Below are 69,517 nucleotides of genomic sequence, written 5' to 3' on the forward strand. Positions count from 1 at the left end.
CAGCACAAGTTTGAGGTGGGGACAACTTCGGTGTGGGGTCCATCCTTCGATATAAGAATTTTTGGCAGTCAGGGCCAGGGTTCCCTGGGCACATCCTTTTTCCATTTTCCCTGGGAAAGAAAACTCAGCAGTCCAGGTACCTGATGTCAGTTTGTAGGGCTCCCTTGGGTCTATCAGGGCAGCACAAGTTTGAGGTGGGGACAACTTCGGTGTGGGGTCCATCCTTCGATATAAGAATTTTTGGCAGTCAGGGCCAGGGTTCCCTGGGCACATCCTTTTTCCATTTTCCCTGGGAAAGAAAACTCAGCAGTCCAGGTACCTGATGTCAGTTTGTAGGGCTCCCTTGGGTGTATGAGGGCAGCACAAGTTTGAGGTGGGGACATCTTCGGTGTGGGGTCCATCCTTCGATATAAGGATTCTTTGCAGTGAGGCCCCAGCCCAGGGCCAGGGGCCCCTGGGCACAACCTTTTTCCATTTTCCCTGGGAAAGAAAACTCAGCAGTCCAGGTTCCTGATGTCAGTTTGTAGGGCTCCCTTGGGTCTATCAGGGCAGCACAAGTTTGAGGTGGGGACATCTTCGGTCTGGGGTCCATCCTTCGATATAAGGATTTTTTGCAGTCAGGGCCAGGGGCCCCTGGGCACATCCTTTTTCCATTTTCCCTGGGAAAGAAAACTCAGCAGTCCAGGTTCCTGATGTCAGTTTGTAGGGCTCCCTTGGGTCTATCAGGGCAGCACAAGTTTGAGGTGGGGACAACTTCAGTGTGGGGTCCATCCTTCGATATAAGGATTCTTTGCAGTCAGGGCCAGGGTTCCCAGGGCCAGGGGCCCCTGGGCACATCCTTTTTCCATTTTCCCTGGGAAAGAAAACTCAGCAGTCCAGGTTCCTGATGTCAGTTTGTAGGGCTCCCTTGGGTCTATCAGGGCAGCACAAGTTTGAGGTGGGGACAACTTCGGTGTGGGGTCCATCCTTCGATATAAGGATTCTTTGCAGTGAGGCCCCAGCCCAGGGCCAGGGAACCCTGGGGACATCCTTTTTCCATTTTCCCTGGGAAAGAAAACTCAGCAGTCCAGGTTCCTGATGTCAGTTTGTAGGGCTCCCTTAGGTCTATCAGGGCAGCACAAGTTTGAGGTGGGGACAACTTCGGTGTGGGGTCCATCCTTCGATATAAGGATTCTTTGCAGTGAGGCCCCAGCCCAGGGCCAGGGGCCCCTGGGCACATCCTTTTTCCATTTTCCCTGGGAAAGAAAACTCAGCAGTCCAGGTTCCTGATGTCAGTTTGTAGGGCTCCCTTGGGTCTATCAAGGCAGCACAAGTTTGAGGTGGGGACAACTTCGGTGTGGGGTCCATCCTTCGATATAAGAATTTTTGGCAGTCAGGGCCAGGGTTCCCTGGGCACATCCTTTTTCCATTTTCCCTGGGAAAGAAAACTCAGCAGTCCAGGTACCTGATGTCAGTTTGTAGGGCTCCCTTGGGTGTATGAGGGCAGCACAAGTTTGAGGTGGGGACATCTTCGGTGTGGGGTCCATCCTTCGATATAAGGATTCTTTGCAGTGAGGCCCCAGCCCAGGGCCAGGGGCCCCTGGGCACAACCTTTTTCCATTTTCCCTGGGAAAGAAAACTCAGCAGTCCAGGTTCCTGATGTCAGTTTGTAGGGCTCCCTTGGGTCTATCAGGGCAGCACAAGTTTGAGGTGGGGACATCTTCGGTCTGGGGTCCATCCTTCGATATAAGGATTTTTTGCAGTCAGGGCCAGGGGCCCCTGGGCACATCCTTTTTCCATTTTCCCTGGGAAAGAAAACTCAGCAGTCCAGGTTCCTGATGTCAGTTTGTAGGGCTCCCTTGGGTCTATCAGGGCAGCACAAGTTTGAGGTGGGGACAACTTCAGTGTGGGGTCCATCCTTCGATATAAGGATTCTTTGCAGTCAGGGCCAGGGTTCCCAGGGCCAGGGGCCCCTGGGCACATCCTTTTTCCATTTTCCCTGGGAAAGAAAACTCAGCAGTCCAGGTTCCTGATGTCAGTTTGTAGGGCTCCCTTGGGTCTATCAGGGCAGCACAAGTTTGAGGTGGGGACAACTTCGGTGTGGGGTCCATCCTTCGATATAAGGATTCTTTGCAGTGAGGCCCCAGCCCAGGGCCAGGGAACCCTGGGGACATCCTTTTTCCATTTTCCCTGGGAAAGAAAACTCAGCAGTCCAGGTTCCTGATGTCAGTTTGTAGGGCTCCCTTAGGTCTATCAGGGCAGCACAAGTTTGAGGTGGGGACAACTTCGGTGTGGGGTCCATCCTTCGATATAAGGATTCTTTGCAGTGAGGCCCCAGCCCAGGGCCAGGGGCCCCTGGGCACATCCTTTTTCCATTTTCCCTGGGAAAGAAAACTCAGCAGTCCAGGTTCCTGATGTCAGTTTGTAGGGCTCCCTTGGGTCTATCAAGGCAGCACAAGTTTGAGGTGGGGACAACTTCGGTGTGGGGTCCATCCTTTGATATAAGAATTTTTGGCAGTCAGGTCCAGGGTTCCCTGGGCACATCCTATTTCCATTTTCCCTGGGAAAGAAAACTCAGCAGTCCAGGTTCCTGATGTCAGTTTGTAGGGTTCCCTTGGGTCTATCAGGGCAGCACAAGTTTGAGGTGGGGACAACTTCGGTGTGGGGTCCATCCTTCGATATAAGGATTCTTTGCAGTGAGGCCCCAGCCCAGGGCCAGGGGCCCCTGGGCACATCCTTTTTCCATTTTCCCTGGGAAAGAAAACTCAGCAGTCCAGGTTCCTGATGTCAGTTTGTAGGGCTCCCTTGGGTCTATCAGGGCAGCACAAGTTTGAGGTGGGGACAACTTCGGTTTGGGGTCCATCCTTCGATATAAGGATTCTTTGCAGTCAGGGCCAGGGGCCCCTGGGCACATCCTTTTTCCATTTTCCCTGGGAAAGAAAACTCAGCAGTCCAGGTTCCTGATGTCAGTTTGTAGGGCTCCCTTGGGTCTATCAGGGCAGCACAAGTTTGAGGTGGGGACAACTTCGGTGTGGGGTCCATCCTTCGATATAAGGATTCTTTGCAGTCAGGGCCAGGGGCCCCTGGGCACATCCTTTTTCCATTTTCCCTGGGAAAGAAAACTCAGCAGTCCAGGTTCCTGATGTCAGTTTGTAGGGCTCCCTTTGGTGTATGAGGGCAGCACAAGTTTGAGGTGGGGACATCTTCGGTGTGGGGTCCATTCTTCGATATAAGGATTTTTTGCAGTCAGGGCCAGGGGCCCCTGGGCACATCCTTTTTCCATTTTCCCTGGGAAAGAAAACTCAGCAGTCCAGGTTCCTGATGTCAGTTTGTAGGGCTCCCTTGGGTCTATCAGGGCAGCACAAGTTTGAGGTGGGGACAACTTCGGTGTGGGGTCCATCCTTCGATATAAGGATTCTTTGCAGTCAGGGCCAGGGGCCCCTGGGCACATCCTTTTTCCATTTTCCCTGGGAAAGAAAACTCAGCAGTCCAGGTTCCTGATGTCAGTTTGTAGGGCTCCCTTGGGTCTATCAGGGCAGCACAAGTTTGAGGTGGGGACAACTTCGGTGTGGGGTCCATCCTTCGATATAAGAATTTTTGGCAGTCAGGGCCAGGTTTCCCTGGGCACATCCTTTTTCCATTTTCCCTGGGAAAGAAAACTCAGCAGTCCAGGTTCCTGATGTCAGTTTGTAGGGCTCCCTTAGGTCTATCAGGGCAGCACAAGTTTGAGGTGGGGACAACTTCGGTGTGGGGTCCATCCTTCGATATAAGGATTCTTTGCAGTCAGGGCCAGGGGCCCCTGGGCACGTCCTTTTTCCATTTTCCCTGGGAAAGAAAACTCAGCAGTCCAGGTTCCTGATGTCAGTTTGTAGGGCTCCCTTGGGTGTATGAGGGCAGCACAAGTTTGAGGTGGGGACATCTTCGGTGTGGGGTCCATCCTTCGATATAAGGATTCTTTGCAGTGAGGCCCCAGCCCAGGGCCAGGGGCCCCTGGGCACATCCTTTTTCCATTTTCCCTGGGAAAGAAAAGTCAGCAGTCCAGGTTCCTGATGTCAGTCTGTAGGGCTCCCTTGGGTCTATCAGGGCAGCACAAGTTTGAGGTGGGGACAACTTCGGTGTGGGGTCCATCCTTCGATATAAGGATTCTTTGCAGTGAGGCCCCAGCCCAGGGCCAGGGGCCCCTGGGCACATCCTTCTTCCATTTTCCCTGGGAAAGAAAACTCAGCAGTCCAGGTTCCTGATGTCAGTTTGTAGGGCTCCCTTGGGTCTATCAGGGCAGCACAAGTTTGAGGTGGGGACATCTTCGGTCTGGGGTCCATCCTTCGATATAAGGATTTTTTGCAGTCAGGGCCAGGGTCCCAGGGCCAGGGGCCCCTGGGCACATCCTTTTTCCATTTTCCCTGGGAAAGAAAACTCAGCAGTCCAGGTTCCTGATGTCAGTTTGTAGGGCTCCCTTGGGTCTATCAGGGCAGCACAAGTTTGAGGTGGGGACAACTTCGGTGTGGGGTCCATCCTTCGATATAAGGATTCTTTGCAGTGAGGCCCCAGCCCAGGGCCAGGGGCCCCTGGGCACATCCTTTTTCCATTTTCCCTGGGAAAGAAAACTCAGCAGTCCAGGTTCCTGATGTCAGTTTGTAGGGCTCCCTTGGGTCTATCAAGGCAGCACAAGTTTGAGGTGGGGACAACTTCGGTGTGGGGTCCATCCTTCGATATAAGGATTCTTTGCAGTCAGGGCCAGGGGCCCCTGGGCACATCCTTTTTCCATTTTCCCTGGGAAAGAAAACTCAGCAGTCCAGGTTCCTGATGTCAGTTTGTAGGGCTCCCTTGGGTCTATCAGGGCAGCACAAGTTTGAGGTGGGGACAACTTCGGTGTGGGGTCCATCCTTCGATATAAGGATTCTTTGCAGTCAGGGCCAGGGGCCCCTGGGCACGTCCTTTTTCCATTTTCCCTGGGAAAGAAAACTCAGCAGTCCAGGTTCCTGATGTCAGTTTGTAGGGCTCCCTTGGGTCTATCAGGGCAGCACAAGTTTGAGGTGGGGACATCTTCGGTGTGGGGTCCATCCTTCGATATAAGGATTCTTTGCAGTGAGGCCCCAGCCCAGGGCCAGGGGCCCCTGGGCACATCCTTTTTCCATTTTCCCTGGGAAAGAAAAGTCAGCAGTCCAGGTTCCTGATGTCAGTCTGTAGGGCTCCCTTGGGTCTATCAGGGCAGCACAAGTTTGAGGTGGGGACAACTTCGGTGTGGGGTCCATCCTTCGATATAAGGATTCTTTGCAGTGTGGCCCCAGCCCAGGGCCAGGGGCCCCTGGGCACATCCTTTTTCCATTTTCCCTGGGAAAGAAAACTCAGCAGTCCAGGTTCCTGATGTCAGTTTGTAGGGCTCCCTTGGGTCTATCAGGGCAGCACAAGTTTGAGGTGGGGACATCTTCAATGTGGGGTCCATCCTTCGATATAAGGATTCTTTGCAGTGAGGCCCCAGCCCATGTCCAGGGGCCCCTGGGCACATCCTTTTTCCATTTTCCCTGGGAAAGAAAACTCAGCAATCCAGGTTCCTGATGTCAGTTTGTAGGGCTCCCTTGGGTCTATCAGGGCAGTACAAGTTTGAGGTGGGGACAACTTCGGTTTGGGGTCCATCCTTCAATATCAGGATTCTTTGCAGTCAGGGCCAGGGGCCCCTGGGCACATCCTTTTTCCATTTTCCCTGGGAAAGAAAACTCAGCAGTCCAGGTTCCTGATGTCAGTTTGTAGGGCTCCCTTGGGTCTATCAGGGCAGCACAAGTTTGAGGTGGGGACAACTTCGGTGTGGGGTCCATCCTTCGATATAAGAATTTTTGGCAGTCAGGGCCAGGGTTCCCTGGGCACATCCTTTTTCCATTTTCCCTGGGAAAGAAAACTCAGCAGTCCAGGTACCTGATGTCAGTTTGTAGGGCTCCCTTGGGTCTATCAGGGCAGCACAAGTTTGAGGTGGGGACAACTTCGGTGTGGGGTCCATCCTTCGATATAAGAATTTTTGGCAGTCAGGGCCAGGGTTCCCTGGGCACATCCTTTTTCCATTTTCCCTGGGAAAGAAAACTCAGCAGTCCAGGTACCTGATGTCAGTTTGTAGGGCTCCCTTGGGTGTATGAGGGCAGCACAAGTTTGAGGTGGGGACATCTTCGGTGTGGGGTCCATCCTTCGATATAAGGATTCTTTGCAGTGAGGCCCCAGCCCAGGGCCAGGGGCCCCTGGGCACAACCTTTTTCCATTTTCCCTGGGAAAGAAAACTCAGCAGTCCAGGTTCCTGATGTCAGTTTGTAGGGCTCCCTTGGGTCTATCAGGGCAGCACAAGTTTGAGGTGGGGACATCTTCGGTCTGGGGTCCATCCTTCGATATAAGGATTTTTTGCAGTCAGGGCCAGGGGCCCCTGGGCACATCCTTTTTCCATTTTCCCTGGGAAAGAAAACTCAGCAGTCCAGGTTCCTGATGTCAGTTTGTAGGGCTCCCTTGGGTCTATCAGGGCAGCACAAGTTTGAGGTGGGGACAACTTCAGTGTGGGGTCCATCCTTCGATATAAGGATTCTTTGCAGTCAGGGCCAGGGTTCCCAGGGCCAGGGGCCCCTGGGCACATCCTTTTTCCATTTTCCCTGGGAAAGAAAACTCAGCAGTCCAGGTTCCTGATGTCAGTTTGTAGGGCTCCCTTGGGTCTATCAGGGCAGCACAAGTTTGAGGTGGGGACAACTTCGGTGTGGGGTCCATCCTTCGATATAAGGATTCTTTGCAGTGAGGCCCCAGCCCAGGGCCAGGGAACCCTGGGGACATCCTTTTTCCATTTTCCCTGGGAAAGAAAACTCAGCAGTCCAGGTTCCTGATGTCAGTTTGTAGGGCTCCCTTAGGTCTATCAGGGCAGCACAAGTTTGAGGTGGGGACAACTTCGGTGTGGGGTCCATCCTTCGATATAAGGATTCTTTGCAGTGAGGCCCCAGCCCAGGGCCAGGGGCCCCTGGGCACATCCTTTTTCCATTTTCCCTGGGAAAGAAAACTCAGCAGTCCAGGTTCCTGATGTCAGTTTGTAGGGCTCCCTTGGGTCTATCAAGGCAGCACAAGTTTGAGGTGGGGACAACTTCGGTGTGGGGTCCATCCTTCGATATAAGAATTTTTGGCAGTCAGGGCCAGGGTTCCCTGGGCACATCCTTTTTCCATTTTCCCTGGGAAAGAAAACTCAGCAGTCCAGGTACCTGATGTCAGTTTGTAGGGCTCCCTTGGGTGTATGAGGGCAGCACAAGTTTGAGGTGGGGACATCTTCGGTGTGGGGTCCATCCTTCGATATAAGGATTCTTTGCAGTGAGGCCCCAGCCCAGGGCCAGGGGCCCCTGGGCACAACCTTTTTCCATTTTCCCTGGGAAAGAAAACTCAGCAGTCCAGGTTCCTGATGTCAGTTTGTAGGGCTCCCTTGGGTCTATCAGGGCAGCACAAGTTTGAGGTGGGGACATCTTCGGTCTGGGGTCCATCCTTCGATATAAGGATTTTTTGCAGTCAGGGCCAGGGGCCCCTGGGCACATCCTTTTTCCATTTTCCCTGGGAAAGAAAACTCAGCAGTCCAGGTTCCTGATGTCAGTTTGTAGGGCTCCCTTGGGTCTATCAGGGCAGCACAAGTTTGAGGTGGGGACAACTTCAGTGTGGGGTCCATCCTTCGATATAAGGATTCTTTGCAGTCAGGGCCAGGGTTCCCAGGGCCAGGGGCCCCTGGGCACATCCTTTTTCCATTTTCCCTGGGAAAGAAAACTCAGCAGTCCAGGTTCCTGATGTCAGTTTGTAGGGCTCCCTTGGGTCTATCAGGGCAGCACAAGTTTGAGGTGGGGACAACTTCGGTGTGGGGTCCATCCTTCGATATAAGGATTCTTTGCAGTGAGGCCCCAGCCCAGGGCCAGGGAACCCTGGGGACATCCTTTTTCCATTTTCCCTGGGAAAGAAAACTCAGCAGTCCAGGTTCCTGATGTCAGTTTGTAGGGCTCCCTTAGGTCTATCAGGGCAGCACAAGTTTGAGGTGGGGACAACTTCGGTGTGGGGTCCATCCTTCGATATAAGGATTCTTTGCAGTGAGGCCCCAGCCCAGGGCCAGGGGCCCCTGGGCACATCCTTTTTCCATTTTCCCTGGGAAAGAAAACTCAGCAGTCCAGGTTCCTGATGTCAGTTTGTAGGGCTCCCTTGGGTCTATCAAGGCAGCACAAGTTTGAGGTGGGGACAACTTCGGTGTGGGGTCCATCCTTTGATATAAGAATTTTTGGCAGTCAGGTCCAGGGTTCCCTGGGCACATCCTATTTCCATTTTCCCTGGGAAAGAAAACTCAGCAGTCCAGGTTCCTGATGTCAGTTTGTAGGGTTCCCTTGGGTCTATCAGGGCAGCACAAGTTTGAGGTGGGGACAACTTCGGTGTGGGGTCCATCCTTCGATATAAGGATTCTTTGCAGTGAGGCCCCAGCCCAGGGCCAGGGGCCCCTGGGCACATCCTTTTTCCATTTTCCCTGGGAAAGAAAACTCAGCAGTCCAGGTTCCTGATGTCAGTTTGTAGGGCTCCCTTGGGTCTATCAGGGCAGCACAAGTTTGAGGTGGGGACAACTTCGGTTTGGGGTCCATCCTTCGATATAAGGATTCTTTGCAGTCAGGGCCAGGGGCCCCTGGGCACATCCTTTTTCCATTTTCCCTGGGAAAGAAAACTCAGCAGTCCAGGTTCCTGATGTCAGTTTGTAGGGCTCCCTTGGGTCTATCAGGGCAGCACAAGTTTGAGGTGGGGACAACTTCGGTGTGGGGTCCATCCTTCGATATAAGGATTCTTTGCAGTCAGGGCCAGGGGCCCCTGGGCACATCCTTTTTCCATTTTCCCTGGGAAAGAAAACTCAGCAGTCCAGGTTCCTGATGTCAGTTTGTAGGGCTCCCTTTGGTGTATGAGGGCAGCACAAGTTTGAGGTGGGGACATCTTCGGTGTGGGGTCCATTCTTCGATATAAGGATTTTTTGCAGTCAGGGCCAGGGGCCCCTGGGCACATCCTTTTTCCATTTTCCCTGGGAAAGAAAACTCAGCAGTCCAGGTTCCTGATGTCAGTTTGTAGGGCTCCCTTGGGTCTATCAGGGCAGCACAAGTTTGAGGTGGGGACAACTTCGGTGTGGGGTCCATCCTTCGATATAAGGATTCTTTGCAGTCAGGGCCAGGGGCCCCTGGGCACATCCTTTTTCCATTTTCCCTGGGAAAGAAAACTCAGCAGTCCAGGTTCCTGATGTCAGTTTGTAGGGCTCCCTTGGGTCTATCAGGGCAGCACAAGTTTGAGGTGGGGACAACTTCGGTGTGGGGTCCATCCTTCGATATAAGAATTTTTGGCAGTCAGGGCCAGGTTTCCCTGGGCACATCCTTTTTCCATTTTCCCTGGGAAAGAAAACTCAGCAGTCCAGGTTCCTGATGTCAGTTTGTAGGGCTCCCTTAGGTCTATCAGGGCAGCACAAGTTTGAGGTGGGGACAACTTCGGTGTGGGGTCCATCCTTCGATATAAGGATTCTTTGCAGTCAGGGCCAGGGGCCCCTGGGCACGTCCTTTTTCCATTTTCCCTGGGAAAGAAAACTCAGCAGTCCAGGTTCCTGATGTCAGTTTGTAGGGCTCCCTTGGGTGTATGAGGGCAGCACAAGTTTGAGGTGGGGACATCTTCGGTGTGGGGTCCATCCTTCGATATAAGGATTCTTTGCAGTGAGGCCCCAGCCCAGGGCCAGGGGCCCCTGGGCACATCCTTTTTCCATTTTCCCTGGGAAAGAAAAGTCAGCAGTCCAGGTTCCTGATGTCAGTCTGTAGGGCTCCCTTGGGTCTATCAGGGCAGCACAAGTTTGAGGTGGGGACAACTTCGGTGTGGGGTCCATCCTTCGATATAAGGATTCTTTGCAGTGAGGCCCCAGCCCAGGGCCAGGGGCCCCTGGGCACATCCTTCTTCCATTTTCCCTGGGAAAGAAAACTCAGCAGTCCAGGTTCCTGATGTCAGTTTGTAGGGCTCCCTTGGGTCTATCAGGGCAGCACAAGTTTGAGGTGGGGACATCTTCGGTCTGGGGTCCATCCTTCGATATAAGGATTTTTTGCAGTCAGGGCCAGGGTCCCAGGGCCAGGGGCCCCTGGGCACATCCTTTTTCCATTTTCCCTGGGAAAGAAAACTCAGCAGTCCAGGTTCCTGATGTCAGTTTGTAGGGCTCCCTTGGGTCTATCAGGGCAGCACAAGTTTGAGGTGGGGACAACTTCGGTGTGGGGTCCATCCTTCGATATAAGGATTCTTTGCAGTGAGGCCCCAGCCCAGGGCCAGGGAACCCTGGGGACATCCTTTTTCCATTTTCCCTGGGAAAGAAAAGTCAGCAGTCCAGGTTCCTGATGTCAGTTTGTAGGGCTCCCTTGGGTCTATCAGGGCAGCACAAGTTTGAGGTGGGGACAACTTCGGTGTGGGGTCCATCCTTCGATATAAGGATTCTTTGCATTGAGGCCCCAGCCCAGGGCCAGAGGCCCCTGGGCACATCCTTTTTCCATTTTCCCTGGGAAAGAAAACTCAGCAGTCCAGGTTCCTGATGTCAGTTTGTAGGGCTCCCTTGGGTCTATCAAGGCAGCACAAGTTTGAGGTGGGGACAACTTCGGTGTGGGGTCCATCCTTTCATATAAGAATTTTTGGCAGTCAGGTCCAGGGTTCCCTGGGCACATCCTTTTACCATTTTCCCTGGGAAAGAAAACTCAGCAGTCCAGGTTCCTGATGTCAATTTGTAGGGTTCCCTTGGGTCTATCAGGGCAGCACAATGTTTGAGGTAGGGACAACTTCGGTGTGGGGTCCATCCTTCGATATAAGGATTCTTTGCAGTGAGGCCCCAGCCCAGGGCCAGGGGCCCCTGGGCACATCCTTTTTCCATTTTCCCTGGGAAAGAAAACTCAGCAGTCCAGGTTCCTGATGTCAGTTTGTAGGGCTCCCTTGGGTCTATCAGGGCAGCACAAGTTTGAGGTGGGGACAACTTCGGTTTGGGGTCCATCCTTCGATATAAGGATTCTTTGCAGTCAGGGCCAGGGGCCCCTGGGCACATCCTTTTTCCATTTTCCCTGGGAAAGAAAACTCAGCAGTCCAGGTTCCTGATGTCAGTTTGTAGGGCTCCCTTGGGTCTATCAGGGCAGCACAAGTTTGAGGTGGGGACAACTTCGGTGTGGGGTCCATCCTTCGATATAAGGATTTTTTGCAGTCAGGGCCAGGGGCCCCTGGGCACATCCTTTTTCCATTTTCCCTGGGAAAGAAAACTCAGCAGTCCAGGTTCCTGATGTCAGTTTGTAGGGCTCCCTTGGGTCTATCAGGGCAGCACAAGTTTGAGGTGGGGACAACTTCGGTGTGGGGTCCATCCTTCGATATAAGGATTCTTTGCAGTCAGGGCCTGGGGCCCCTGGGCACGTCCTTTTTCCATTTTCCCTGGGAAAGAAAACTCAGCAGTCCAGGTTCCTGATGTCAGTTTGTAGGGCTCCCTTGGGTCTATCAGGGCAGCACAAGTTTGAGGTGGGGACAACTTCGGTGTGGGGTCCATCCTTCGATATAAGGATTCTTTGCAGTGAGGCCCCAGCCGAGGGCCAGGGGCCCCTGGGCACATCCTTTTTCCATTTTCCCTGGGAAAGAAAACTCAGCAGTCCAGGTTCCTGATGTCAGTTTGTAGGGCTCCCTTGGGTCTATCAGGGCAGCACAAGTTTGAGGTGGGGACAACTTCGGTGTGGGGTCCATCCTTCGATATAAGGATTCTTTGCAGTGTGGCCCCAGCCCATGTCTAGGGGCCCCTGGGCACATCCTTTTTCCATTTTCCCTGGGAAAGAAAACTCAGCAGTCCAGGTTCCTGATGTCAGTTTGTAGGGCTCCCTTGGGTCTATCAGGGCAGCACAAGTTTGAGGTGGGGACAACTTCGGTGTGGGGTCCATCCTTCGATATAAGGATTTTTTGCAGTCAGGGCCAGGGGCCCCTGGGCACATCCTTTTTCCATTTTCCCTGGGAAAGAAAACTCAGCAGTCCAGGTTCCTGATGTCAGTTTGTAGGGCTCCCTTGGGTCTATCAGGGCAGCACAAGTTTGAGGTGGGGACATCTTCGGTGTGGGGTCCATCCTTCGATATAAGGATTCTTTGCAGTGAGGCCCCAGCCCATGTCCAGGGGCCCCTGGGCACATCCTTTTTCCATTTTCCCTGGGAAAGAAAACTCAGCAATCCAGGTTCCTGATGTCAGTTTGTAGGGCTCCCTTGGGTCTATCAGGGCAGCACAAGTTTGAGGTGGGGACAACTTCGGTTTGGGGTCCATCCTTCCATATAAGTATTCTTTGCAGTCAGGGCCAGGGGCCCCTGGGCACATCCTTTTTCCATTTTCCCTGGGAAAGAAAACTCAGCAGTCCAGGTTCCTGATGTCAGTTTGTAGGGCTCCCTTGGGTCTATCAGGGCAGCACAAGTTTGAGGTGGGGACAACTTCGGTGTGGGGTCCATCCTTCGATATAAGGATTCTTTGCAGTCAGGGCCAGGGGCCCCTGGGCACGTCCTTTTTCCATTTTCCCTGGGAAAGAAAACTCAGCAGTCCAGGTTCCTGATGTCAGTTTGTAGGGCTCCCTTGGGTCTATCAGGGCAGCACAAGTTTGAGGTGGGGACATCTTCGGTGTGGGGTCCATCCTTCGATATAAGGATTCTTTGCAGTGAGGCCCCAGCCCAGGGCCAGGGGCCCCTGGGCACATTCTTTTTCCATTTTCCCTGGGAAAGAAAAGTCAGCAGTCCAGGTTCCTGATGTCAGTCTGTAGGGCTCCCTTGGGTCTATCAGGGCAGCACAAGTTTGAGGTGGGGACAACTGCGGTGTGGGGTCCATCCTTCGATATAAGGATTCTTTGCAGTGTGGCCCCAGCCCATGTCTAGGGGCCCCTGGGCACATCCTTCTTCCATTTTCCCTGGGAAAGAAAACTCAGCAGTCCAGGTTCCTGATGTCAGTTTGTAGGGCTCCCTTGGGTCTATCAGGGCAGCACAAGTTTGAGGTGGGGACAACTTCGGTGTGGGGTCCATCTTCGATATAAGGATTTTTTGCAGTCAGGGCCAGGGGCCCCTGGGCACATCCTTTTTCCATTTTCCCTGGGAAAGAAAACTCAGCAGTCCAGGTTCCTGATGTCAGTTTGTAGGGCTCCCTTGGGTCTATCAGGGCAGCACAAGTTTGAGGTGGGGACATCTTCGGTGTGGGGTCCATCCTTCGATATAAGGATTCTTTGCAGTGAGGCCCCAGCCCATGTCCAGGGGCCCCTGGGCACATCCTTTTTCCATTTTCCCTGGGAAAGAAAACTCAGCAATCCAGGTTCCTGATGTCAGTTTGTAGGGCTCCCTTGGGTCTATCAGGGCAGCACAAGTTTGAGGTGGGGACAACTTCGGTTTGGGGTCCATCCTTCCATATAAGGATTTTTTGCAGTCAGGGCCAGGGGCCCCTGGGCACATCCTTTTTCCATTTTCCCTGGGAAAGAAAACTCAGCAGTCCAGGTTCCTGATGTCAGTTTGTAGGGCTCCCTTGGGTCTATCAGGGCAGCACAAGTTTGAGGTGGGGACAACTTCGGTGTGGGGTCCATCCTTCGATATAAGGATTCTTTGCAGTCAGGGCCAGGGGCCCCTGGGCACATCCTTTTTCCATTTTCCCTGGGAAAGAAAACTCAGCAGTCCAGGTTCCTGATGTCAGTTTGTAGGGCTCCCTTGGGTCTATCAGGGCAGCACAAGTTTGAGGTGGGGACATCTTCGGTGTGGGGTCCATCCTTCGATATAAGGATTCTTTGCAGTGAGGCCCCAGCCCAGGGCCAGGGGCCCCTGGGCACATCCTTTTTCCATTTTCCCTGGGAAAGAAAAGTCAGCAGTCCAGGTTCCTGATGTCAGTCTGTAGGGCTCCCTTGGGTCTATCAGGGCAGCACAAGTTTGAGGTGGGGACAACTTCGGTGTGGGGTCCATCCTTCGATATAAGGATTCTTTGCAGTGAGGCCCCAGCCCAGGGCCAGGGGCCCCTGGGCACATCCTTTTTCCATTTTCCCTGGGAAAGAAAACTCAGCAGTCCAGGTTCCTGATGTCAGTTTGTAGGGCTCCCTTGGGTCTATCAGGGCAGCACAAGTTTGAGGTGGGGACGACTTCGGTGTGGGGTCCATCCTTCGATATAAGGATTCTTTGCAGTCAGGGCCAGGGTCCCAGGGCCAGGGGCCCCTGGGCACATCCTTTTTCCATTTTCCCTGGGAAAGAAAACTCAGCAGTCCAGGTTCCTGATGTCAGTTTGTAGGGCTCCCTTGGGTCTATCAGGGCAGCACAAGTTTGAGGTGGGGACAACTTCGGTGTGGGGTCCATCCTTCGATATAAGGATTCTTTGCAGTGAGGTCCCAGCCCAGGGCCAGGGAACCCTGGGCACATCCTTTTTCCATTTTCCCTGGGAAAGAAAACTCAGCAGTCCAGGTTCCTGATGTCAGTTTGTAGGGCTCCCTTGGGTCTATCAGGGCAGCACAAGTTTGAGGTGGGGACAACTTCGGTGTGGGGTCCATCCTTCGATATAAGGATTCTTTGCAGTGAGGCCGCAGCCCAGGGCCAGGGAACCCTGGGCACATCCTTTTTCCATTTTCCCTGGGAAAGAAAACTCAGCAGTCCAGGTTCCTGATGTCAGTTTGTAGGGCTCCCTTGGGTGTATGAGGGCAGCACAAGTTTGAGGTGGGGACATCTTTGGTGTGGGGTCCATCCTTCGATATAAGGATTTTTTGCAGTCAGGGCCAGGGGCCCCTGGGCACATCCTTTTTCCATTTTCCCTGGGAAAGAAAACTCAGCAGTCCAGGTTCCTGATGTCAGTTTGTAGGGCTCCCTTGGGTGTATGAGGGCAGCACAAGTTTGAGGTGGGGACATCTTTGGTGTGGGGTCCATCCTTCGATATAAGGATTTTTTGCAGTCAGGGCCAGGGGCCCCTGGGCACATCCTTTTTCCATTTTCCCTGGGAAAGAAAACTCAGCAGTCCAGGTTCCTGATGTCAGTTTGTAGGGCTCCCTTGGGTCTATCAGGTCAGCACAAGTTTGAGGTGGGGACAACTTCGGTGTGGGGTCCATCCTTCGATATAAGGATTCTTTGCAGTCAGGGCCAGGGTCCCAGGGCCAGGGGCCCCTGGGCACATCCTTTTTCCATTTTCCCTGGGAAAGAAAACTCAGCAGTCCAGTTTCCTGATGTCAGTTTGTAGGGCTCCCTTGGGTCTATCAGGGCAGCACAAGTTTGAGGTGGGGACAGCTTCGGTGTGGGGTCCATCCTTCGATATAAGGATTCTTTGCAGTGAGGCCCCAGCCCAGGGCCAGGGCCCCTGGGCACATCCTTTTTCCATTTTCCCTGGGAAAGAAAACTCAGCAGTCCAGGTTCCTGATGTCAGTTTGTAGGGCTCCCTTGGGTCTATCAAGGCAGCAAAAGTTTGAGGTGGGGACAACTTCGGTGTGGGGTCCATCCTTCGATATAAGAATTTTTGGCAGTCAGGTCCAGGGTTCCCTGGGCACATCCTTTTTCCATTTTCCCTGGGAAAGAAAACTCAGCAGTCCAGGTTCCTGATGTCAGTCTGTAGGGCTCCCTTGGGTCTATCAGGGCAGCACAAGTTTGAGGTGGGGACAACTTCGGTCTGGGGTCCATCCTTCGATATAAGGATTTTTTGCAGTCAGGGCTAGGGGCCCCTGGGCACAACCTTTGGCCATTTTATCTGTGAAAGGAAACTCATCAGTTCAGGTTCCTGATGTCAGTTTGTAGGGCTCCCTTGGGTCTATCAGGGCAGCACAGTTTTAAGGTGGGGACAATTTGGGTGTGGGGTCCATCCTTCGATATAAGGATTCTTTGCAGTGAGGCCCCAGCCCAGGGCCAGGGGCCCCTGGGCACATCCTTTTTCCATTTTCCCTGGGAAAGAAAACTCAGCAGTCCAGGTTCCTGATGTCAGTCTGTAGGGCTCCCTTGGGTCTATCAGGGCAGCACAAGTTTGAGGTGGGGACAACTTCGGTGTGGGGTCCATCCTTCGATATAAGGATTCTTTGCAGTCCGGGCCAGGGGCCCCTGGGCACGTCCTTTTTCCATTTTCCCTGGGAAAGAAAAGTCAGCAGTCCAGGTTCCTGATGTCAGTCTGTAGGGCTCCCTTGGGTCTATCAGGGCAGCACAAGTTTGACGTGGGGACAACTTCGGTGTGGGGTCCATCCTTCGATATAAGGATTCTTTGCAGTGAGGCCCCAGCCCAGGGCCAGGGCCCCTGGGCACATACTTTTTTCCATTTTCCCTGGGAAAGAAAACTCAGCAGTCCAGGTTCCTGATGTCAGTTTGTAGGGCTCCCTTGGGTCTATCAGGGCAGCACAAGTTTGAGGTGGGGACAACTTCGGTGTGGGGTCCATCCTTCGATATAAGGATTCTTTGCAGTGTGGCCCCAGCCCATGTCCAGGGGCCCCTGGGCACATCCTTTTTCCATTTTCCCTGGGAAAGAAAACTCAGCAGTCCAGGTTCCTGATGTCAGTTTGTAGGGCTCCCTTGGGTCTATCAGGGCAGCACAAGTTTGAGGTGGGGACAACTTCGGTGTGGGGTCCATCCTTCGATATAAGGATTCTTTGCAGTCAGGGCCAGGGTCCCAGGGCCAGGGGCCCCTGGGCACATCCTTTTTCCATTTTCCCTGGGAAAGAAAACTCAGCAGTCCAGGTTCCTGATGTCAGTTTGTAGGGCTCCCTTGGGTCTATCAGGGCAGCACAAGTTTGAGGTGGGGACAACTTCGGTGTGGGGTCCATCCTTCGATATAAGGATTCTTTGCAGTGAGGCCCCAGCCCAGGGCCAGGGAACCCTGGGCACATCCTTTTTCCATTTTCCCTGGGAAAGAAAACTCAGCAGTCCAGGTTCCTGATGTCAGTTTGTAGGGCTCCCTTGGGTGTATGAGGGCAGCACAAGTTTGAGGTGGGGACATCTTTGGTGTGGGGTCCATCCTTCGATATAAGGATTTTTTGCAGTCAGGGCCAGGGGCCCCTGGGCACATCCTTTTTCCATTTTCCCTGGGAAAGAAAACTCAGCAGTCCAGTTTCCTGATGTCAGTTTGTAGGGCTCCCTTGGGTCTATCAGGGCAGCACAAGTTTGAGGTGGGGACAACTTCGGTGTGGGGTCCATCCTTCGATATAAGGATTCTTTGCAGTGAGGCCCCAGCCCAGGGCCAGGGCCCCTGGGCACATCCTATTTCCATTTTCCCTGGGAAAGAAAACTCAGCAGTCCAGGTTCCTGATGTCAGTTTGTAGGGCTCCCTTGGGTCTATCAAGGCAGCACAAGTTTGAGGTGGGGACAACTTCGGTGTGGGGTCCATCCTTCGATATAAGGATTTTTTGCAGTCAGGTCCAGGGTTCCCTGGGCACATCCTTTTTCCATTTTCCCTGGGAAAGAAAACTCAGCAGTCCAGGTTCCTGATGTCAGTTTGTAGGGCTCCCTTGGGTCTATCAGGGCAGCACAGTTTTAAGGTGGGGACAATTTGGGTGTGGGGTCCATCCTTCGATATAAGGATTCTTTGCAGTGAGGCCCCAGCCCAGGGCCAGGGGCCCCTGGGCACATCCTTCTTCCATTTTCCCTGGGAAAGAAAACTCAGCAGTCCAGGTTCCTGATGTCAGTTTGTAGGGCTCCCTTGGGTCTATCAGGGCAGCACAAGTTTGAGGTGGGGACAACTTCGGTGTGGGGTCCATCCTTCGATATAAGGATTCTTTGCAGTCAGGGCCAGGGAACCCTGGGCACATCCTTTTTCCATTTTCCCTGGGAAAGAAAACTCAGCAGTCCAGGTTCCTGATGTCAGTTTGTAGGGCTCCCTTGGGTGTATGAGGGCAGCACAAGTTTGAGGTGGGGACAACTTCGGTGTGGGGTCCATCCTTCGATATAAGGATTCTTTGCAGTCAGGGCCAGGGTCCCAGGGCCAGGGGCCCCTGGGCACATCCTTTTTCCATTTTCCCTGGGAAAGAAAACTCAGCAGTCCAGTTTCCTGATGTCAGTTTGTAGGGCTCCCTTGGGTCTATCAGGGCAGCACAAGTTTGAGGTGGGGACAACTTCGGTGTGGGGTCCATCCTTCGATATAAGGATTCTTTGCAGTGAGGCCCCAGCCCAGGGCCAGGGCCCCTGGGCACATCCTTTTTCCATTTTCCCTGGGAAAGAAAACTCAGCAGTCCAGGTTCCTGATGTCAGTTTGTAGGGCTCCCTTGGGTCTATCAGGGCAGCACAAGTTTGAGGTGGGGACAACTTCGGTGTGGGGTCCATCCTTCGATATAAGGATTCTTTGCAGTCAGGGCCAGGGGCCCCTGGGCACGTCCTTTTTCCATTTTCCCTGGGAAAGAAAACTCAGCAGTCCAGGTTCCTGATGTCAGTTTGTAGGGCTCCCTTGGGTGTATGAGGGCAGCACAAGTTTGAGGTGGGGACATCTTCGGTGTGGGGTCCATCCTTCGATATAAGGATTCTTTGCAGTGAGGCCCCAGCCCAGGGCCAGGGGCCCCTGGGCACATCCTTTTTCCATTTTCCCTGGGAAAGAAAACTCAGCAGTCCAGGTTCCTGATGTCAGTTTGTAGGGCTCCCTTGGGTCTATCAGGGCAGCACAAGTTTGAGGTGGGGACATCTTCGGTCTGGGGTCCATCCTTCGATATAAGGATTTTTTGCAGTCAGGGCCAGGGGCCCCTGGGCACATCCTTTTTCCATTTTCCCTGGGAAAGAAAACTCAGCAGTCCAGGTTCCTGATGTCAGTTTGTAGGGCTCCCTTGGGTCTATCAGGGCAGCACAAGTTTGAGGTGGGGACAACTTCAGTGTGGGGTCCATCCTTCGATATAAGGATTCTTTGCAGTCAGGGCCAGGGTCCCAGGGCCAGGGGCCCCTGGGCACATCCTTTTTCCATTTTCCCTGGGAAAGAAAACTCAGCAGTCCAGGTTCCTGATGTCAGTTTGTAGGGCTCCCTTGGGTCTATCAGGGCAGCACAAGTTTGAGGTGGGGACAACTTCGGTGTGGGGTCCATCCTTCGATATAAGGATTCTTTGCAGTGAGGCCCCAGCCCAGGGCCAGGGGCCCCTGGGCACATCCTTTTTCCATTTTCCCTGGGAAAGAAAAGTCAGCAGTCCAGGTTCCTGATGTCAGTCTGTAGGGCTCACTTGGGTCTATCAGGGCAGCACAAGTTTGAGGTGGGGACAACTTCGGTGTGGGGTCCATCCTTCGATATAAGGATTCTTTGCAGTGAGGCCCCAGCCCAGGGCCAGGGGCCCCTGGGCACATCCTTTTTCCATTTTCCCTGGGAAAGAAAACTCAGCAGTCCAGGTTCCTGATGTCAGTTTGTAGGGCTCCCTTGGGTCTATCAGGGCAGCACAAGTTTGAGGTGGGGACAACTTCGGTGTGGGGTCCATCCTTCGATATAAGGATTCTTTGCAGTGAGGCCACAGCCCAGGGCCAGGGAATCCTGGGGACATCCTTTTTCCATTTTCCCTGGGAAAGAAAACTCAGCAGTCCAGGTTCCTGATGTCAGTTTGTAGGGCTCCCTTGGGTCTATCAGGGCAGCACAAGTTTGAGGTGGGGACAACTTCGGTGTGGGGTCCATCCTTCGATATAAGGATTCTTTGCAGTGAGGCCCCAGCCCAGGGCCAGGGGCCCCTGGGCACATCCTTTTTCCATTTTCCCTGGGAAAGAAAACTCAGCAGTCCAGGTTCCTGATGTCAGTTTGTAGGGCTCCCTTGGGTCTATCAAGGCAGCACAAGTTTGAGGTGGGGACAACTTCGGTGTGGGGTCCATCCTTTGATATAAGAATTTTTGGCAGTCAGGTCCAGGGTTCCCTGGGCACATCCTTTTTCCATTTTCCCTGGGAAAGAAAACTCAGCAGTCCAGGTTCCTGATGTCAGTTTGTAGGGTTCCCTTGGGTCTATCAGGGCAGCACAAGTTTGAGGTGGGGACAACTTCGGTGTGGGGTCCATCCTTCGATATAAGGATTCTTTGCAGTGAGGCCCCAGCCCAGGGCCAGGGGCCCCTGGGCACATCCTTTTTCCATTTTCCCTGGGAAAGAAAACTCAGCAGTCCAGGTTCCTGATGTCAGTTTGTAGGGCTCCCTTGGGTCTATCAGGGCAGCACAAGTTTGAGGTGGGGACAACTTCGGTTTGGGGTCCATCCTTCGATATAAGGATTCTTTGCAGTCAGGGCCAGGGGCCCCTGGGCACATCCTTTTTCCATTTTCCCTGGGAAAGAAAACTCAGCAGTCCAGGTTCCTGATGTCAGTTTGTAGGGTTCCCTTGGGTCTATCAGGGCAGCACAAGTTTGAGGTGGGGACAACTTCGGTGTGGGGTCCATCCTTCGATATAAGGATTCTCTGCAGTCAGGGCCAGGGGCCCCTGTGCACATCCTTTTTCCATTTTCCCTGGGAAAGAAAACTCAGCAGTCCAGGTTCCTGATGTCAGTTTGTAGGGCTCCCTTTGGTGTATGAGGGCAGCACAGGTTTGAGGTGGGGACATCTTCGGTGTGGGGTCCATCCTTCGATATAAGGATTTTTTGCAGTCAGGGCCAGGGGCCCCTGGGCACATCCTTTTTCCATTTTCCCTGGGAAAGAAAACTCAGCAGTCCAGGTTCCTGATGTCAGTTTGTAGGGCTCCCTTGGGTGTATCAGGGCAGCACAAGTTTGAGGTGGGGACAACTTCGGTGTGAGGTCCATCCTTCGATATAAGGATTCTTTGCAGTCAGGGCCAGGGGCCCCTGGGCACATCCTTTTTCCATTTTCCCTGGGAAAGAAAACTCAGCAGTCCAGGTTCCTGATGTCAGTTTGTAGGGCTCCCTTGGGTGTATGAGGGCAGCACAAGTTTGAGGTGGGGACATCTTCGGTGTGGGGTCCATCCTTCGATATAAGGATTCTTTGCAGTGAGGCCCCAGCCCAGGGCCAGGGGCCCCTGGGCACATCCTTTTTCCATTTTCCCTGGGAAAGAAAACTCAGCAGTCCAGGTTCCTGATGTCAGTTTGTAGGGCTCCCTTGGGTCTATCAGGGCAGCACAAGTTTGAGGTGGGGACATCTTCGGTCTGGGGTCCATCCTTCGATATAAGGATTTTTTGCAGTCAGGGCCAGGGGCCCCTGGGCACATCCTTTTTCCATTTTCCCTGGGAAAGAAAACTCAGCAGTCCAGGTTCCTGATGTCAGTTTGTAGGGCTCCCTTGGGTCTATCAGGGCAGCACAAGTTTGAGGTGGGGACAACTTCAGTGTGGGGTCCATCCTTCGATATAAGGATTCTTTGCAGTCAGGGCCAGGGTCCCAGGGCCAGGGGCCCCTGGGCACATCCTTTTTCCATTTTCCCTGGGAAAGAAAACTCAGCAGTCCAGGTTCCTGATGTCAGTTTGTAGGGCTCCCTTGGGTCTATCAGGGCAGCACAAGTTTGAGGTGGGGACAACTTCGGTGTGGGGTCCATCCTTCGATATAAGGATTCTTTGCAGTGAGGCCCCAGCCCAGGGCCAGGGGCCCCTGGGCACATCCTTTTTCCATTTTCCCTGGGAAAGAAAAGTCAGCAGTCCAGGTTCCTGATGTCAGTCTGTAGGGCTCACTTGGGTCTATCAGGGCAGCACAAGTTTGAGGTGGGGACAACTTCGGTGTGGGGTCCATCCTTCGATATAAGGATTCTTTGCAGTGAGGCCCCAGCCCAGGGCCAGGGGCCCCTGGGCACATCCTTTTTCCATTTTCCCTGGGAAAGAAAACTCAGCAGTCCAGGTTCCTGATGTCAGTTTGTAGGGCTCCCTTGGGTCTATCAGGGCAGCACAAGTTTGAGGTGGGGACAACTTCGGTGTGGGGTCCATCCTTCGATATAAGGATTCTTTGCAGTGAGGCCACAGCCCAGGGCCAGGGAATCCTGGGGACATCCTTTTTCCATTTTCCCTGGGAAAGAAAACTCAGCAGTCCAGGTTCCTGATGTCAGTTTGTAGGGCTCCCTTGGGTCTATCAGGGCAGCACAAGTTTGAGGTGGGGACAACTTCGGTGTGGGGTCCATCCTTCGATATAAGGATTCTTTGCAGTGAGGCCCCAGCCCAGGGCCAGGGGCCCCTGGGCACATCCTTTTTCCATTTTCCCTGGGAAAGAAAACTCAGCAGTCCAGGTTCCTGATGTCAGTTTGTAGGGCTCCCTTGGGTCTATCAAGGCAGCACAAGTTTGAGGTGGGGACAACTTCGGTGTGGGGTCCATCCTTTGATATAAGAATTTTTGGCAGTCAGGTCCAGGGTTCCCTGGGCACATCCTTTTTCCATTTTCCCTGGGAAAGAAAACTCAGCAGTCCAGGTTCCTGATGTCAGTTTGTAGGGTTCCCTTGGGTCTATCAGGGCAGCACAAGTTTGAGGTGGGGACAACTTCGGTGTGGGGTCCATCCTTCGATATAAGGATTCTTTGCAGTGAGGCCCCAGCCCAGGGCCAGGGGCCCCTGGGCACATCCTTTTTCCATTTTCCCTGGGAAAGAAAACTCAGCAGTCCAGGTTCCTGATGTCAGTTTGTAGGGCTCCCTTGGGTGTATCAGGGCAGCACAAGTTTGAGGTGGGGACAACTTCGGTTTGGGGTCCATCCTTCGATATAAGGATTCTTTGCAGTCAGGGCCAGGGGCCCCTGGGCACATCCTTTTTCCATTTTCCCTGGGAAAGAAAACTCAGCAGTCCAGGTTCCTGATGTCAGTTTGTAGGGTTCCCTTGGGTCTATCAGGGCAGCACAAGTTTGAGGTGGGGACAACTTCGGTGTGGGGTCCATCCTTCGATATAAGGATTCTCTGCAGTCAGGGCCAGGGGCCCCTGTGCACATCCTTTTTCCATTTTCCCTGGGAAAGAAAACTCAGCAGTCCAGGTTCCTGATGTCAGTTTGTAGGGCTCCCTTTGGTGTATGAGGGCAGCACAGGTTTGAGGTGGGGACATCTTCGGTGTGGGGTCCATCCTTCGATATAAGGATTTTTTGCAGTCAGGGCCAGGGGCCCCTGGGCACATCCTTTTTCCATTTTCCCTGGGAAAGAAAACTCAGCAGTCCAGGTTCCTGATGTCAGTTTGTAGGGCTCCCTTGGGTGTATCAGGGCAGCACAAGTTTGAGGTGGGGACAACTTCGGTGTGAGGTCCATCCTTCGATATAAGGATTCTTTGCAGTCAGGGCCAGGGGCCCCTGGGCACATCCTTTTTCCATTTTCCCTGGGAAAGAAAACTCAGCAGTCCAGGTTCCTGATGTCAGTTTGTAGGGCTCCCTTGGGTCTATCAGGGCAGCACAAGTTTGAGGTGGGGACAGCTTCGGTGTGGGGTCCATCCTTCGATATAAGAATTTTTGGCAGTCAGGTCCAGGGTTCCCTGGGCACATCCTTTTTCCATTTTCCCTGGGAAAGAAAACTCAGCAGTCCAGGTTCCTGATGTCAGTTTGTAGGGCTCCCTTGGGTGTATCAGGGCAGCACAAGTTTGAGGTGGGGACAACTTCGGTGTGGGGTCCATCCTTCGATATAAGGATTCTTTGCAGTCAGGGCCAGGGGCCCCTGGGCACATCCTTTTTCCATTTTCCCTGGGAAAGAAAACTCAGCAGTCCAGGTTGCTGATGTCAGTTTGTAGGGCTCCCTTGGGTCTATCAGGGCAGCACAAGTTTGAGGTGGGGACAACTTCGGTGTGGGGTCCATCCTTCGATATAAGGATTTTTGGCAGTCAGGGCCAGGGTCCCAGGGCCAGGGGCCCCTGGGCACATCCTTTTTCCATTTTCCCTGGGAAAGAAAACTCAGCAGTCCAGGTTCCTGATGTCAGTTTGTAGGGCTCCCTTGGGTCTATCAGGGCAGCACAAGTTTGAGGTGGGGACAACTTCGGTGTGGGGTCCATCCTTCAATATAAGGATTCTTTGCAGTGAGGCCCCAGCCCAGGGCCAGGGGCCCCTGGGCCCATCCTTTTTCCATTTTCCCTGGGAAAGAAAACTCAGCAGTCCAGGTTCCTCATGTCAGTTTGTAGGGTTCCCTTGGGTCTATCAGGGCAGCACAAATTTGAGGTGGGGACAACTTTGGTGTGGGGTCCATCCTTCGATATAAGGATTCTTTGCAGTGTGGCCCCAGCCCATGTCCAGGGGCCCCTGGGCACCTCCTTTTTCCATTTTCCCTGGGAAAGAAAACTCAGCAGTCCAGGTTCCTGATGTCAGTTTGTAGGGCTCCCTTGGGTCTATCAGGGCAGCACAAGTTTGAGGTGGGGACAACTTCGGTGTGGGGTCCATCCATCGATATAAGGATTTTTTGCAGTCAGGGCCAGGGGCCCCCGGGCACATCCTTTTTCCATTTTCCCTGGGAAAGAAAACTCAGGAGTCCAGGTTCCTGATGTCAGTTTGTAGGGCTCCCTTGGGTCTATCAGGGCAGCACAAGTTTGAGGTGGGGACATCTTCGGTGTGGGGTCCATCCTTCGATATAAGGATTCTTTGCAGTGAGGCCCCAGCCCATGTCCAGGGGCCCCTGGGCACATCCTTTTTCCATTTTCCCTGGGAAAGAAAACTCAGCAATCCAGGTTCCTGATGTCAGTTTGTAGGGCTCCCTTGGGTCTATCAGGGCAGCACAAGTTTGAGGTGGGGACAACTTCGGTGTGGGGTCCATCCTTCATTATAAGGATTCTTTGCAGTCAGGGCCAGGGGCCCCTGTGCACATCCTGTTTCCATTTTCCCTGGGAAAGGAAACTCAGCAGTCCAGGTTCCTGATGTCAGTTTGTAGGGTTCACTTGGGTCTATCAGGGCAGCACAAGTTTGAGGTGGGGACAACTTCGGTGTGGGGTCCATCCTTCAATATAAGGATTCTTTGCAGTGAGGCCCCAGCCCAGGGCCAGGGGCCCCTGGGCACATCCTTTTTCCATTTTCCCTGGGAAAGAAAACTCAGCAGTCCAGGTTCCTGATGTCAGTTTGTAGGGCTCCCTTGGGTCTATCAGGGCAGCACAAGTTTGAGGTGGGGACAACTTCGGTGTGGGGTCCATCCTTCGATATAAGGATTCTTTGCAGTCAGGGCCAGGGGCCCCTGGGCACATCCTTTTTCCATTTTCCCTGGGAAAGAAAACTCAGCAGTCCAGGTTCCTGATGTCAGTTTGTAGGGCTCCCTTGGGTGTATGAGGGCAGCACAAGTTTGAGGTGGGGACATCTTCGGTGTGGGGTCCATCCTTCGATATAAGGATTTTTTGCAGTCAGGGCCAGGGGCCCCCGGGCACATCCTTTTTCCATTTTCCCTGGGAAAGAAAACTCAGCAGTCCAGGTTCCTGATGTCAGATTGTAGGGCTCCCTTGGGTCTATCAGGGCAGCACAAGTTTGAGGTGGGGACAACTTCGGTGTGGGGTCCATCCTTCGATATAAGGATTCTTTGCAGTGAGGCCCCAGCCCAGGGCCAGGGGCCCCTGGGCACATCCTTTTTCCATTTTCCCTGGGAAAGAAAACTCAGCAGTCCAGGTTCCTGATGTCAGTTTGTAGGGCTCCCTTGGGTCTATCAAGGCAGCACAAGTTTGAGGTGGGGACAACTTCGGTGTGGGGTCCATCCTTCGATATAAGGATTCTTTGCAGTCAGGGCCAGGGGCCCCTGGGCACATCCTTTTTCCATTTTCCCTGGGAAAGAAAACTCAGCAGTCCAGGTTCCTGATGTCAGTTTGTAGGGCTCCCTTGGGTCTATCAGGGCAGCACAAGTTTGAGGTGGGGACAACTTCGGTGTGGGGTCCATCCTTCGATATAAGGATTCTTTGCAGTCAGGGCCAGGGGCCCCTGGGCACGTCCTTTTTCCATTTTCCCTGGGAAAGAAAACTCAGCAGTCCAGGTTCCTGATGTCAGTTTGTAGGGCTCCCTTGGGTCTATCAGGGCAGCACAAGTTTGAGGTGGGGACATCTTCGGTGTGGGGTCCATCCTTCGATATAAGGATTCTTTGCAGTGAGGCCCCAGCCCAGGGCCAGGGGCCCCTGGGCACATCCTTTTTCCATTTTCCCTGGGAAAGAAAAGTCAGCAGTCCAGGTTCCTGATGTCAGTCTGTAGGGCTCCCTTGGGTCTATCAGGGCAGCACAAGTTTGAGGTGGGGACAACTTCGGTGTGGGGTCCATCCTTCGATATAAGGATTCTTTGCAGTGTGGCCCCAGCCCAGGGCCAGGGGCCCCTGGGCACATCCTTTTTCCATTTTCCCTGGGAAAGAAAACTCAGCAGTCCAGGTTCCTGATGTCAGTTTGTAGGGCTCCCTTGGGTCTATCAGGGCAGCACAAGTTTGAGGTGGGGACATCTTCAATGTGGGGTCCATCCTTCGATATAAGGATTCTTTGCAGTGAGGCCCCAGCCCATGTCCAGGGGCCCCTGGGCACATCCTTTTTCCATTTTCCCTGGGAAAGAAAACTCAGCAATCCAGGTTCCTGATGTCAGTTTGTAGGGCTCCCTTGGGTCTATCAGGGCAGTACAAGTTTGAGGTGGGGACAACTTCGGTTTGGGGTCCATCCTTCAATATCAGGATTCTTTGCAGTCAGGGCCAGGGGCCCCTGGGCACATCCTTTTTCCATTTTCCCTGGGAAAGAAAACTCAGCAGTCCAGGTTCCTGATGTCAGTTTGTAGGGCTCCCTTGGGTCTATCAGGGCAGCACAAGTTTGAGGTGGGGACAACTTCGGTGTGGGGTCCATCCTTCGATATAAGAATTTTTGGCAGTCAGGGCCAGGGTTCCCTGGGCACATCCTTTTTCCATTTTCCCTGGGAAAGAAAACTCAGCAGTCCAGGTACCTGATGTCAGTTTGTAGGGCTCCCTTGGGTCTATCAGGGCAGCACAAGTTTGAGGTGGGGACAACTTCGGTGTGGGGTCCATCCTTCGATATAAGAATTTTTGGCAGTCAGGGCCAGGGTTCCCTGGGCACATCCTTTTTCCATTTTCCCTGGGAAAGAAAACTCAGCAGTCCAGGTACCTGATGTCAGTTTGTAGGGCTCCCTTGGGTGTATGAGGGCAGCACAAGTTTGAGGTGGGGACATCTTCGGTGTGGGGTCCATCCTTCGATATAAGGATTCTTTGCAGTGAGGCCCCAGCCCAGGGCCAGGGGCCCCTGGGCACAACCTTTTTCCATTTTCCCTGGGAAAGAAAACTCAGCAGTCCAGGTTCCTGATGTCAGTTTGTAGGGCTCCCTTGGGTCTATCAGGGCAGCACAAGTTTGAGGTGGGGACATCTTCGGTCTGGGGTCCATCCTTCGATATAAGGATTTTTTGCAGTCAGGGCCAGGGGCCCCTGGGCACATCCTTTTTCCATTTTCCCTGGGAAAGAAAACTCAGCAGTCCAGGTTCCTGATGTCAGTTTGTAGGGCTCCCTTGGGTCTATCAGGGCAGCACAAGTTTGAGGTGGGGACAACTTCAGTGTGGGGTCCATCCTTCGATATAAGGATTCTTTGCAGTCAGGGCCAGGGTTCCCAGGGCCAGGGGCCCCTGGGCACATCCTTTTTCCATTTTCCCTGGGAAAGAAAACTCAGCAGTCCAGGTTCCTGATGTCAGTTTGTAGGGCTCCCTTGGGTCTATCAGGGCAGCACAAGTTTGAGGTGGGGACAACTTCGGTGTGGGGTCCATCCTTCGATATAAGGATTCTTTGCAGTGAGGCCCCAGCCCAGGGCCAGGGAACCCTGGGGACATCCTTTTTCCATTTTCCCTGGGAAAGAAAACTCAGCAGTCCAGGTTCCTGATGTCAGTTTGTAGGGCTCCCTTAGGTCTATCAGGGCAGCACAAGTTTGAGGTGGGGACAACTTCGGTGTGGGGTCCATCCTTCGATATAAGGATTCTTTGCAGTGAGGCCCCAGCCCAGGGCCAGGGGCCCCTGGGCACATCCTTTTTCCATTTTCCCTGGGAAAGAAAACTCAGCAGTCCAGGTTCCTGATGTCAGTTTGTAGGGCTCCCTTGGGTCTATCAAGGCAGCACAAGTTTGAGGTGGGGACAACTTCGGTGTGGGGTCCATCCTTCGATATAAGAATTTTTGGCAGTCAGGGCCAGGGTTCCCTGGGCACATCCTTTTTCCATTTTCCCTGGGAAAGAAAACTCAGCAGTCCAGGTACCTGATGTCAGTTTGTAGGGCTCCCTTGGGTGTATGAGGGCAGCACAAGTTTGAGGTGGGGACATCTTCGGTGTGGGGTCCATCCTTCGATATAAGGATTCTTTGCAGTGAGGCCCCAGCCCAGGGCCAGGGGCCCCTGGGCACAACCTTTTTCCATTTTCCCTGGGAAAGAAAACTCAGCAGTCCAGGTTCCTGATGTCAGTTTGTAGGGCTCCCTTGGGTCTATCAGGGCAGCACAAGTTTGAGGTGGGGACATCTTCGGTCTGGGGTCCATCCTTCGATATAAGGATTTTTTGCAGTCAGGGCCAGGGGCCCCTGGGCACATCCTTTTTCCATTTTCCCTGGGAAAGAAAACTCAGCAGTCCAGGTTCCTGATGTCAGTTTGTAGGGCTCCCTTGGGTCTATCAGGGCAGCACAAGTTTGAGGTGGGGACAACTTCGGTGTGGGGTCCATCCTTCGATATAAGGATTCTTTGCAGTGAGGCCCCAGCCCAGGGCCAGGGAACCCGGGGGACATCCTTTTTCCATTTTCCCTGGGAAAGAAAACTCAGCAGTCCAGGTTCCTGATGTCAGTTTGTAGGGCTCCCTTAGGTCTATCAGGGCAGCACAAGTTTGAGGTGGGGACAACTTCGGTGTGGGGTCCATCCTTCGATATAAGGATTCTTTGCAGTGAGGCCCCAGCCCAGGGCCAGGGGCCCCTGGGCACATCCTTTTTCCATTTTCCCTGGGAAAGAAAACTCAGCAGTCCAGGTTCCTGATGTCAGTTTGTAGGGCTCCCTTGGGTCTATCAAGGCAGCACAAGTTTGAGGTGGGGACAACTTCGGTGTGGGGTCCATCCTTTGATATAAGAATTTTTGGCAGTCAGGTCCAGGGTTCCCTGGGCACATCCTATTTCCATTTTCCCTGGGAAAGAAAACTCAGCAGTCCAGGTTCCTGATGTCAGTTTGTAGGGTTCCCTTGGGTCTATCAGGGCAGCACAAGTTTGAGGTGGGGACAACTTCGGTGTGGGGTCCATCCTTCGATATAAGGATTCTTTGCAGTGAGGCCCCAGCCCAGGGCCAGGGGCCCCTGGGCACATCCTTTTTCCATTTTCCCTGGGAAAGAAAACTCAGCAGTCCAGGTTCCTGATGTCAGTTTGTAGGGCTCCCTTGGGTCTATCAGGGCAGCACAAGTTTGAGGTGGGGACAACTTCGGTTTGGGGTCCATCCTTCGATATAAGGATTCTTTGCAGTCAGGGCCAGGGGCCCCTGGGCACATCCTTTTTCCATTTTCCCTGGGAAAGAAAACTCAGCAGTCCAGGTTCCTGATGTCAGTTTGTAGGGCTCCCTTGGGTCTATCAGGGCAGCACAAGTTTGAGGTGGGGACAACTTCGGTGTGGGGTCCATCCTTCGATATAAGGATTCTTTGCAGTCAGGGCCAGGGGCCCCTGGGCACATCCTTTTTCCATTTTCCCTGGGAAAGAAAACTCAGCAGTCCAGGTTCCTGATGTCAGTTTGTAGGGCTCCCTTTGGTGTATGAGGGCAGCACAAGTTTGAGGTGGGGACATCTTCGGTGTGGGGTCCATTCTTCGATATAAGGATTTTTTGCAGTCAGGGCCAGGGGCCCCTGGGCACATCCTTTTTCCATTTTCCCTGGGAAAGAAAACTCAGCAGTCCAGGTTCCTGATGTCAGTTTGTAGGGCTCCCTTGGGTCTATCAGGGCAGCACAAGTTTGAGGTGGGGACAACTTCGGTGTGGGGTCCATCCTTCGATATAAGGATTCTTTGCAGTCAGGGCCAGGGGCCCCTGGGCACATCCTTTTTCCATTTTCCCTGGGAAAGAAAACTCAGCAGTCCAGGTTCCTGATGTCAGTTTGTAGGGCTCCCTTGGGTCTATCAGGGCAGCACAAGTTTGAGGTGGGGACAACTTCGGTGTGGGGTCCATCCTTCGATATAAGAATTTTTGGCAGTCAGGGCCAGGTTTCCCTGGGCACATCCTTTTTCCATTTTCCCTGGGAAAGAAAACTCAGCAGTCCAGGTTCCTGATGTCAGTTTGTAGGGCTCCCTTAGGTCTATCAGGGCAGCACAAGTTTGAGGTGGGGACAACTTCGGTGTGGGGTCCATCCTTCGATATAAGGATTCTTTGCAGTGAGGCCCCAGCCCAGGGCCAGGGGCCCCTGGGCACATCCTTTTTCCATTTTCCCTGGGAAAGAAAAGTCAGCAGTCCAGGTTCCTGATGTCAGTCTGTAGGGCTCCCTTGGGTCTATCAGGGCAGCACAAGTTTGAGGTGGGGACAACTTCGGTGTGGGGTCCATCCTTCGATATAAGGATTCTTTGCAGTGAGGCCCCAGCCCAGGGCCAGGGGCCCCTGGGCACATCCTTCTTCCATTTTCCCTGGGAAAGAAAACTCAGCAGTCCAGGTTCCTGATGTCAGTTTGTAGGGCTCCCTTGGGTCTATCAGGGCAGCACAAGTTTGAGGTGGGGACATCTTCGGTCTGGGGTCCATCCTTCGATATAAGGATTTTTTGCAGTCAGGGCCAGGGTCCCAGGGCCAGGGGCCCCTGGGCACATCCTTTTTCCATTTTCCCTGGGAAAGAAAACTCAGCAGTCCAGGTTCCTGATGTCAGTTTGTAGGGCTCCCTTGGGTCTATCAGGGCAGCACAAGTTTGAGGTGGGGACAACTTCGGTGTGGGGTCCATCCTTCGATATAAGGATTCTTTGCAGTGAGGCCCCAGCCCAGGGCCAGGGAACCCTGGGGACATCCTTTTTCCATTTTCCCTGGGAAAGAAAAGTCAGCAGTCCAGGTTCCTGATGTCAGTTTGTAGGGCTCCCTTGGGTCTATCAGGGCAGCACAAGTTTGAGGTGGGGACAACTTCGGTGTGGGGTCCATCCTTCGATATAAGGATTCTTTGCATTGAGGCCCCAGCCCAGGGCCAGAGGCCCCTGGGCACATCCTTTTTCCATTTTCCCTGGGAAAGAAAACTCAGCAGTCCAGGTTCCTGATGTCAGTTTGTAGGGCTCCCTTGGGTCTATCAAGGCAGCACAAGTTTGAGGTGGGGACAACTTCGGTGTGGGGTCCATCCTTTGATATAAGAATTTTTGGCAGTCAGGTCCAGGGTTCCCTGGGCACATCCTTTTACCATTTTCCCTGGGAAAGAAAACTCAGCAGTCCAGGTTCCTGATGTCAGTTTGTAGGGTTCCCTTGGGTCTATCAGGGCAGCACAATGTTTGAGGTAGGGACAACTTCGGTGTGGGGTCCATCCTTCGATATAAGGATTCTTTGCAGTGAGGCCCCAGCCCAGGGCCAGGGGCCCCTGGGCACATCCTTTTTCCATTTTCCCTGGGAAAGAAAACTCAGCAGTCCAGGTTCCTGATGTCAGTTTGTAGGGCTCCCTTGGGTCTATCAGGGCAGCACAAGTTTGAGGTGGGGACAACTTCGGTTTGGGGTCCATCCTTCGATATAAGGATTCTTTGCAGTCAGGGCCAGGGGCCCCTGGGCACATCCTTTTTCCATTTTCCCTGGGAAAGAAAACTCAGCAGTCCAGGTTCCTGATGTCAGTTTGTAGGGCTCCCTTGGGTCTATCAGGGCAGCACAAGTTTGAGGTGGGGACAACTTCGGTGTGGGGTCCATCCTTCGATATAAGGATTTTTTGCAGTCAGGGCCAGGGGCCCCTGGGCACATCCTTTTTCCATTTTCCCTGGGAAAGAAAACTCAGCAGTCCAGGTTCCTGATGTCAGTTTGTAGGGCTCCCTTGGGTCTATCAGGGCAGCACAAGTTTGAGGTGGGGACAACTTCGGTGTGGGGTCCATCCTTCGATATAAGGATTCTTTGCAGTCAGGGCCAGGGGCCCCTGGGCACGTCCTTTTTCCATTTTCCCTGGGAAAGAAAACTCAGCAGTCCAGGTTCCTGATGTCAGTTTGTAGGGCTCCCTTGGGTCTATCAGGGCAGCACAAGTTTGAGGTGGGGACAACTTCGGTGTGGGGTCCATCCTTCGATATAAGGATTCTTTGCAGTGAGGCCCCAGCCGAGGGCCAGGGGCCCCTGGGCACATCCTTTTTCCATTTTCCCTGGGAAAGAAAACTCAGCAGTCCAGGTTCCTGATGTCAGTTTGTAGGGCTCCCTTGGGTCTATCAGGGCAGCACAAGTTTGAGGTGGGGACAACTTCGGTGTGGGGTCCATCCTTCGATATAAGGATTCTTTGCAGTGTGGCCCCAGCCCATGTCTAGGGGCCCCTGGGCACATCCTTTTTCCATTTTCCCTGGGAAAGAAAACTCAGCAGTCCAGGTTCCTGATGTCAGTTTGTAGGGCTCCCTTGGGTCTATCAGGGCAGCACAAGTTTGAGGTGGGGACAACTTCGGTGTGGGGTCCATCCTTCGATATAAGGATTTTTTGCAGTCAGGGCCAGGGGCCCCTGGGCACATCCTTTTTCCATTTTCCCTGGGAAAGAAAACTCAGCAGTCCAGGTTCCTGATGTCAGTTTGTAGGGCTCCCTTGGGTCTATCAGGGCAGCACAAGTTTGAGGTGGGGACATCTTCGGTGTGGGGTCCATCCTTCGATATAAGGATTCTTTGCAGTGAGGCCCCAGCCCATGTCCAGGGGCCCCTGGGCACATCCTTTTTCCATTTTCCCTGGGAAAGAAAACTCAGCAATCCAGGTTCCTGATGTCAGTTTGTAGGGCTCCCTTGGGTCTATCAGGGCAGCACAAGTTTGAGGTGGGGACAACTTCGGTTTGGGGTCCATCCTTCCATATAAGGATTCTTTGCAGTCAGGGCCAGGGGCCCCTGGGCACATCCTTTTTCCATTTTCCCTGGGAAAGAAAACTCAGCAGTCCAGGTTCCTGATGTCAGTTTGTAGGGCTCCCTTGGGTCTATCAGGGCAGCACAAGTTTGAGGTGGGGACAACTTCGGTGTGGGGTCCATCCTTCGATATAAGGATTCTTTGCAGTCAGGGCCAGGGGCCCCTGGGCACGTCCTTTTTCCATTTTCCCTGGGAAAGAAAACTCAGCAGTCCAGGTTCCTGATGTCAGTTTGTAGGGCTCCCTTGGGTCTATCAGGGCAGCACAAGTTTGAGGTGGGGACATCTTCGGTGTGGGGTCCATCCTTCGATATAAGGATTCTTTGCAGTGAGGCCCCAGCCCAGGGCCAGGGGCCCCTGGGCACATTCTTTTTCCATTTTCCCTGGGAAAGAAAAGTCAGCAGTCCAGGTTCCTGATGTCAGTCTGTAGGGCTCCCTTGGGTCTATCAGGGCAGCACAAGTTTGAGGTGGGGACAACTGCGGTGTGGGGTCCATCCTTCGATATAAGGATTCTTTGCAGTGTGGCCCCAGCCCATGTCTAGGGGCCCCTGGGCACATCCTTTTTCCATTTTCCCTGGGAAAGAAAACTCAGCAGTCCAGGTTCCTGATGTCAGTTTGTAGGGCTCCCTTGGGTCTATCAGGGCAGCACAAGTTTGAGGTGGGGACAACTTCGGTGTGGGGTCCATCTTCGATATAAGGATTTTTTGCAGTCAGGGCCAGGGGCCCCTGGGCACATCCTTTTTCCATTTTCCCTGGGAAAGAAAACTCAGCAGTCCAGGTTCCTGATGTCAGTTTGTAGGGCTCCCTTGGGTCTATCAGGGCAGCACAAGTTTGAGGTGGGGACATCTTCGGTGTGGGGTCCATCCTTCGATATAAGGATTCTTTGCAGTGAGGCCCCAGCCCATGTCCAGGGGCCCCTGGGCACATCCTTTTTCCATTTTCCCTGGGAAAGAAAACTCAGCAATCCAGGTTCCTGATGTCAGTTTGTAGGGCTCCCTTGGGTCTATCAGGGCAGCACAAGTTTGAGGTGGGGACAACTTCGGTTTGGGGTCCATCCTTCCATATAAGGATTTTTTGCAGTCAGGGCCAGGGGCCCCTGGGCACATCCTTTTTCCATTTTCCCTGGGAAAGAAAACTCAGCAGTCCAGGTTCCTGATGTCAGTTTGTAGGGCTCCCTTGGGTCTATCAGGGCAGCACAAGTTTGAGGTGGGGACAACTTCGGTGTGGGGTCCATCCTTCGATATAAGGATTCTTTGCAGTCAGGGCCAGGGGCCCCTGGGCACGTCCTTTTTCCATTTTCCCTGGGAAAGAAAACTCAGCAGTCCAGGTTCCTGATGTCAGTTTGTAGGGCTCCCTTGGGTCTATCAGGGCAGCACAAGTTTGAGGTGGGGACATCTTCGGTGTGGGGTCCATCCTTCGATATAAGGATTCTTTGCAGTGAGGCCCCAGCCCAGGGCCAGGGGCCCCTGGGCACATCCTTTTTCCATTTTCCCTGGGAAAGAAAAGTCAGCAGTCCAGGTTCCTGATGTCAGTCTGTAGGGCTCCCTTGGGTCTATCAGGGCAGCACAAGTTTGAGGTGGGGACAACTTCGGTGTGGGGTCCATCCTTCGATATAAGGATTCTTTGCAGTGAGGCCCCAGCCCAGGGCCAGGGGCCCCTGGGCACATCCTTTTTCCATTTTCCCTGGGAAAGAAAACTCAGCAGTCCAGGTTCCTGATGTCAGTTTGTAGGGCTCCCTTGGGTCTATCAGGGCAGCACAAGTTTGAGGTGGGGACGACTTCGGTGTGGGGTCCATCCTTCGATATAAGGATTCTTTGCAGTCAGGGCCAGGGTCCCAGGGCCAGGGGCCCCTGGGCACATCCTTTTTCCATTTTCCCTGGGAAAGAAAACTCAGCAGTCCAGGTTCCTGATGTCAGTTTGTAGGGCTCCCTTGGGTCTATCAGGGCAGCACAAGTTTGAGGTGGGGACAACTTCGGTGTGGGGTCCATCCTTCGATATAAGGATTCTTTGCAGTGAGGTCCCAGCCCAGGGCCAGGGAACCCTGGGCACATCCTTTTTCCATTTTCCCTGGGAAAGAAAACTCAGCAGTCCAGGTTCCTGATGTCAGTTTGTAGGGCTCCCTTGGGTCTATCAGGGCAGCACAAGTTTGAGGTGGGGACAACTTCGGTGTGGGGTCCATCCTTCGATATAAGGATTCTTTGCAGTGAGGCCGCAGCCCAGGGCCAGGGAACCCTGGGCACATCCTTTTTCCATTTTCCCTGGGAAAGAAAACTCAGCAGTCCAGGTTCCTGATGTCAGTTTGTAGGGCTCCCTTGGGTGTATGAGGGCAGCACAAGTTTGAGGTGGGGACATCTTTGGTGTGGGGTCCATCCTTCGATATAAGGATTCTTTGCAGTCAGGGCCAGGGGCCCCTGGGCACATCCTTTTTCCATTTTCCCTGGGAAAGAAAACTCAGCAGTCCAGGTTCCTGATGTCAGTTTGTAGGGCTCCCTTGGGTGTATGAGGGCAGCACAAGTTTGAGGTGGGGACATCTTTGGTGTGGGGTCCATCCTTCGATATAAGGATTTTTTGCAGTCAGGGCCAGGGGCCCCTGGGCACATCCTTTTTCCATTTTCCCTGGGAAAGAAAACTCAGCAGTCCAGGTTCCTGATGTCAGTTTGTAGGGCTCCCTTGGGTCTATCAGGTCAGCACAAGTTTGAGGTGGGGACAACTTCGGTGTGGGGTCCATCCTTCGATATAAGGATTCTTTGCAGTCAGGGCCAGGGTCCCAGGGCCAGGGGCCCCTGGGCACATCCTTTTTCCATTTTCCCTGGGAAAGAAAACTCAGCAGTCCAGTTTCCTGATGTCAGTTTGTAGGGCTCCCTTGGGTCTATCAGGGCAGCACAAGTTTGAGGTGGGGACAGCTTCGGTGTGGGGTCCATCCTTCGATATAAGGATTCTTTGCAGTGAGGCCCCAGCCCAGGGCCAGGGCCCCTGGGCACATCCTTTTTCCATTTTCCCTGGGAAAGAAAACTCAGCAGTCCAGGTTCCTGATGTCAGTTTGTAGGGCTCCCTTGGGTCTATCAAGGCAGCAAAAGTTTGAGGTGGGGACAACTTCGGTGTGGGGTCCATCCTTCGATATAAGAATTTTTGGCAGTCAGGTCCAGGGTTCCCTGGGCACATCCTTTTTCCATTTTCCCTGGGAAAGAAAACTCAGCAGTCCAGGTTCCTGATGTCAGTCTGTAGGGCTCCCTTGGGTCTATCAGGGCAGCACAAGTTTGAGGTGGGGACAACTTCGGTGTGGGGTCCATCCTTCGATATAAGGATTCTTTGCAGTCCGGGCCAGGGGCCCCTGGGCACGTCCTTTTTCCATTTTCCCTGGGAAAGAAAAGTCAGCAGTCCAGGTTCCTGATGTCAGTCTGTAGGGCTCCCTTGGGTCTATCAGGGCAGCACAAGTTTGAGGTGGGGACAACTTCGGTGTGGGGTCCATCCTTCGATATAAGGATTCTTTGCAGTGAGGCCCCAGCCCAGGGCCAGGGCCCCTGGGCACATACTTTTTTCCATTTTCCCTGGGAAAGAAAACTCAGCAGTCCAGGTTCCTGATGTCAGTTTGTAGGGCTCCCTTGGGTCTATCAGGGCAGCACAAGTTTGAGGTGGGGACAACTTCGGTGTGGGGTCCATCCTTCGATATAAGGATTCTTTGCAGTGTGGCCCCAGCCCATGTCCAGGGGCCCCTGGGCACATCCTTTTTCCATTTTCCCTGGGAAAGAAAACTCAGCAGTCCAGGTTCCTGATGTCAGTTTGTAGGGCTCCCTTGGGTCTATCAGGGCAGCACAAGTTTGAGGTGGGGACAACTTCGGTGTGGGGTCCATCCTTCGATATAAGGATTCTTTGCAGTCAGGGCCAGGGTCCCAGGGCCAGGGGCCCCTGGGCACATCCTTTTTCCATTTTCCCTGGGAAAGAAAACTCAGCAGTCCAGGTTCCTGATGTCAGTTTGTAGGGCTCCCTTGGGTCTATCAGGGCAGCACAAGTTTGAGGTGGGGACAACTTCGGTGTGGGGTCCATCCTTCGATATAAGGATTCTTTGCAGTGAGGCCCCTGCCCAGGGCCAGGGAACCCTGGGCACATCCTTTTTCCATTTTCCCTGGAAAAGAAAACTCAGCAGTCCAGGTTCCTGATGTCAGTTTGTAGGGCTCCCTTGGGTGTATGAGGGCAGCACAAGTTTGAGGTGGGGACATCTTTGGTGTGGGGTCCATCCTTCGATATAAGGATTTTTTGCAGTCAGGGCCAGGGGCCCCTGGGCACATCCTTTTTCCATTTTCCCTGGGAAAGAAAACTCAGCAGTCCAGTTTCCTGATGTCAGTTTGTAGGGCTCCCTTGGGTCTATCAGGGCAGCACAAGTTTGAGGTGGGGACAACTTCGGTGTGGGGTCCATCCTTCGATATAAGGATTCTTTGCAGTGAGGCCCCAGCCCAGGGCCAGGGCCCCTGGGCACATCCTATTTCCATTTTCCCTGGGAAAGAAAACTCAGCAGTCCAGGTTCCTGATGTCAGTTTGTAGGGCTCCCTTGGGTCTATCAAGGCAGCACAAGTTTGAGGTGGGGACAACTTCGGTGTGGGGTCCATCCTTCGATATAAGGATTTTTTGCAGTCAGGTCCAGGGTTCCCTGGGCACATCCTTTTTCCATTTTCCCTGGGAAAGAAAACTCAGCAGTCCAGGTTCCTGATGTCAGTTTGTAGGGCTCCCTTGGGTCTATCAGGGCAGCACAGTTTTAAGGTGGGGACAATTTGGGTGTGGGGTCCATCCTTCGATATAAGGATTCTTTGCAGTGAGGCCCCAGCCCAGGGCCAGGGGCCCCTGGGCACATCCTTCTTCCATTTTCCCTGGGAAAGAAAACTCAGCAGTCCAGGTTCCTGATGTCAGTTTGTAGGGCTCCCTTGGGTCTATCAGGGCAGCACAAGTTTGAGGTGGGGACAACTTCGGTGTGGGGTCCATCCTTCGATATAAGGATTCTTTGCAGTCAGGGCCAGGGAACCCTGGGCACATCCTTTTTCCATTTTCCCTGGGAAAGAAAACTCAGCAGTCCAGGTTCCTGATGTCAGTTTGTAGGGCTCCCTTGGGTGTATGAGGGCAGCACAAGTTTGAGGTGGGGACAACTTCGGTGTGGGGTCCATCCTTCGATATAAGGATTCTTTGCAGTCAGGGCCAGGGTCCCAGGGCCAGGGGCCCCTGGGCACATCCTTTTTCCATTTTCCCTGGGAAAGAAAACTCAGCAGTCCAGTTTCCTGATGTCAGTTTGTAGGGCTCCCTTGGGTCTATCAGGGCAGCACAAGTTTGAGGTGGGGACAACTTCGGTGTGGGGACCATCCTTCGATATAAGGATTCTTTGCAGTGAGGCCCCAGCCCAGGGCCAGGGCCCCTGGGCACATCCTTTTTCCATTTTCCCTGGGAAAGAAAACTCAGCAGTCCAGGTTCCTGATGTCAGTTTGTAGGGCTCCCTTGGGTCTATCAAGGCAGCACAAGTTTGAGGTGGGGACAACTTCGGTGTGGGGTCCATCCTTCGATATAAGAATTTTTGGCAGTCAGGTCCAGGGTTCCCTGGGCACATCCTTTTTCCTTTTTCCCTGGGAAAGAAAACTCAGCAGTCCAGGTTCCTGATGTCAGTTTGTAGGGCTCCCTTGGGTCTATCAGGGCAGCACAGTTTTAAGGTGGGGACAATTTGGGTGTGGGGTCCATCCTTCGATATAAGGATTCTTTGCAGTGAGGCCCCAGCCCAGGGCCAGGGGCCCCTGGGCACATCCTTCTTCCATTTTCCCTGGGAAAGAAAACTCAGCAGTCCAGGTTCCTGATGTCAGTTTGTAGGGCTCCCTTGGGTCTATCAGGGCAGCACAAGTTTGAGGTGGGGACAACTTCGGTGTGGGGTCCATCCTTCGATATAAGGATTCTTTGCAGTCAGGGCCAGGGGCCCCTGGGCACGTCCTTTTTCCATTTTCCCTGGGAAAGAAAACTCAGCAGTCCAGGTTCCTGATGTCAGTTTGTAGGGCTCCCTTGGGTCTATCAGGGCAGCACAAGTTTGAGGTGGGGACAACTTCGGTGTGGGGTCCATCCTTCGATATAAGGATTCTTTGCAGTGAGGCCCCAGCCCAGGGGCCCCTGGGCACATCCTTTTTCCATTTTCCCTGGGAAAGAAAAGTCAGCAGTCCAGGTTCCTGATGTCAGTCTGTAGGGCTCCCTTGGGTCTATCAGGGCAGCACAAGTTTGAGGTGGGGACAACTTCGGTGTGGGGTCCATCCTTCGATATAAGGATTTTTTGCAATCAGGGCCAGGGTCCCAGGGCCAGGGGCCCCTGGGCACATCCTTTTTCCATTTTCCCTGGGAAAGAAAACTCAGCAGTCCAGGTTCCAGATGTCAGTTTGTAGGGCTCCCTTGGGTCTATCAGGGCAGCACAAGTTTGAGGTGGGGACAACTTCGGTGTGGGGTCCATCCTTCGATATAAGGATTCTTTGCAGTCAGGGCCAGGGTCCCAGGGCCAGGGGCCCCTGGGCACATCCTTTTTCCATTTTCCCTGGGAAAGAAAACTCAGCAGTCCAGGTTCCTGATGTCAGTTTGTAGGGCTCCCTTGGGTCTATCAGGGCAGCACAAGTTTGAGGTGGGGACAACTTCGGTGTGGGGTCCATCCTTCGATATAAGGATTCTTTGCAGTGAGGCCCCAGCCCAGGGCCAGGGAACCCTGGGCACATCCTTTTTCCATTTTCCCTGGGAAAGAAAACTCAGCAGTCCAGGTTCCTGATGTCAGTTTGTAGGGCTCCCTTGGGTGCATGAGGGCAGCACAAGTTTGAGGTGGGGACATCTTTGGTGTGGGGTCCATCCTTCGATATAAGGATTTTTTGCAGTCAGGGCCAGGGGCCCCTGGGCACATCCTTTTTCCATTTTCCCTGGGAAAGAAAACTCAGCAGTCCAGGTTCCTGATGTCAGTTTGTAGGGCACCCTTGGGTCTATCAGGGCAGCACAAGTTTGAGGTGGGGACAACTTCGGTGTGGGGTCCATCCTTCGATATAAGGATTTTTTGCAGTCAGGGCCAGGGTCCCAGGGCCAGGGGCCCCTGGGCACATCCTTTTTCCATTTTCCCTGGGAAAGAAAACTCAGCAGTCCAGGTTCCTGATGTCAGTTTGTAGGGCTCCCTTGGGTCTATCAGGGCAGCACAAGTTTGAGGTGGGGACAACTTCGGTGTGGGGTCCATCCTTCGATATAAGGATTCTTTGCAGTCAGGGCCAGGGGCCCCTGGGCACATCCTTTTTCCATTTTCCCTGGGAAAGAAAACTCAGCAGTCCAGGTTCCTGATGTCAGTTTGTAGGGCTCCCTTGGGTGTATCAGGGCAGCACAAGTTTGAGGTGGGGACAACTTCGGTCTGGGGTCCATCCTTCGATATAAGGATTTTTTGCAGTCAGGGCTAGGGGCCCCTGGGCACAACCTTTGGCCATTTTATCTGTGAAAGGAAACTCATCAGTCCAAGTTCCTGATGTCAGTTTGTAGGGCTCCCTTGGGTCTATCAGGGCAGCACAGTTTTAAGGTGGGGACAATTTCGGTGTGGGGTCCATCCTTCGATATAAGGATTCTTTGCAGTGAGGCCCCAGCCCAGGGCCAGGGGCCCCTGGGCACATCCTTCTTCCATTTTCCCTGGGAAAGAAAACTCAGCAGTCCAGGTTCCTGATGTCAGTCTGTAGGGCTCCCTTGGGTCTATCAGGGCAGCACAAGTTTGAGGTGGGGACAACTTCGGTGTGGGGTCCATCCTTCGATATAAGGATTCTTTGCAGTGAGGCCCCAGCCCAGGGCCAGGGGCCCCTGGGCACATCCTTTTTCCATTTTCCCTGGGAAAGAAAACTCAGCAGTCCAGGTTCCTGATGTCAGTTTGTAGGGCTCCCTTGGGTCTATCAGGGCAGCACAAGTTTGAGGTGGGGACAACTTCGGTGTGGGGTCCATCCTTCGATATAAGGATTCTTTGCAGTGTGGCCCCAGCCCATGTCCAGGGGCCCCTGGGCACATCCTTTTTCCATTTTCCCTGGGAAAGAAAACTCAGCAGTCCAGGTTCCTGATGTCAGTTTGTAGGGCTCCCTTGGGTCTATCAGGGCAGCACAAGTTTGAGGTGGGGACAACTTCGGTGTGGGGTCCATCCTTCGATATAAGGATTCTTTGCAGTCAGGGCCAGGGTCCCAGGGCCAGGGGCCCCTGGGCACATCCTTTTTCCATTTTCCCTGGGAAAGAAAACTCAGCAGTCCAGGTTCCTGATGTCAGTTTGTAGGGCTCCCTTGGGTCTATCAGGGCAGCACAAGTTTGAGGTGGGGACAACTTCGGTGTGGGGTCCATCCTTCGATATAAGGATTCTTTGCAGTGAGGCCCCAGCCCAGGGCCAGGGAACCCTGGGCACATCCTTTTTCCATTTTCCCTGGGAAAGAAAACTCAGCAGTCCAGGTTCCTGATGTCAGTTTGTAGGGCTCCCTTGGGTGTATGAGGGCAGCACAAGTTTGAGGTGGGGACAACTTTGGTGTGGGGTCCATCCTTCGATATAAGGATTTTTTGAAGTCAGGGCCAGGGGCCCCTGGGCACATCCTTTTTCCATTTTCCCTGGGAAAGAAAACTCAGCAGTCCAGGTTCCTGATGTCAGTTTGTAGGGCTCCCTTGGGTCTATCAGGGCAGCACAAGTTTGAGGTGGGGACAACTTCGGTGTGGGGTCCATCCTTCGATATAAGGATTCTTTGCAGTCAGGGCCAGGGTCCCAGGGCCAGGGGCCCCTGGGCACATCCTTTTTCCATTTTCCCTGGGAAAGAAAACTCAGCAGTCCAGTTTCCTGATGTCAGTTTGTAGGGCTCCCTTGGGTCTATCAGGGCAGCACAAGTTTGAGGTGGGGACAACTTCGGTGTGGGGTCCATCCTTCGATATAAGGATTCTTTGCAGTGAGGTCCCAGCCCAGGGCCAGGGCCCCTGGGCACATCCTTTTTCCATTTTCCCTGGGAAAGAAAACTCAGCAGTCCAGGTTCCTGATGTCAGTTTGTAGGGCTCCCTTGGGTCTATCAGGGCAGCACAAGTTTGAGGTGGGGACAACTTCGGTGTGGGGTCCATCCTTCGATATAAGGATTCTTTGCAGTCAGGGCCAGGTGCCCCTGGGCACATCCTTTTTCCATTTTCCCTGGGAAAGAAAACTCAGCAGTCCAGGTTCCTGATGTCAGTTTGTAGGGCTCCCTTGGGTCTATCAGGGCAGCACAAGTTTGAGGTGGGGACAACTTCGGTCTGGGGTCCATCCTTCGATATAAGGATTTTTTGCAGTCAGGGCTAGGGGCCCCTGGGCACAACCTTTGGCCATTTTATCTGTGAAAGGAAACTCATCAGTCCAAGTTCCTGATGTCAGTTTGTAGGGCTCCCTTGGGTCTATCAGGGCAGCACAGTTTTAAGGTGGGGACAATTTGGGTGTGGGGTCCATCCTTCGATATAAGGATTCTTTGCAGTGAGGCCCCAGCCCAGGGCCAGGGGCCCCTGGGCACATCCTTCTTCCATTTTCCCTGGGAAAGAAAACTCAGCAGTCCAGGTTCCTGATGTCAGTTTGTAGGGCTCCCTTGGGTCTATCAGGGCAGCACAAGTTTGAGGTGGGGACAACTTCGGTGTGGGGTCCATCCTTCGATATAAGGATTCTTTGCAGTCAGGGCCAGGGGCCCCTGGGCACATCCTTTTTCCATTTTCCCTGGGAAAGAAAACTCAGCAGTCCAGGTTCCTGATGTCAGTTTGTAGGGCTCCCTTGGGTCTATCAGGGCAGCACAAGTTTGAGGTGGGGACAACTTCGGTGTGGGGTCCATCCTTCGATATAAGGATTCTTTGCAGTGTGGCCCCAGCCCATGTCTAGGGGCCCCTGGGCACATCCTTTTTCCATTTTCCCTGGGAAAGAAAACTCAGCAGTCCAGGTTCCTGATGTCAGTTTGTAGGGCTCCCTTGGGTCTATCAGGGCAGCACAAGTTTGAGGTGGGGACAACTTCGGTGTGGGGTCCATCCTTCGATATAAGGATTTTTTGCAGTCAGGGCCAGGGGCCCCTGGGCACATCCTTTTTCCATTTTCCCTGGGAAAGAAAACTCAGCAGTCCAGGTTCCTGATGTCAGTTTGTAGGGCTCCCTTGGGTCTATCAGGGCAGCACAAGTTTGAGGTGGGGACATCTTCGGTGTGGGGTCCATCCTTCGATATAAGGATTCTTTGCAGTGAGGCCCCAGCCCATGTCTAGGGGCCCCTGGGCACATCCTTTTTCCATTTTCCCTGGGAAAGAAAACTCAGCAATCCAGGTTCCTGATGTCAGTTTGTAGGGCTCCCTTGGGTCTATCAGGGCAGCACAAGTTTGAGGTGGGGACAACTTCGGTTTGGGGTCCCTCCTTCCATATAAGGATTCTTTGCAGTCAGGGCCAGGGGCCCCTGGGCACATCCTTTTTCCATTTTCCCTGGGAAAGAAAACTCAGCAGTCCAGGTTCCTGATGTCAGTCTGTAGGGCTCCCTTGGGTCTATCAGGGCAGCACAAGTTTGAGGTGGGGACATCTTCGGTGTGGGGTCCATCCTTCGATATAAGGATTTTTTGCAGTCAGGGCCAGGGGCCCCTGGGCACATCCTTCTTCCATTTTCCCTGGGAAAGAAAACTCAGCAGTCCAGGTTCCTGATGTCAGTTTGTAGGGCTCCCTTGGGTCTATCAGGGCAGCACAAGTTTGAGGTGGGGACAACTTCGGTGTGGGGTCCATCCTTCGATATAAGGATTCTTTGCAGTCAGGGCCAGGGGCCCCTGGGCACATCCTTTTTCCATTTTCCCTGGGAAAGAAAACTCAGCAGTCCAGGTTGCTGATGTCAGTTTGTAGGGCTCCCTTGGGTCTATCAAGGCAGCACAAGTTTGAGGTGGGGACAACTTCGGTCTGGGGTCCATCTATCGATATAAGGATTTTTTGCAGTCAGGGCTAGGGGCCCCTGGGCACAACCTTTGGCCATTTTATCTGTGAAAGGAAACTCATCAGTCCAAGTTCCTGATGTCAGTTTGTAGGGCTCCCTTGGGTCTATCAGGGCAGCACAAGTTTGAGGTGGGGACAACTTCGGTGTGGGGTCCATCCTTCGATATAAGGATTCTTTGCAGTCAGGGCCAGGGTCCCAGGGCCAGGGGCCCCTGGGCACATCCTTTTTCCATTTTCCCTGGGAAAGAAAACTCAGCAGTCCAGGTTCCTGATGTCAGTTTGTAGGGCTCCCTTGGGTCTATCAGGGCAGCACAAGTTTGAGGTGGGGACAACTTCGGTGTGGGGTCCATCCTTCGATATAAGGATTCTTTGCAGTCTGGACCAGGGGCCCCCGGGCACATCCTTTTTCCATTTTCCCTGGGAAAGAAAACTCAGCAGTCCAGGTTCCTGATGTCAGTTTGTAGGGTTCCCTTGGGTCTATCAGGGCAGCACAAGTTTGAGGTGGGGACAACTTCGGTGTGGGGTCCATCCTTCGATATAAGGATTCTTTGCAGTCTGGACCAGGGGCCCCCGGGAACATCCTTTTTCCATTTTCCCTGGGAAAGAAAACTCAGCAGTCCAGGTTCCTGATGTCAGTTTGTAGGGTTCCCTTGGGTCTATCAGGGCAGCACAAGTTTGAGGTGGGGACAACTTCGGTGTGGGGTCCATCCTTCGATATAAGGATTTTTTGCAGTCAGGGCCAGGGGCCCCCGGGCACATCCTTTTTCCATTTTCCCTGGGAAAGAAAACTCAGCAGTCCAGGTTCCTGATGTCAGTTTGTAGGGCTCCCTTGGGTCTATCAGGGCAGCACAAGTTTGAGGTGGGCACAACTTTCGTGTGGGCTCCATCCTTCGATATAATGATTTTTTGCAGTCCAGGCCAGGGGCCCCTGTGCACATCCTTTTTCCATTTTCCCTGGGAAAGAAAACTCAGCAGTCCAGGTTCCTGATGTCAGTTTGTAGGGCTCCCTTGGGTCTATCAGGGCAGCACAAGTTTGAGGTGGGGACAACTTCGGTGTGGGGTCCATCCTTCGATATAATGATTTTTTGCAGTCCAGGCCAGGGGCCCCTGTGCACATCCTTTTTCCATTTTCCCTGGGAAAGAAAACTCAGCAGTCCAGGTTCCTGATGTCAGTTTGTAGGGCTCCCTTGGGTCTATCAGGGCAGCACAAGTTTGAGGTGGGGACAACTTCGGTGTGGGGTCCATCCTTCGATATAAGGATTTTTTGCAGTCAGGGCCAGGGGCCCCCGGGCACGTCCTTTTTCCATTTTCCCTGGGAAAGAAAACTCAGCAGTCCAGGTTCCTGATGTCAGTTTGTAGGGCTCCCTTGGGTCTATCAGGGCAGCACAAGTTTGAGGTGGGGACAACTTCGGTGTGGGGTCCATCCTTCGATATAAGGATTTTTTGCAGTCAGGGCCAGGGGCCCCTGGGCACATCCTTTGGCCATTTTCCCTGGGAAAGAAAACTCAGCAGTCCAGGTTCCTGATGTCAGTTTGTAGGGCTCCCTTGGGTCTATCAGGGCAGCACAAGTTTGAGGTGGGGACAACTTCGGTGTGGGGTCCATCCTTCGATATAAGGATTCTTTGCAGTCAGGGCCAGGGGCCCCCGGGCACATCCTTTTTCCATTTTCCCTGGGAAAGAAAACTCAGCAGTCCAGGTTCCTGATGTCAGTTTGTAGGGCTCCCTTGGGTCTATCAGGGCAGCACAAGTTTGAGGTGGGGACAACTTCGGTCTGGGGTCCATCCTTCGATATAAGGATTTTTTGCAGTCAGGGGCATGGGCCCCTGGGCACATCCTTTTTCCATTTTCCCTGGGAAAGAAAACTCAGCAGTCCAGGTTCCTGATGTCAGTTTGTAGGGCTCCCTTGGGTCTATCAGGGCAGCACAAGTTTGAGGTGGGGACAACTTCGGTGTGGGGTCCATCCTTCGATATAAGGATTTTTTGCTGTCAGGGCAAGGGCCCCCCGGGCACATCCTTTTTCCATTTTCCCTGGGAAAGAAAACTCAGCAGTCCAGGTTCCTGATGTCAGTTTGTAGGGCTCCCTTGGGTCTATCAGGGCAGCACAAGTTTGAGGTGGGGACAACTTCGGTGTGGGGTCCATCCTTCGATATAAGGATTTTTGCAGTCAGGGCCAGGGGCCCCTGGGCACATCCTTTTTCCATTTTCCCTGGGAAAGAAAACTCAGCAGTCCAGGTTCCTGATGTCAGTTTGTAGGGCTCCCTTGGGTCTATCACGGCAGCACAAGTTTGAGGTGGGGACAACTTCGGTGTGGGGTCCATCCTTCGATATAAGGATTTTTTGCAGTCAGGGCCAGGGGCCCCTGGGCACATCCTTTTTCCATTTTCCCTGGGAAAGAAAACTCAGCACTCCAGGTTCCTGATGTCAGTTTGTAGGGCTCCCTTGGGTCTATCAGGGCAGCACAAGTTTGAGGTGGGGACAACTTCGGTGTGGGGTCCATCCTTCGATATAAGGATTCTTTGCAGTCTGGACCAGGGGCCCCCGGGCACATCCTTTTTCCATTTTCCCTGGGAAAGAAAACTCAGCAGTCCAGGTTCCTGATGTCAGTTTGTAGGGTTCCCTTGGGTCTATCAGGGCAGCACAAGTTTGAGGTGGGGACAACTTCGGTGTGGGGTCCATCCTTCGATATAAGGATTTTTTGCAGTCTGGACCAGGGGCCCCCGGGCACATCCTTTTTCCATTTTCCCTGGGAAAGAAAACTCAGCAGTCCAGGTTCCTGATGTCAGTTTGTAGGGTTCCCTTGGGTCTATCAGGGCAGCACAAGTTTGAGGTGGGGACAACTTCGGTGTGGGGTCCATCCTTCGATATAAGGATTTTTTGCTGTCAGGGCAAGGGCCCCCCGGGCACATCCTTTTTCCATTTTCCCTGGGAAAGAAAACTCAGCAGTCCAGGTTCCTGATGTCAGTTTGTAGGGCTCCCTTGGGTCTATCAGGGCAGCACAAGTTTGAGGTGGGCACAACTTTCGTGTGGGCTCCATCCTTCGATATAATGAATTTTTGCAGTCCAGGCCAGGGGCCCCTGTGCACATCCTTTTTCCATTTTCCCTGGGAAAGAAAACTCAGCAGTCCAGGTTCCTGATGTCAGTTTGTAGGGCTCCCTTGGGTCTATCAGGGCAGCACAAGTTTGAGGTGGGGACAACTTCGGTGTGGGGTCCATCCTTCGATATAAGGATTTTTTGCAGTCAGGGCCAGGGTTCCCCGGGCACGTCCTTTTTCCATTTTCCCTGGGAAAGAAAACTCAGCAGTCCAGGTTCCTGATGTCAGTTTGTAGGGCTCCCTTGGGTCTATCAGGGCAGCACAAGTTTGAGGTGGGGACAACTTCGGTGTGGGGTCCATCCTTCGATATAAGGATTTTTTGCAGTCAGGGCCAGGGGCCCCTGGGCACATCCTTTGGCCATTTTCCCTGGGAAAGAAAACTCAGCAGTCCAGGTTCCTGATGTCAGTTTGTAGGGCTCCCTTAGGTCTATCAGGGCAGCACAAGTTTGAGGTGGGGACAACTTCGGTTTGGGGTGCATCCTTCGATATAAGGATTTTTTGCAGTCAGGGCCAGGGGCCCCCGGGCACATCCTTTTTCCATTTTCCCTGGGAAAGAAAACTCAGCAGTCCAGGTTCCTGATGTCAGTTTGTAGGGCTCCCTTGGGTCTATCAGGGCAGCACAAGTTTGAGGTGGGGACAACTTCGGTGTGGGGTCCATCCTTCGATATAAGGATTCTTTGCAGTGAGGCCCCTGCCCAGGGCCAGGGGCCCCTGGGCACAACCTTTGGCCATTTTCCCTGGGAAAGAAAACTCAGCAGTCCAGGTTCCTGATGTCAGTTTGTAGGGCTCCCTTGGGTCTATCAGGACAGCACAAGTTTGAGGTGGGGACAACTTCGGTGTGAGGTCCATCCTTCGATATAAGGATTTTTTGCAGTCAGGGCCAGGGGCCCCTGGGCACATCCTTTGGCCATTTTCCCTGGGAAAGAAAACTCAGCAGTCCAGGTTCCTGATGTCAGTTTGTAGGGCTCCCTTGGGTCTATCAGGGCAGCACAAGTTTGAGGTGGGGACAACTTCGGTGTGGGGTCCATCCTTCGATATAAGGATTTTTTGCAGTCAGGGGCAGGGGCCCCTGGGCACATCCTTTTTCCATTTTCCCTGGGAAAGAAAACTCAGCAGTCCAGGTTCCAGATGTCAGTTTGTAGGGCTCCCTTGGGTCTATCAGGGCAGCACAAGTTTGAGGTGGGGACAACTTCGGTGTGGGGTCCATCCTTCGATATAATGATTTTTTGCAGTCCAGGCCAGGGGCCCCTGGGCACATCCTTTTTCCATTTTCCCTGGGAAAGAAAACTCAGCAGTCGAGGTTCCTGATGTCAGTTTGTAGGGCTCCCTTGGGTCTATCAGGGCAGCACAAGTTTGAGGTGGGGACAACTTCGGTGTGGGGTCCATCCTTCGATATAATGATTTTTTGCAGTCCAGGCCAGGGGCCCCTGGGCACATCCTTTTTCCATTTTCCCTGGGAAAGAAAACTCAGCAGTCGAGGTTCCTGATGTCAGTTTGTAGGGCTCCCTTGGGTCTATCAGGGCAGCACAAGTTTGAGGTGGGGACAACTTCAGTCTGGGGTCCATCCTTCGATATAAGGATTTTTTGCAGTCAGGGCCAGGGGCCCCTGGGCACATCCTTTTTCCATTTTCCCTGGGAAAGAAAACTCAGCAGTCCAGGTTCCTGATGTCAGTTTGTAGGGCTCCCTTGGGTCTATCAGGGCAGCACAAGTTTGAGGTGGGGACAACTTCGGTGTGGGGTCCATCCTTTGATATAAGGATTCTTTGCAGTCTGGACCAGGGGCCCCCGGGCACATCCTTTTTCCATTTTCCCTGGGAAAGAAAACTCAGCAGTCCAGGTTCCTGATGTCAGTTTGTAGGGCTCCCTTGGGTCTATCAGGGCAGCACAAGTTTGAGGTGGGGACAACTTCGGTGTGGGGTCCATCCTTCGATATAAGGATTTTTTGCAGTCAGGGCCAGGGGCCCCCGGGCACATCCTTTTTCCATTTTCCCTGGGAAAGAAAACTCAGCAGTCCAGGTTGCTGATGTCAGTTTGTAGGGCTCCCTTGGGTCTATCAGGGCAGCACAAGTTTGAGGTGGGCACAACTTTCGTGTGGGGTCCATCCTTCGATATAAGGATTTTTGCAGTCAGGGCCAGGGCCTCCCAGGCACATCCTTTTTCCACTTTCCCTGGGAAAGAAAACTCAGCAGTCCAGGTTCCTGATGTCAGTTTGTAGGGCTCCCTTGGGTCTATCAGGGCAGCACAAGTTTGAGGTGGGGACAAATTCGGTCTGGGGTCCATCCTTCGATATAAGGATTTTTTGCAGTCAGGGCCAGGGGCCCCTGGGCACATCCTTTTTCCATTTTCCCTGGGAAAGAAAACTCAGCAGTCCAGGTTCCTGATGTCAGTCTGTAGGGCTCCCTTGGGTCTATCAGGGCAGCACAAGTTTGAGGTGGGGACAACTTCGGTCTGGGGTCCATCCTTCGATATAAGGATTTTTTGCAGTCAGGGCCAGGGGCCCGCGGGCACATCCTTTTTCCATTTTCCCTGGGAAAGAAAACTCAGCAGTCCAGGTTCCTGATGTCAGTTTGTAGGGCTCCCTTGGGTCTATCAGGGCAGCACAAGTTTGAGGTGGGGACAACTTCGGTGTGGGGTCCATCCTTCGATATAAGGATTTTTTGCAGTCAGGGCCAGGGGCCCCTGGGCACATCCTTTTTCCATTTTCCCTGGGAAAGAAAACTCAGCAGTCCAGGTTCCTGATGTCAGTTTGTAGGGCTCCCTTGGGTCTATCAGGGCAGCACAAGTTTGAGGTGGGGACAACTTCGGTGTGGGGTCCATCCTTCGATATAAGGATTCTTTGCAGTGAGGCCCCAGCCCATGTCTAGGGGCCCCTGGGCACATCCTTTTTCCATTTTCCCTGGGAAAGAAAACTCAGCAATCCAGGTTCCTGATGTCAGTTTGTAGGGCTCCCTTGGGTCTATCAGGGCAGCACAAGTTTGAGGTGGGGACAACTTCAGTTTGGGGTCCCTCCTTCCATATAAGGATTCTTTGCAGTCAGGGCCAGGGGCCCCTGGGCACATCCTTTTTCCATTTTCCCTGGGAAAGAAAACTCAGCAGTCCAGGTTCCTGATGTCAGTCTGTAGGGCTCCCTTGGGTCTATCAGGGCAGCACAAGTTTGAGGTGGGGACATCTTCGGTGTGGGGTCCATCCTTCGATATAAGGATTTTTTGCAGTCAGGGCCAGGGGCCCCTGGGCACATCCTTCTTCCATTTTCCCTGGGAAAGAAAACTCAGCAGTCCAGGTTCCTGATGTCAGTTTGTAGGGCTCCCTTGGGTCTATCAGGGCAGCACAAGTTTGAGGTGGGGACAACTTCGGTGTGGGGTCCATCCTTCGATATAAGGATTCTTTGCAGTCAGGGCCAGGGGCCCCTGGGCACATCCTTTTTCCATTTTCCCTGGGAAAGAAAACTCAGCAGTCCAGGTTGCTGATGTCAGTTTGTAGGGCTCCCTTGGGTCTATCAAGGCAGCACAAGTTTGAGGTGGGGACAACTTCGGTGTGGGGTCCATCCTTCGATATAAGAATTTTTGGCAGTCAGGTCCAGGGTTCCCTGGGCACATCCTTTTTCCATTTTCCCTGGGAAAGAAAACTCAGCAGTCCAGGTTCCTGATGTCAGTTTGTAGGGCTCCCTTGGGTGTATCAGGGCAGCACAAGTTTGAGGTGGGGACAACTTCGGTGTGGGGTCCATCCTTCGATATAAGGATTCTTTGCAGTCAGGGCCACGGGCCCTTGGGCACATCCTTTTTGCATTTTCCCTGGGAAAGAAAACTCAGCAGTCCAGGTTCCTGATGTCAGTTTGTAGGGCTCCCTTGGGTCTATCAGGGCAGCACAAGTTTGAGGTGGGGACAACTTCGGTCTGGGGTCCATCTATCGATATAAGGATTTTTTGCAGTCAGGGCTAGGGGCCCCTGGGCACAACCTTTGGCCATTTTATCTGTGAAAGGAAACTCATCAGTCCAAGTTCCTGATGTCAGTTTGTAGGGCTCCCTTGGGTCTATCAGGTCAGCACAAGTTTGAGGTGGGGACAACTTCGGTGTGGGGTCCATCCTTCGATATAAGGATTCTTTGCAGTGAGGCCCCAGCCCAGGGCCAGGGGCCCCTGGGCACATCCTTTTTCCATTTTCCCTGGGAAAGAAAACTCAGCAGTCCAGGTTCCTGATGTCAGTCTGTAGGGCTCCCTTGGGTCTATCAGGGCAGCACAAGTTTGAGGTGGGGACAACTTCGGTGTGGGGTCCATCCTTCGATATAAGGATTTTTTGCAGTGAGGCCCCAGCCCAGGGCCAGGGGCCCCTGGGCACATCCTTTTTCCATTTAGCCTGGGAAAGAAAACTCAGCAGTCCAGGTTCCTGATGTCAGTTTGTAGGGCTCCCTTGGGTCTATCAGGGCAGCACAAGTTTGAGGTGGGGACAACTTCGGTTTGGGGTCCCTCCTTCCATATAAGGATTCTTTGCAGTCAGGGCCAGGGGCCCCTGGGCACATCCTTTTTCCATTTTCCCTGGGAAAGAAAACTCAGCAGTCCAGGTTCCTGATGTCAGTTTGTAGGGCTCCCTTGGGTCTATCAGGGCAGCACAAGTTTGAGGTGGGGACAACTTCGGTGTGGGGTCCATCCTTCGATATAAGGATTCTTTGCAGTCAGGGCCAGGGTCCCAGGGCCAGGGGCCCCTGGGCACATCCTTTTTCCATTTTCCCTGGGAAAGAAAACTCAGCAGTCCAGGTTCCTGATGTCAGTTTGTAGGGCTCCCTTGGGTCTATCAGGGCAGCACAAGTTTGAGGTGGGGACAACTTCGGTGTGGGGTCCATCCTTCGATATAAGGATTCTTTGCAGTCTGGACCAGGGGCCCCCGGGCACATCCTTTTTCCATTTTCCCTGGGAAAGAAAACTCAGCAGTCCAGGTTCCTGATGTCAGTTTGTAGGGTTCCCTTGGGTCTATCAGGGCAGCACAAGTTTGAGGTGGGGACAACTTCGGTGTGGGGTCCATACTTCGATATAAGGATTCTTTGCAGTCTGGACCAGGGGCCCCCGGGAACATCCTTTTTCCATTTTCCCTGGGAAAGAAAAGTCAGCAGTCCAGGTTCCTGATGTCAGTTTGTAGGGTTCCCTTGGGTCTATCAGGGCAGCACAAGTTTGAGGTGGGGACAACTTCGGTGTGGGGTCCATCCTTCGATATAAGGATTTTTTTCAGTCAGGGCCAGGGGCCCCCGGGCACATCCTTTTTCCATTTTCCCTGGGAAAGAAAACTCAGCAGTCCAGGTTCCTGATGTCAGTTTGTAGGGCTCCCTTGGGTCTATCAGGGCAGCACAAGTTTGAGGTGGGCACAACTTTCGTGTGGGCTCCATCCTTCGATATAATGATTTTTTGCAGTCCAGGCCAGGGGCCCCTGTGCACATCCTTTTTCCATTTTCCCTGGGAAAGAAAACTCAGCAGTCCAGGTTCCTGATGTCAGTTTGTAGGGCTCCCTTGGGTCTATCAGGGCAGCACAAGTTTGAGGTGGGGACAACTTCGGTGTGGGGTCCATCCTTCGATATAAGGATTTTTTGCAGTCCAGGCCAGGGGCCCCTGTGCACATCCTTTTTCCATTTTCCCTGGGAAAGAAAACTCAGCAGTCCAGGTTCCTGATGTCAGTTTGTAGGGCTCCCTTGGGTCTATCAGGGCAGCACAAGTTTGAGGTGGGGACAACTTCGGTGTGGGGTCCATCCTTCGATATAAGGATTTTTTGCAGTCAGGGCCAGGGGCCCCCGGGCACGTCCTTTTTCCATTTTCCCTGGGAAAGAAAACTCAGCAGTCCAGGTTCCTGATGTCAGTTTGTAGGGCTCCCTTGGGTCTATCAGGGCAGCACAAGTTTGAGGTGGGGACAACTTCGGTGTGGGGTCCATCCTTCGATATAAGGATTTTTTGCAGTCAGGGCCAGGGGCCCCTGGGCACATCCTTTGGCCATTTTCCCTGGGAAAGAAAACTCAGCACTCCAGGTTCCTGATGTCAGTTTGTAGGGCTCCCTTGGGTCTATCAGGGCAGCACAAGTTTGAGGTGGGGACAACTTCGGTGTGGGGTCCATCCTTCGATATAAGGATTCTTTGCAGTCAGGGCCAGGGGCCCCCGGGCACATCCTTTTTCCATTTTCCCTGGGAAAGAAAACTCAGCAGTCCAGGTTCCTGATGTCAGTTTGTAGGGCTCCCTTGGGTCTATCAGGGCAGCACAAGTTTGAGGTGGGGACAACTTCGGTCTGGGGTCCATCCTTCGATATAAGGATTTTTTGCAGTCAGGGGCATGGGCCCCTGGGCACATCCTTTTTCCATTTTCCCTGGGAAAGAAAACTCAGCAGTCCAGGTTCCTGATGTCAGTTTGTAGGGCTCCCTTGGGTCTATCAGGGCAGCACAAGTTTGAGGTGGGGACAACTTCGGTGTGGGGTCCATCCTTCGATATAAGGATTTTTTGCTGTCAGGGCAAGGGCCCCCCGGGCACATCCTTTTTCCATTTTCCCTGGGAAAGAAAACTCAGCAGTCCAGGTTCCTGATGTCAGTTTGTAGGGCTCCCTTGGGTCTATCAGGGCAGCACAAGTTTGAGGTGGGGACAACTTCGGTGTGGGGTCCATCCTTCGATATAAGGATTTTTGCAGTCAGGGCCAGGGGCCCCTGGGCACATCCTTTTTCCATTTTCCCTGGGAAAGAAAACTCAGCAGTCCAGGTTCCTGATGTCAGTTTGTAGGGCTCCCTTGGGTCTATCACGGCAGCACAAGTTTGAGGTGGGGACAACTTCGGTGTGGGGTCCATCCTTCGATATAAGGATTTTTTGCAGTCAGGGCCAGGGGCCCCTGGGCACATCCTTTTTCCATTTTCCCTGGGAAAGAAAACTCAGCACTCCAGGTTCCTGATGTCAGTTTGTAGGGCTCCCTTGGGTCTATCAGGGCAGCACAAGTTTGAGGTGGGGACAACTTCGGTGTGGGGTCCATCCTTCGATATAAGGATTCTTTGCAGTCTGGACCAGGGGCCCCCGGGCACATCCTTTTTCCATTTTCCCTGGGAAAGAAAACTCAGCAGTCCAGGTTCCTGATGTCAGTTTGTAGGGTTCCCTTGGGTCTATCAGGGCAGCACAAGTTTGAGGTGGGGACAACTTCGGTGTGGGGTCCATCCTTAGATATAAGGATTTTTTGCAGTCTGGACCAGGGGCCCCCGGGCACACCCTTTTTCCATTTTCCCTGGGAAAGAAAACTCAGCAGTCCAGGTTCCTGATGTCAGTTTGTAGGGTTCCCTTGGGTCTATCAGGGCAGCACAAGTTTGAGGTGGGGACAACTTCGGTGTGGGGTCCATCCTTCGATATAAGGATTTTTTGCAGTCAGGGACAGGGGCCCCCGGGCACATCCTTTTTCCATTTTCCCTGGGAAAGAAAACTCAGCAGTCCAGGTTCCTGATGTCAGTTTGTAGGGCTCCCTTGGGTCTATCAGGGCAGCACAAGTTTGAGGTGGGCACAACTTTCGTGTGGGCTCCATCCTTCGATATAATGAATTTTTGCAGTCCAGGCCAGGGGACCCTGTGCACATCCTTTTTCCATTTTCCCTGGGAAAGAAAACTCAGCAGTCCAGGTTCCTGATGTCAGTTTGTAGGGCTCCCTTGGGTCTATCAGGGCAGCACAAGTTTGAGGTGGGGACAACTTCGGTGTGGGGTCCATCCTTCGATATAAGGATTTTTTGCAGTCCAGGCCAGGGGCCCCTGTGCACATCCTTTTTCCATTTTCCCTGGGAAAGAAAACTCAGCAGTCCAGGTTCCTGATGTCAGTTTGTAGGGCTCCCTTGGGTCTATCAGGGCAGCACAAGTTTGAGGTGGGGACAACTTCGGTGTGGGGTCCATCCTTCGATATAAGGATTTTTTGCAGTCAGGGCCAGGGGCCCCCGGGCACGTCCTTTTTCCATTTTCCCTGGGAAAGAAAACTCAGCAGTCCAGGTTCCTGATGTCAGTTTGTAGGGCTCCCTTGGGTCTATCAGGGCAGCACAAGTTTGAGGTGGGGACAACTTCGGTGTGGGGTCCATCCTTCGATATAAGGATTTTTTGCAGTCAGGGCCAGGGGCCCCTGGGCACATCCTTTGGCCATTTTCCCTGGGAAAGAAAACTCAGCAGTCCAGGTTCCTGATGTCAGTTTGTAGGGCTCCCTTGGGTCTATCAGGGAAGCACAAGTTTGAGGTGGGGACAACTTCGGTGTGGGGTCCATCCTTCGATATAAGGATTCTTTGCAGTCAGGGCCAGGGGCCCCCGGGCACATCCTTTTTCCATTTTCCCTGGGAAAGAAAACTCAGCAGTCCAGGTTCCTGATGTCAGTTTGTAGGGCTCCCTTGGGTCTATCAGGGCAGCACAAGTTTGAGGTGGGGACAACTTCGGTCTGGGGTCCATCCTTCGATATAAGGATTTTTTGCAGTCAGGGGCATGGGCCCCTGGGCACATCCTTTTTCCATTTTCCCTGGGAAAGAAAACTCAGCAGTCCAGGTTCCTGATGTCAGTTTGTAGGGCTCCCTTGGGTCTATCAGGGCAGCACAAGTTTGAGGTGGGGACAACTTCGGTGTGGGGTCCATCCTTCGATATAAGGATTTTTTGCTGTCAGGGCAAGGGCCCCCCGGGCACATCCTTTTTCCATTTTCCCTGGGAAAGAAAACTCAGCAGTCCAGGTTCCTGATGTCAGTTTGTAGGGCTCCCTTGGGTCTATCAGGGCAGCACAAGTTTGAGGTGGGGACAACTTCGGTGTGGGGTCCATCCTTCGATATAAGGATTTTTGCAGTCAGGGCCAGGGGCCCCTGGGCACATCCTTTTTCCATTTTCCCTGGGAAAGAAAACTCAGCAGTCCAGGTTCCTGATGTCAGTTTGTAGGGCTCCCTTGGGTCTATCACGGCAGCACAAGTTTGAGGTGGGGACAACTTCGGTGTGGGGTCCATCCTTCGATATAAGGATTTTTTGCAGTCAGGGCCAGGGGCCCCTGGGCACATCCTTTTTCCATTTTCCCTGGGAAAGAAAACTCAGCACTCCAGGTTCCTGATGTCAGTTTGTAGGGCTCCCTTGGGTCTATCAGGGCAGCACAAGTTTGAGGTGGGGACAACTTCGGTGTGGGGTCCATCCTTCGATATAAGGATTCTTTGCAGTCTGGACCAGGGGCCCCCGGGCACATCCTTTTTCCATTTTCCCTGGGAAAGAAAACTCAGCAGTCCAGGTTCCTGATGTCAGTTTGTAGGGTTCCCTTGGGTCTATCAGGGCAGCACAAGTTTGAGGTCGGGACAACTTCGGTGTGGGGTCCATCCTTCGATATAAGGATTTTTTGCAGTCTGGACCAGGGGCCCCCGGGCACATCCTTTTTCCATTTTCCCTGGGAAAGAAAACTCAGCAGTCCAGGTTCCTGATGTCAGTTTGTAGGGTTCCCTTGGGTCTATCAGGGCAGCACAAGTTTGAGGTGGGGACAACTTCGGTGTGGGGTCCATCCTTCGATATAAGGATTTTTTGCAGTCAGGGACAGGGGCCCCCGGGCACATCCTTTTTCCATTTTCCCTGGGAAAGAAAACTCAGCAGTCCAGGTTCCTGATGTCAGTTTGTAGGGCTCCCTTGGGTCTATCAGGGCAGCACAAGTTTGAGGTGGGCACAACTTTCGTGTGGGCTCCATCCTTCGATATAATGAATTTTTGCAGTCCAGGCCAGGGGCCCCTGTGCACATCCTTTTTCCATTTTCCCTGGGAAAGAAAACTCAGCAGTCCAGGTTCCTGATGTCAGTTTGTAGGGCTCCCTTGGGTCTATCAGGGCAGCACAAGTTTGAGGTGGGGACAACTTCGGTGTGGGGTCCATCCTTCGATATAAGGATTTTTTGCAGTCAGGGCCAGGGTTCCCCGGGCACGTCCTTTTTCCATTTTCCCTGGGAAAGAAAACTCAGCAGTCCAGGTTCCTGATGTCAGTTTGTAGGGCTCCCTTGGGTCTATCAGGGCAGCACAAGTTTGAGGTGGGGACAACTTCGGTGTGGGGTCCATCCTTCGATATAAGGATTTTTTGCAGTCAGGGCCAGGGGCCCCTGGGCACAACCTTTGGCCATTTTCCCTGGGAAAGAAAACTCAGCAGTCCAGGTTCCTGATGTCAGTTTGTAGGGCTCCCTTGGGTCTATCAGGACAGCACAAGTTTGAGGTGGGGACAACTTCGGTGTGAGGTCCATCCTTCGATATAAGGATTTTTGCAGTCAGGGCCAGGGGCCCCTGGGCACATCCTTTTTCCATTTTCCCTGGGAAAGAAAACTCAGCAGTCCAGGTTCCTGATGTCAGTTTGTAGGGCTCCCTTGGGTCTATCAGGGCAGCACAAGTTTGAGGTGGGGACAACTTCAGTCTGGGGTCCATCCTTCGATATAAGGATTTTTTGCTGTCAGGGCAAGGGCCCCCCAGGCACATCCTTTTTCCATTTTCCCTGGGAAAGAAAACTCAGCAGTCCAGGTTCCTGATGTCAGTTTGTAGGGCTCCCTTGGGTCTATCAGGGCAGCACAAGTTTGAGGTGGGGACAACTTCGGTGTGGGGTCCATCCTTTGATATAAGGATTCTTTGCAGTCTGGACCAGGGGCCCCCGGGCACATCCTTTTTCCATTTTCCCTGGGAAAGAAAACTCAGCAGTCCAGGTTCCTGATGTCAGTTTGTAGGGCTCCCTTGGGTCTATCAGGGCAGCACAAGTTTGAGGTGGGGACAACTTCGGTGTGGGGTCCATCCTTCGATATAAGGATTTTTTGCAGTCAGGGCCAGGGGCCCCCGGGCACATCCTTTTTCCATTTTCCCTGGGAAAGAAAACTCAGCAGTCCAGGTTGCTGATGTCAGTTTGTAGGGCTCCCTTGGGTCTATCAGGGCAGCACAAGTTTGAGGTGGGCACAACTTTCGTGTGGGGTCCATCCTTCGATATAAGGATTTTTGCAGTCAGGGCCAGGGCCTCCCAGGCACATCCTTTTTCCACTTTCCCTGGGAAAGAAAACTCAGCAGTCCAGGTTCCTGATGTCAGTTTGTAGGGCTCCCTTGGGTCTATCAGGGCAGCACAAGTTTGAGGTGGGGACAAATTCGGTCTGGGGTCCATCCTTCGATATAAGGATTTTTTGCAGTCAGGGCCAGGGGCCCCTGGGCACATCCTTTTTCCATTTTCCCTGGGAAAGAAAACTCAGCAGTCCAGGTTCCTGATGTCAGTTTGTAGGGCTCCCTTGGGTCTATCAGGGCAGCACAAGTTTGAGGTGGGGACAACTTCGGTCTGGGGTCCATCCTTCGATATAAGGATTTTTTGAAGTCAGGGCCAGGGGCCCGCGGGCACATCCTTTTTCCATTTTCCCTGGGAAAGAAAACTCAGCAGTCCAGGTTCCTGATGTCAGTTTGTAGGGCTCCCTTGGGTCTATCAGGGCAGCACAAGTTTGAGGTGGGGACAACTTCGGTGTGGGGTCCATCCTTCGATATAAGGATGTTTTGCAGTCAGGGCCAGGGGCCCCTGGGCACATCCTTTTTCCATTTTCCCTGGGAAAGAAAACTCAGCAGTCCAGGTTCCTGATGTCAGTTTGTAGGGTTCCCTTGGGTCTATCAGGGCAGCACAAGTTTGAGGTGGGGACAACTTCGGTGTGGGGTCCATCCTTCGATATAAGGATTTTTTGAAGTGAGGTCCCTGCCCAGTGCCAGGGGCCCCTGGGCACATCCTTTGGCCATTTTCCCTGGGAAAGAAAACTCAGCATTCCAGGTTCCTGATGTCAGTTTGTAGGGCTCCCTTGGGTCTATCAGGGCAGCAGAAGTTTGAGGTGGGCACAACTTTCGTGTGGGCTCCATCCTTCGATATAATGATTTTTTGCAGTCCAGGCCAGGGGCCCCTGGGCACATCCTTTTTCCATTTTCCCTGGGAAAGAAAACTCAGCAGTCCAGGTTCCTGATGTCAGTTTGTAGGGCTCCCTTGGGTCTATCAGGGCAGCACAAGTTTGAGGTGGGGACAACTTCGGTGTGGGCTCCATCCTTCGATATAAGGATTTTTTGCTGTCAGGGCAAGGGCCCCCCAGGCACATCCTTTTTCCATTTTCCCTGGGAAAGAAAACTCAGCAGTCCAGGTTCCTGATGTCAGTTTGTAGGGCTCCCTTGGGTCTATCAGGGCAGCACAAGTTTGAGGTGGGGACAACTTCGGTGTGGGGTCCATCCTTCGATATAAGGATTTTTTGCAGTCAGGGCCAGGGGCCCCCGGGCACAACCTTTTTCCATTTTCCCTGGGAAAGAAAACTCAGCAGTCCAGGTTCCTGATGTCAGTTTGTAGGGCTCCCTTGGGTCTATCAGGGCAGCACAAGTTTGAGGTGGGGACAACTTCGGTGTGGGGTCCATCCTTCGATATAAGGATTCTTTGCAGTCAGGGCCAGGGGCCCCTGGGCACACCCTTTGGCCATTTTCCCTGGGAAAGAAAACTCAGCAGTCCAGGTTCCTGATGTCAGTTTGTAGGGCTCCCTTGGGTCTATCAGGGCAGCACAAGTTTGAGGTGGTGACAACTTCTGTGTGGGGTCCATCCTTCGATATAAGGATTCTTTGCAGTGAGACTCCTGCCCAGGGCCAGGGGCCCCTGGGCACATTCTTTGGCCATTTTCCCTGGGAAAGAAAACTCAGCAGTCCAGGTTCCTGATGTCAGTTTGTAGGGCTCCCTTGGGTCTATCAGGACAGCACAAGTTTGAGGTGGGGACAACTTCGGTGTGGGGTCCATCCTTCGATATAAGGATTTTTTGCAGTCAGGGCCAGGGGCCCCTGGGCACATCCTTTTTCCATTTTCCCTGGGAAAGAAAACTCAGCAGTCCAGGTTGCTGATGTCAGTTTGTAGGGCTCCCTTGGGTCTATCAGGGCAGCACAAGTTTGAGGTGGGGACAACTTCGGTGTGGGGTCCATCCTTCGATATAAGGATTTTTTGCAGTCAGGGCCAGGGGCCCCTGGGCACATCCTTTTTCCATTTTCCCTGGGAAAGAAAACTCAGCAGTCCAGGTTGCTGATGTCAGTTTGTAGGGCTCCCTTGGGTCTATCAGGGCAGCACAAGTTTGAGGTGGGGACAACTTCGGTGTGGGGTCCATCCTTCGATATAAGGATTCTTTGCAGTCAGGGCCAGGGGCCTCTGGGCACATCCTTTTTCCATTTTCCCTGGGAAAGAAAACTCAGCAGTCCAGGTTCCTGATGTCAGTTTGTAGGGCTCCCTTGGGTCTATCAGGGCAGCACAAGTTTGAGGTGGGGACAACTTCGGTGTGGGGTCCATCCTTCAATATAAGGATTTTTTGCAGTCAGGGCCAGGGCCTCCCAGGCACATCCTTTTTCCACTTTCCCTGGGAAAGAAAACTCAGCAGTCCAGGTTCCTGATGTCAGTTTGTAGGGCTCCCTTGGGTCTATCAGGGCAGCACAAGTTTGAGGTGGGGACAAATTCGGTCTGGGGTCCATCCTTCGATATAAGGATTTTTTGCAGTCAGGGCCAGGGGCCCCTGGGCACACCCTTTGGCCATTTTCCCTGGGAAAGAAAACTCAGCAGTCCAGGTTCCTGATGTCAGTTTGTAGGGCTCCCTTGGGTGTATCAGGGCAGCACAAGTTTGAGGTGGGGACAACTTCGGTGTGGGGTCCATCCTTCGATATAAGGATTCTTTGCAGTCAGGGCCAGGGGCCCCTGGGCACATCCTTTTTCCATTTTCCCTGGGAAAGAAAACTCAGCAGTCCAGGTTCCTGATGTCAGTCTGTAGGGCTCCCTTGGGTCTATCAGGGCAGCACAAGTTTGAGGTGGGGACAACTTCGGTCTGGGGTCCATCCTTCGATATAAGGATTTTTTGCAGTCAGGGCCAGGGGCCCCCGGGCACATCCTTTTTCCATTTTCCCTGGGAAAGAAAACTCAGCAGTCCAGGTTCCTGATGTCAGTTTGTAGGGCTCCCTTGGGTCTATCAGGGCAGCACAAGTTTGAGGTGGGGACAACTTCGGTGTGGGGTCCATCCTTCGATATAAGGATTTTTTGCAGTCAGGGCCAGGGGCCCCTGGGCACATCCTTTTTCCATTTTCCCTGGGAAAGAAAACTCAGCAGTCCAGGTTCCTGATGTCAGTTTGTAGGGCTCCCTTGGGTCTATCAGGGCAGCACAAGTTTGAGGTGGGGACAACTTCGGTGTGGGGTCCATCCTTCGATATAAGGATTTTTTGCAGTGAGGTCCCTGCCCAGTGCCAGGGGCCCCTGGGCACATCCTTTGGCCATTTTCCCTGGGAAAGAAAACTCAGCAGTCCAGGTTCCTGATGTCAGTTTGTAGGGCTCCCTTGGGTCTATCAGGGCAGCAGAAGTTTGAGGTGGGCACAACTTTCGTGTGGGCTCCATCCTTCGATATAATGATTTTTTGCAGTCCAGGCCAGGGGCCCCTGGGCACATCCTTTTTCCATTTTCCCTGGGAAAGAAAACTCAGCAGTCCAGGTTCCTGATGTCAGTTTGTAGGGCTCCCTTGGGTCTATCAGGGCAGCACAAGTTTGAGGTGGGGACAACTTCGGTGTGGGGTCCATCCTTCGATATAAGGATTTTTTGCTGTCAGGGCAAGGGCCCCCCAGGCACATCCTTTTTCCATTTTCCCTGGGAAAGAAAACTCAGCAGTCCAGGTTCCTGATGTCAGTTTGTAGGGCTCCCTTGGGTGTATCAGGGCAGCACAAGTTTGAGGTGGGGACAACTTCGGTGTGGGGTCCATCCTTCGATATAAGGATTTTTTGCAGTCAGGGCCAGGGGCCCCCGGGCACAACCTTTTTCCATTTTCCCTGGGAAAGAAAACTCAGCAGTCCAGGTTCCTGATGTCAGTTTGTAGGGCTCCCTTGGGTCTATCAGGGCAGCACAAGTTTGAGGTGGGGACAACTTCGGTGTGGGGTCCATCCTTCGATATAAGGATTCTTTGCAGTCAGGGCCAGGGGCCCCTGGGCACACCCTTTGGCCATTTTCCCTGGGAAAGAAAACTCAGCAGTCCAGGTTCCTGATGTCAGTTTGTAGGGCTCCCTTGGGTCTATCAGGGCAGCACAAGTTTGAGGTGGTGACAACTTCTGTGTGGGGTCCATCCTTCGATATAAGGATTCTTTGCAGTGAGACTCCTGCCCAGGGCCAGGGGCCCCTGGGCACATTCTTTGGCCATTTTCCCTGGGAAAGAAAACTCAGCAGTCCAGGTTCCTGATGTCAGTTTGTAGGGCTCCCTTGGGTCTATCAGGACAGCACAAGTTTGAGGTGGGGACAACTTCGGTGTGGGGTCCATCCTTCGATATAAGGATTTTTTGCAGTCAGGGCCAGGGGCCCCTGGGCACATCCTTTTTCCATTTTCCCTGGGAAAGAAAACTCAGCAGTCCAGGTTGCTGATGTCAGTTTGTAGGGCTCCCTTGGGTCTATCAGGGCAGCACAAGTTTGAGGTGGGGACAACTTCGGTGTGGGGTCCATCCTTCGATATAAGGATTTTTTGCAGTCAGGGCCAGGGGCCCCTGGGCACATCCTTTTTCCATTTTCCCTGGGAAAGAAAACTCAGCAGTCCAGGTTGCTGATGTCAGTTTGTAGGGCTCCCTTGGGTCTATCAGGGCAGCACAAGTTTGAGGTGGGGACAACTTCGGTGTGGGGTCCATCCTTCGATATAAGGATTCTTTGCAGTCAGGGCCAGGGGCCTCTGGGCACATCCTTTTTCCATTTTCCCTGGGAAAGAAAACTCAGCAGTCCAGGTTCCTGATGTCAGTTTGTAGGGCTCCCTTGGGTCTATCAGGGCAGCACAAGTTTGAGGTGGGGACAACTTCGGTGTGGGGTCCATCCTTCAATATAAGGATTTTTTGCAGTCAGGGCCAGGGCCTCCCAGGCACATCCTTTTTCCACTTTCCCTGGGAAAGAAAACTCAGCAGTCCAGGTTCCTGATGTCAGTTTGTAGGGCTCCCTTGGGTCTATCAGGGCAGCACAAGTTTGAGGTGGGGACAACTTCGGTCTGGGGTCCATCCTTCGATATAAGGATTTTTTGCAGTCAGGGCCAGGGGCCCCTGGGCACACCCTTTGGCCATTTTCCCTGGGAAAGAAAACTCAGCAGTCCAGGTTCCTGATGTCAGTTTGTAGGGCTCCCTTGGGTGTATCAGGGCAGCACAAGTTTGAGGTGGGGACAACTTCGGTGTGGGGTCCATCCTTCGATATAAGGATTCTTTGCAGTCAGGGCCAGGGGCCCCTGGGCACATCCTTTTTCCATTTTCCCTGGGAAAGAAAACTCAGCAGTCCAGGTTCCTGATGTCAGTCTGTAGGGCTCCCTTGGGTCTATCAGGGCAGCACAAGTTTGAGGTGGGGACAACTTCGGTCTGGGGTCCATCCTTCGATATAAGGATTTTTTGCAGTCAGGGCCAGGGGCCCCCGGGCACATCCTTTTTCCATTTTCCCTGGGAAAGAAAACTCAGCAGTCCAGGTTCCTGATGTCAGTTTGTAGGGCTCCCTTGGGTCTATCAGGGCAGCACAAGTTTGAGGTGGGGACAACTTCGGTGTGGGGTCCATCCTTCGATATAAGGATTTTTTGCAGTCAGGGCCAGGGGCCCCTGGGCACATCCTTTTTCCATTTTCCCTGGGAAAGAAAACTCAGCAGTCCAGGTTCCTGATGTCAGTTTGTAGGGCTCCCTTGGGTCTATCAGGGCAGCACAAGTTTGAGGTGGGGACAACTTCGGTGTGGGGTCCATCCTTCGATATAAGGATTTTTTGCAGTGAGGTCCCTGCCCAGTGCCAGGGGCCCCTGGGCACATCCTTTGGCCATTTTCCCTGGGAAAGAAAACTCAGCAGTCCAGGTTCCTGATGTCAGTTTGTAGGGCTCCCTTGGGTCTATCAGGGCAGCAGAAGTTTGAGGTGGGCACAACTTTCGTGTGGGCTCCATCCTTCGATATAATGATTTTTTGCAGTCCAGGCCAGGGGCCCCTGGGCACATCCTTTTTCCATTTTCCCTGGGAAAGAAAACTCAGCAGTCCAGGTTCCTGATGTCAGTTTGTAGGGCTCCCTTGGGTCTATCAGGGCAGCACAAGTTTGAGGTGGGGACAACTTCGGTGTGGGGTCCATCCTTCGATATAAGGATTTTTTGCTGTCAGGGCAAGGGCCCCCCAGGCACATCCTTTTTCCATTTTCCCTGGGAAAGAAAACTCAGCAGTCCAGGTTCCTGATGTCAGTTTGTAGGGCTCCCTTGGGTCTATCAGGGCAGCACAAGTTTGAGGTGGGGACAACTTCGGTGTGGGGTCCATCCTTCGATATAAGGATTTTTTGCAGTCAGGGCCAGGGGCCCCCGGGCACATCCTTTTTCCATTTTCCCTGGGAAAGAAAACTCAGCAGTCCAGGTTCCTGATGTCAGTTTGTAGGGCTCCCTTGGGTCTATCAGGGCAGCACAAGTTTGAGGTGGGGACAACTTCGGTGTGGGGTCCATCCTTCGATATAAGGATTCTTTGCAGTCAGGGCCAGGGGCCCCTGGGCACACCCTTTGGCCATTTTCCCTGGGAAAGAAAACTCAGCAGTCCAGGTTCCTGATGTCAGTTTGTAGGGCTCCCTTGGGTCTATCAGGGCAGCACAAGTTTGAGGTGGTGACAACTTCGGTGTGGGGTCCATCCTTCGATATAAGGATTCTTTGCAGTGAGACTCCTGCCCAGGGCCAGGGGCCTCTGGGCACATCCTTTTTCCATTTTCCCTGGGAAAGAAAACTCAGCAGTCCAGGTTCCTGATGTCAGTTTGTAGGGCTCCCTTGGGTCTATCAGGGCAGCACAAGTTTGAGGTGGGGACAACTTCGGTGTGGGGTCCATCCTTCGATATAAGGATTTTTTGCAGTCAGGGCCAGGGGCCCGCGGGCACATCCTTTTTCCATTTTCCCTGGGAAAGAAAACTCAGCAGTCCAGGTTCCTGATGTCAGTTTGTAGGGCTCCCTTGGGTCTATCAGGGCAGCACAAGTTTGAGGTGGGGACAACTTCGGTGTGGGGTCCATCCTTCGATATAAGGATGTTTTGCAGTCAGGGCCAGGGGCCCCTGGGCACATCCTTTTTCCATTTTCCCTGGGAAAGAAAACTCAGCAGTCCAGGTTCCTGATGTCAGTTTGTAGGGTTCCCTTGGGTCTATCAGGGCAGCACAAGTTTGAGGTGGGGACAACTTCGGTGTGGGGTCCATCCTTCGATATAAGGATTTTTTGAAGTGAGGTCCCTGCCCAGTGCCAGGGGCCCCTGGGCACATCCTTTGGCCATTTTCCCTGGGAAAGAAAACTCAGCATTCCAGGTTCCTGATGTCAGTTTGTAGGGCTCCCTTGGGTCTATCAGGGCAGCAGAAGTTTGAGGTGGGCACAACTTTCGTGTGGGCTCCATCCTTCGATATAATGATTTTTTGCAGTCCAGGCCAGGGGCCCCTGGGCACATCCTTTTTCCATTTTCCCTGGGAAAGAAAACTCAGCAGTCCAGGTTCCTGATGTCAGTTTGTAGGGCTCCCTTGGGTCTATCAGGGCAGCACAAGTTTGAGGTGGGGACAACTTCGGTGTGGGGTCCATCCTTCGATATAAGGATTTTTTGCTGTCAGGGCAAGGGCCCCCCAGGCACATCCTTTTTCCATTTTCCCTGGGAAAGAAAACTCAGCACTCCAGGTTCCTGATGTCAGTTTGTAGGGCTCCCTTGGGTCTATCAGGGCAGCACAAGTTTGAGGTGGGGACAACTTCGGTGTGGGGTCCATCCTTCGATATAAGGATTTTTTGCAGTCAGGGCCAGGGGCCCCCGGGCACAACCTTTTTCCATTTTCCCTGGGAAAGAAAACTCAGCAGTCCAGGTTCCTGATGTCAGTTTGTAGGGCTCCCTTGGGTCTATCAGGGCAGCACAAGTTTGAGGTGGGGACAACTTCGGTGTGGGGTCCATCCTTCGATATAAGGATTCTTTGCAGTCAGGGCCAGGGGCCCCTGGGCACACCCTTTGGCCATTTTCCCTGGGAAAGAAAACTCAGCAGTCCAGGTTCCTGATGTCAGTTTGTAGGGCTCCCTTGGGTCTATCAGGGCAGCACAAGTTTGAGGTGGTGACAACTTCTGTGTGGGGTCCATCCTTCGATATAAGGATTCTTTGCAGTGAGACTCCTGCCCAGGGCCAGGGGCCCCTGGGCACATTCTTTGGCCATTTTCCCTGGGAAAGAAAACTCAGCAGTCCAGGTTCCTGATGTCAGTTTGTAGGGCTCCCTTGGGTCTATCAGGACAGCACAAGTTTGAGGTGGGGACAACTTCGGTGTGGGGTCCATCCTTCGATATAAGGATTTTTTGCAGTCAGGGCCAGGGGCCCCTGGGCACATCCTTTTTCCATTTTCCCTGGGAAAGAAAACTCAGCAGTCCAGGTTGCTGATGTCAGTTTGTAGGGCTCCCTTGGGTCTATCAGGGCAGCACAAGTTTGAGGTGGGGACAACTTCGGTGTGGGGTCCATCCTTCGATATAAGGATTTTTTGCAGTCAGGGCCAGGGGCCCCTGGGCACATCCTTTTTCCATTTTCCCTGGGAAAGAAAACTCAGCAGTCCAGGTTCCTGATGTCAGTTTGTAGGGCTCCCTTGGGTCTATCAGGGCAGCACAAGTTTGAGGTGGGGACAACTTCGGTGTGGGGTCCATCCTTCGATATAAGGATTCTTTGCAGTCAGGGCCAGGGGCCTCTGGGCACATCCTTTTTCCATTTTCCCTGGGAAAGAAAACTCAGCAGTCCAGGTTCCTGATGTCAGTTTGTAGGGCTCCCTTGGGTCTATCAGGGCAGCACAAGTTTGAGGTGGGGACAACTTCGGTGTGGGGTCCATCCTTCAATATAAGGATTTTTTGCAGTCAGGGCCAGGGCCTCCCAGGCACATCCTTTTTCCACTTTCCCTGGGAAAGAAAACTCAGCAGTCCAGGTTCCTGATGTCAGTTTGTAGGGCTCCCTTGGGTCTATCAGGGCAGCACAAGTTTGAGGTGGGGACAAATTCGGTCTGGGGTCCATCCTTCGATATAAGGATTTTTTGCAGTCAGGGCCAGGGGCCCCTGGGCACATCCTTTTTCCATTTTCCCTGGGAAAGAAAACTCAGCAGTCCAGGTTCCTGATGTCAGTCTGTAGGGCTCCCTTGGGTCTATCAGGGCAGCACAAGTTTGAGGTGGGGACAACTTCGGTCTGGGGTCCATCCTTCGATATAAGGATTTTTTGCAGTCAGGGCCAGGGGCCCGCGGGCACATCCTTTTTCCATTTTCCCTGGGAAAGAAAACTCAGCAGTCCAGGTTCCTGATGTCAGTTTGTAGGGCTCCCTTGGGTCTATCAGGGCAGCACAAGTTTGAGGTGGGGACAACTTCGGTGTGGGGTCCATCCTTCGATATAAGGATGTTTTGCAGTCAGGGCCAGGGGCCCCTGGGCACATCCTTTTTCCATTTTCCCTGGGAAAGAAAACTCAGCAGTCCAGGTTCCTGATGTCAGTTTGTAGGGTTCCCTTGGGTCTATCAGGGCAGCACAAGTTTGAGGTGGGGACAACTTCGGTGTGGGGTCCATCCTTCGATATAAGGATTTTTTGAAGTGAGGTCCCTGCCCATTGCCAGGGGCCCCTGGGCACATCCTTTGGCCATTTTCCCTGGGAAAGAAAACTCAGCATTCCAGGTTCCTGATGTCAGTTTGTAGGGCTCCCTTGGGTCTATCAGGGCAGCAGAAGTTTGAGGTGGGCACAACTTTCGTGTGGGCTCCATCCTTCGATATAATGATTTTTTGCAGTCCAGGCCAGGGGCCCCTGGGCACATCCTTTTTCCATTTTCCCTGGGAAAGAAAACTCAGCAGTCCAGGTTCCTGATGTCAGTTTGTAGGGCTCCCTTGGGTCTATCAGGGCAGCACAAGTTTGAGGTGGGGACAACTTCGGTGTGGGGTCCATCCTTCGATATAAGGATTTTTTGCTGTCAGGGCAAGGGCCCCCCAGGCACATCCTTTTTCCATTTTCCCTGGGAAAGAAAACTCAGCAGTCCAGGTTCCTGATGTCAGTTTGTAGGGCTCCCTTGGGTCTATCAGGGCAGCACAAGTTTGAGGTGGGGACAACTTCGGTGTGGGGTCCATCCTTCGATATAAGGATTTTTTGCAGTCAGGGCCAGGGGCCCCCGGGCACAACCTTTTTCCATTTTCCCTGGGAAAGAAAACTCAGCAGTCCAGGTTCCTGATGTCAGTTTGTAGGGCTCCCTTGGGTCTATCAGGGCAGCACAAGTTTGAGGTGGGGACAACTTCGGTGTGGGGTCCATCCTTCGATATAAGGATTCTTTGCAGTCAGGGCCAGGGGCCCCTGGGCACACCCTTTGGCCATTTTCCCTGGGAAAGAAAACTCAGCAGTCCAGGTTCCTGATGTCAGTTTGTAGGGCTCCCTTGGGTCTATCAGGGCAGCACAAGTTTGAGGTGGTGACAACTTCTGTGTGGGGTCCATCCTTCGATATAAGGATTCTTTGCAGTGAGACTCCTGCCCAGGGCCAGGGGCCCCTGGGCACATTCTTTGGCCATTTTCCCTGGGAAAGAAAACTCAGCAGTCCAGGTTCCTGATGTCAGTTTGTAGGGCTCCCTTGGGTCTATCAGGACAGCACAAGTTTGAGGTGGGGACAACTTCGGTGTGGGGTCCATCCTTCGATATAAGGATTTTTTGCAGTCAGGGCCAGGGGCCCCTGGGCACATCCTTTTTCCATTTTCCCTGGGAAAGAAAACTCAGCAGTCCAGGTTGCTGATGTCAGTTTGTAGGGCTCCCTTGGGTCTATCAGGGCAGCACAAGTTTGAGGTGGGGACAACTTCGGTGTGGGGTCCATCCTTCGATATAAGGATTTTTTGCAGTCAGGGCCAGGGGCCCCTGGGCACATCCTTTTTCCATTTTCCCTGGGAAAGAAAACTCAGCAGTCCAGGTTCCTGATGTCAGTTTGTAGGGCTCCCTTGGGTCTATCAGGGCAGCACAAGTTTGAGGTGGGGACAACTTCGGTGTGGGGTCCATCCTTCGATATAAGGATTCTTTGCAGTCAGGGCCAGGGGCCTCTGGGCACATCCTTTTTCCATTTTCCCTGGGAAAGAAAACTCAGCAGTCCAGGTTCCTGATGTCAGTTTGTAGGGCTCCCTTGGGTCTATCAGGGCAGCACAAGTTTGAGGTGGGGACAACTTCGGTGTGGGGTCCATCCTTCAATATAAGGATTTTTTGCAGTCAGGGCCAGGGCCTCCCAGGCACATCCTTTTTCCACTTTCCCTGGGAAAGAAAACTCAGCAGTCCAGGTTCCTGATGTCAGTTTGTAGGGCTCCCTTGGGTCTATCAGGGCAGCACAAGTTTGAGGTGGGGACAAATTCGGTCTGGGGTCCATCCTTCGATATAAGGATTTTTTGCAGTCAGGGCCAGGGGCCCCTGGGCACACCCTTTGGCCATTTTCCCTGGGAAAGAAAACTCAGCAGTCCAGGTTCCTGATGTCAGTTTGTAGGGCTCCCTTGGGTGTATCAGGGCAGCACAAGTTTGAGGTGGGGACAACTTCGGTGTGGGGTCCATCCTTCGATATAAGGATTCTTTGCAGTCAGGGCCAGGGGCCCCTGGGCACATCCTTTTTCCATTTTCCCTGGGAAAGAAAACTCAGCAGTCCAGGTTCCTGATGTCAGTCTGTAGGGCTCCCTTGGGTCTATCAGGGCAGCACAAGTTTGAGGTGGGGACAACTTCGGTCTGGGGTCCATCCTTCGATATAAGGATTTTTTGCAGTCAGGGCCAGGGGCCCCCGGGCACATCCTTTTT

This window comes from Lonchura striata, chromosome 31 (assembly GCF_050655825.1).
Source record: "Lonchura striata isolate lonStrDom1 chromosome 31, ASM5065582v1, whole genome shotgun sequence".
In the NCBI taxonomy this organism is placed as follows: Eukaryota; Metazoa; Chordata; class Aves; order Passeriformes; family Estrildidae; genus Lonchura; species Lonchura striata.